The sequence below is a fragment of the Mustela lutreola genome, chromosome 1 (genome assembly GCF_030435805.1).
Source record: "Mustela lutreola isolate mMusLut2 chromosome 1, mMusLut2.pri, whole genome shotgun sequence".
NCBI lineage: Eukaryota > Metazoa > Chordata > Mammalia > Carnivora > Mustelidae > Mustela > Mustela lutreola.
In genome coordinates, this window is record NC_081290.1 from 135,095,030 (window position 1) to 135,151,635 (window position 56,606).

The 56,606-nt window shown below is 39.9% G+C and overlaps 1 protein-coding gene across 2 annotated transcripts; it reads left to right on the forward strand.

Moving 5' to 3' along the window:
- The first annotated feature begins 27,933 nt into the window (after nt 1-27,933).
- APELA (apelin receptor early endogenous ligand) lies at nt 27,934-52,842 on the forward strand. Of its 2 annotated transcripts, XR_009353910.1 has the most exons (4): nt 27,934-28,192; nt 29,573-29,662; nt 36,143-36,218; nt 51,409-52,842. XR_009353910.1 is itself a non-coding variant. In XM_059174608.1 (3 exons), the coding sequence occupies exons 1-2, from the start codon at nt 28,117-28,119 to the stop codon at nt 29,659-29,661; spliced, it is 165 nt and encodes a 54-aa protein (XP_059030591.1). In that variant the 5' UTR covers nt 27,936-28,116; the 3' UTR covers nt 29,662; nt 51,409-52,842. The 2 variants fall into 2 exon arrangements, 1 of the variants encoding a protein (XP_059030591.1); XM_059174608.1 differs by lacking the exon at nt 36,143-36,218 and having other exon boundaries at nt 27,936-28,192.
- Nucleotides 52,843-56,606: the final 3,764 nt, after the last annotated feature.

Below are 56,606 nucleotides of genomic sequence, written 5' to 3' on the forward strand. Positions count from 1 at the left end.
TCCTCCTTTGAATGCCCATTAGAAAATGGTTTGAGGGATACCTAGCTGGCTCAATTGGAAGAGCATGTGACTCTCAATCTCAGGGTCTTGAGTTCAAGCCCCATGTTGGGCATAGAGATTACTTACAAAAAAAAAAAAAAAAAAAAAAGATAATGAATTTGAGTTGCCTTCAAGGCACCATACGATAGAGCACCTGGGTGGCCCTCAGTCAGTTGAGCATCTGCCTTTGGATTAGGTCATGATCCAGAGATCTGGGGTAGAGTCCCTCACTGGGCTCCCTACTCAGCAGGGAGTCTGCTTCTCCTTCTGCCCCTCCCCCTACTCATGCTCGTTTTCCTTCTCTCACTCACGAAAATAAATAAAATCTTAAAAAAAAAAAAAAACCCATATGACAGTGTAATTGGAGAGTTGGAATTTGGGGTCTGTGGATTGAGAGAGATGGCCATAGCATTCATTAGTCATGGTTAAAACCTTGACAGATGATAAAGGGTCCAAGTGAGAAAATGTGGAGCAAGGAATGAAGAGGGTCATGTGTAGAGTTCTGAGGTAGCACAAGGTTTAGGAAAGAATTAATAAAGACACAGTATACTAGTTTCCTATTGCTGTTTTAACAAATAACCACAAATTTAATGGCTTAAAATAACACACATTTATTCCTTACAGTTCTGCAGGCCAGAAGTCCAAAATTCATTTTACAGGGCTAATGTCAAGATCATGGCAGGGCTAGTTTCTTCTGGAATTCTGAAGGGACAATCATTTGCTTGCTTTTCAGCATACAGTGACTGTTTAAGGCCCCCATCACCCCAATATCTGCTAGCTTCATCATCAGACCTTCTCCTGCTCTAACTCTGACTGCTGCTATATCCCTCATGTGAGGACCATTTTGATGCCATCTGGCCTATGGTTAATCTAGGATAATCTCCCCATCTCAAGACCCTTAACTTCTTTTTTGGAGGGGGTGGGGTGTAAGTAAGCTCTACATCCAACATGGGGCTTGAAGTCAGGATGCTGAAATCAAGAGTCACACGCTCTATCAATTGAGCCTCAAGACCCTTAACTGAATCATATCTGCAAACTCTCTTTTCTCACAAAAGGTAATATTCACAGATTCTAGGGATTGGGACAGGGATATATTTGGAAGCCATTACTCACCCACCACACATAGTAACAAAGGAAACTAAAACATGGCGCCTGGGGAGCTCAGTCCATTAAGTGTCTGCCTTCAGCTCAGGTCATGATCCCAGGGTCCTGTAATTGAGCCCCACATTGGGCTTCCTGCTCAGAGGGGAGTCTGCTTCTCCCTCTGCCCCTCCTTTGCTCATTCCCTCCTTCTCTCTCTCAAATAAATAAATAAATAAATAAAACCTTTAAAAAAAAAAAGGAAACTAAAATAGAAGAGTAATAAAGAGAACCCAAAAAGGGGGCGGGGGCATAAATCCAAGGAAACAGGATGCTCAAGGATGCCTGACTTAATTGTCAGTTAACTGCATCAAACAGAGGTACAAATGGAAAAGCACTGACTAAAGGACTTTAGATTTGTCCATAAAAAGCTTTGCCAGGTTGGTTTCAAGTAGAAACTATATATTGGCAAATTGAAGAACAAATGGGACTGGAGGACATAAAGCCAGTAAGGGTTGACTCGGTCATTTCAGGAAGAAAAGGCAAAAGGTTTATTTAAGAAGACAACAAAATCCAGAGAAGTGTTTTGTTGTTTTCAAAGGGAGAAAGAGACTTGAGCAAGTTCATACCCTGGCAAGGAAGCCAGTGGAGAAAAATGGAAGAGAGGCACAAAGAGCACATCGAGCAATCAGTGGGGGGCCCTGCTACAGCACAACTAGCTAGTGTGTGTCCGTTGGTATTCCTTCCTCAGCCAAGCAACGAATGGCTAACTGAAGGAAAAATGTAACATGAAGTAATCACTCATACCGCAATAAATAATAGTCTTTAGACTCCACACTCATAATTTTAGATACTTCCTTAAAAAAAAATAAAAATTCATGGGGTGCCTGGGTGGCTCAGTGGGTTAAACCTCTGCCTTCAGCTCAGGTCATGATCTCAGGGTCCTGGGATCAAGCCCTGAATCAGGGCTCCATTTCAGGGTCCTGGTTCCCCCTCTCTCTGCCTGCCTCTCTGCCTACTTGTGATCTCTCTCTCTCTCTGTGTCAAATAAATAAATAAAATCTTAAAAAAAAAAACTCATCACAAAGAGATATTTGCATTCCCATGTCCACTGCAGCACTATTCATAATAGCTGAGATGTAGAAACAACCTGAATGTCCACTGATAGTTGAATGAATAAAGAAAATGTGGTACATACATACAATGAAATAGTTTGAGCCTTAAAAAACAAGGAAATTCTGCTTATGTGACAACATGGATGAACCTTGAAGACATCATGCTAAGTGAAATAAGTCAGTCACAGCAGGAGAAATGTTACATGATTCCAATTATATGAGCTATCCAGAACAGTCAGTCTGCTCACGGAAGCAAAGAGAACTGTGGTTCCCAGAAGGGAAAATAGGTATAAAATTTCAGTCGTGCAAGGTAAATAATTTGTAGAGATCCGCCACCCAGCAGTGTGCCTTAAAACAACAGTATCCTGTTGTACACTGAAAACTCTTAATGCTGCATTAAAATCATTTTTATTGCATAGCTAAGAATCCTTTTGTGGAGAAAATGTTAAATTACATATATAAACAAGGAAAATAGGGGCGCCTGGGTGGCTCAGTCAGGTAAGCATCCAAATCCTGGCTTTGGCTTAGGTCACCATCTTGGGGCTGTGAGATTGAGCACCCCCTGGGCTCCACCCTCTGCAGGAGGTCTGCTTGAGAGTCTCTCCCTCTGCCCCTCACCTTAAAATGCACACTGCTCTCTCTCGCTCTCTCTCTCTCTCTCTCAATTAAGTTAAATAAACCTTTAAAAAAATAAAATGAAGATCAAAAGTTGTTAAAATTTGGGTACATATTTTTCTAAATATATACATATATATTCCTTGTATGTGCTATTTTTCTTCAACAACTTGTGATTATACTCTACACAATATAAAATATTGTGCCCATTTGCAATGTTTTATAAACATTTTTCTTTTAATAAATATAGACTTTTTAAAATATATAGACATGTTAATGGCTATCTAACATATTACCATATTGCTAAACCACACTTATTTAACCGGTCTTCTATTTATTGGGAATTTAGTTTTGATTTTTAAATATATAACCAGAGCTGGGTTAATACCTTCATATAAGCATCATTACATATTTGTCTGATTTCCTAAAAAAAATCCCTCGAATTAGAATCACTGGGTCAAAGGCCATACACATTTTTAAGGCATGTAATCACACACATTGCCAAATTGTCAGAAAGGTGTTTAAAGCAGCTTTTTTCAACACACCAGCTGTGAATGTCTCCCCTTAGTGAATGTCATACAGCACATTATGAAGAGTAAGTTCTAGAAAGGTAGGGTCTTAGTGTGAATCCTAATTCCAATACTTAATAATGTTTCGCTGCTATAATCTTAGGCAAGGAATTCAGCTCCTCTGGGTTCAGTTTCCACTTCTATGAAATGAAAATAATGAGTTTCCAGGGATGCCTGCATGGCACAGCAGGTTAAATGTCTGCCTTCGGCTCAGGTCATGATCCCTAGGATCAAGTTCCACATTGGGCTCCTATTTCAGCAGGGAGCCTGCAGGCTCCCTCTACCTCTGTTGCAACCCCTCCCCCTCCACCGGCTTGTGCTCTCTCTCTCTCTGACAAATAAATAAATAAAATCTCAAAAACAACCAAAAAAGCTTCCCTATTGTGGAACCACTGCCAGAGTTTAAGTGAAAAGAGTGCCTGGCTGGCTCAGTCAGTAGAACATGAGACTGTTGATCTCATGGTCTTGAGTACAAGCTCCACATTGGGAGTAGAGTTTAAAAGAGGAAAAGAGGGAGGGAGGAAGGAAGGAAGGAAAAAGAGATAGACTTGACTAGTGTCTGACTTAGCGTAAACTCTTCATAGTTATGGTAATTATTTTATCTGCTTTAAATTATAGTTTTATTGATAGTGAGATCAATATACAATTATATGAATATTCAGTTTTCTACTTTTTTATTGTCCATTTCTGTTTTTCCTTTTGTGACTTGACTGTTCATTTCCTTTGTCTATTTTTATTGGAGTGTTCACCTCTGTTCTCGATTCAAAAATTATTTATATTTAAGGATAACAACTTACAGGACATATATTTAGCAAATAATTTTTAAATCTGTCAGTTGAATCTTAGCATTTTGTGATTATCATGTGGAAGCTTTTTCAACATTCTATTATGAAAATTTGTACCCGAAAAAGTTGGAAGAACAGTACATGAAACACATTTACCAAACAATTAAATTCAACAATACTTTATTTATTTATTTTTAAAGATTTTATTTATTTATTTGACAAGGAGATAGAGAGCACAAGTAGGCAGAGCAGCAGGCAGAGGGAGAGGGAGAAGCAGGCCTTCCACTGAGCAGGGAGGCTGGATGTGGGACTCAGTCCCAGGACCCTGAGATCATGACCTGAGCTGAAGGCAGCCGCTTAACCAACTGAGCCACCCAGGCACTCCAGATTCAACAATACTTTAATGAATGTCCTCTATCTATCTCTCTATATTTTGCTGAGACATTTCAAAATATTTTTGCAGACATCATACCACTCCCATCCGCATGATTTAGCATACCTCTCGTAAAAATTGAGACATTCTCATTTTTATCCACAAACACCAATGCTTCAAATATCAGATACACCTAATTTAGAGAAGTTTTTAGTTGTCTCATTAAAATTCTAAAGATAAACAAGCCTATTAGTCTTCAAAATCAAACATCTTTCGGAGACTAAGCTCTCCATTCCTGTAAAACTTCTAGTAAGCCTGTAACATCTACAGAAAATACAAGTGAAAATCACCAGCTCTTTTTGCCCACAGCAACCTTCGCACCACAGCTGCTGCGAAGAACCGCAGAAGCCGAGAATTCTCCCGAAGCCATTCTCATCACCCTTCATCACCCCACTCCCTCTCTTTTCTAAATATTCCTCATAAAGTAATTTAAATGAGCTTAAGAGCTAAACAGAAGACACCTGGGAACAACTGCTTGAAAGGCAGTTGTGGAAGTTGTTAGCCTCATATAAACACGAGCAAACAGACCAAATAGCAGCTTGAAATATTTAGTTTAACCTTCCGTGCATCTACCGGACATGCAGCTCATTTGTCTGGTAATTACCTCCCATCTCCTAGGCATAAATTTATCTGCTTCAAACATTCCCCAGCAGAGCAGTTTTCCTCTATTCATCTTGGTGCAGAAAAAAAAGAAGGGATGATATTCCCGGAATTCTTGTGCAACAACATATGCAACAGAGAGAGATTTCTGTTTTCTCCTAGTCATTTCTCTTTACTCAATATTCCACCAGAAGGGAATATTGTTATCGAAATCTAAACCAAATGATGCAAAATAGAGGTAGTGAAATATGTGTTCGTCTTAACTCTCCCACTAATGTGACTATTGAAAGTTGGGAGGGATTCAAATATTTTACTTTTAAATATGACTTAGCAGAGGCTGGAAGTCATTAAAGACTGCACAGCTCAGCACCTGTTCAGTGACATTTAATGAAAAGCAGAAACATCTCCCTTTAGCCATGAATTCTAACAATTTTAAATTATTACCAGTAATGGGCCTGAAACCCATTATGAAAAGTGTGAGGTTTTTGTGCCCTGGAATTTATATCATCAGCAACTCCGTGGAAGGAGGAACTTGGGTTGCATCTGTGAGAGAGTGGGTAGAGTCCACAATACCTTGCAACCAACCAGGCATTCGTGAGAGCCCCTTCCAGCCCACCCAGCAAGCTAACTACAAAGGGTATTTCCTCCTCTGCTCAGCACCACTCCTTCCTTGCATTTAAGACTCAAATTCTATTCTCACACACAGTTGTTACTTCCACATTTTATCAATGCATTTTTAAAAAGGACACAATAATAAAAGTACTAGCTAATGCCTATGATTATTTAAACTTTAGAGGTCCCTTTGTATAAATTGTCTTTTTTTTTTTTTTAAAGATTTTATTTATTTATTTGACAGAGAGAGAGATCACAAGTAGGCAGAGAGGCAGGCAGAGAGAGAGAGGAGGAAGCAGGCTCCCGGCTGAGCAGAGAGCCCGATATGGGACTCGATCCCAGGACCCTGAGATCATGACCCGAGCCGAAGGCAGCGGCCCAACCCACTGAGCCACCCAGGCACCCTGTATAAATTGTCTTAATACAGAACATGTAAGGGCCCCCAGGTGGCTCAGATACTCGAGTGTCCACCTGCAGCTAGAGTCATGATCCCAGGGCGCCGGGACAGAGCCCTTCAGACTCCTTCCTCAGTGGGGAGTCAGCTTCTCTCTCTGCCCCTCCCCCACTGCTCATGTGTGCTATGCATTCTCTCAAATAAACTTTTAAAATACATACATATGACATGTAATAGAGATGCAACCGAGTTCTGTTAAATGAATTTTCTCATTTTTCAATATTTCACAATGATCCTTCAAGAGAATGTGGATAAATAATATAACCATTCAACAGGTAATAAAAGTGGGGCTCAAAGAGATTTCATGACTTCCTCAAGTCATACAGGTAAATGATACTGGGTCTGCTTCAGGAGGTGAGTGACAGAAATTTTCTGACTGTCAAGCCAGTACATGTGCCTCCATGACTCTATATGCAGTACTCAATTTCTTATGTACTCGATTCCTCTCCAAAGCGGCAAGGCTCTGGTTGTTTCTACCCTGGGCACCATTCACCACTAGGGAGAGCAATCTGGGAGGGGTTGCAGGAAATGTAAGCCCTGACGTGCTACTTGCTGTGGTCAGTCAAATCTCTGTGAAATGGAAAACACAGACATCAACATCCATCACTATGAGAAGGAGCAAAAGAACCTGGGTGTTTCACAGAGCAGGGGATTAAGCAAATGGAAACCACACTGCTGAGTTTCAAAGAGACATCACTAAGCTCCAATACAAAGTGCATTTCTGGTAAAGGATTAAAGCCAGAGCTCTGGAAAGATAATTATTAGACATTTGCAGTCAAAGAACCAAGATGGTTAAGGATCCCAGGAATCATGAAAAGCTTAATGTTATTCAACTCAGTATGTGATGCCATGTCTCCCTAGCTTCTGCCACTGGCTAAAAAAAGATTCTGTTCCTTCTTCTTATTGTCAAATCTTTGGGGTGCCTGGCCCGCTCAATCAGTAGAGCTTGTGACCCTTGATCTTAGGGTCATGAGTTCGAGCCCCAAGTTGGGTGTAGAGATTACGAAAAAATTAAAAGTTAGGGGCTCCTGGGTGGTTCAGTCGGTACTGTGTCTGCCTTCAGCTTAGGTCATGTTCTCAGTCAGTACTGGATCTACCTTCAATTTAGGATTAAGTCCCGAGTGGGGATCTCTTCTTGGCGGGGAGCCTGCTTCTCCTCTCCCTCAACCTACTACTCCCCCTGCTCATGCTATTTTGCTGTCAAATAAATAAATAAAATCTAAAAATAAAAAAATAAAGTTAAAAACAAAATCTTCTATTCCTCCTACCATGACAGGTGAATCAGGCAGCAGGACAAGGGATCAAGGGATCATTATCAAGAATGGAAGAAGTGGACATTTGACAAGATTGTGCTCACACTGAATGTCATTTGCCAGCTGTTGTTGTCTCAACCTGAATGTAATTTAAAGGGTAGTAGAACTGCCATTAACAGTGAAAGTCAGGACTCCTGGCTGGTTCAGTAGATAAAGCACACAACTCTTGGCGTCATGAGTTCAAGCTCCCTGTTGGGTGTAGAAATTGCTTAAAAAGAAAAAAAAGAAATCACAAAAGCTGGCATTGTGTTTGCTAAGCCCTCTACTGAGTGCTTGACTGCATTCTCATTTATTCTTCACCCCCCCCCACTTTTTTAAAAGATTTTACTCACCCATTTGACAAAGAGAGAGAGAGAGACACACACAGTGAGAGAGGGAACACAAGCAGGGGGAGTGACAGAGGGAGAAGCAGGCTTCCCACTGAGCAGGAATCCTGATGCAGGGCTCAACCCAGGACTCTGGGACCATGACTTGAGCTGAAGGCAGACGCTTAAGGACTGAGCCACCCAGGTGCCCCCATCTGTTTCCTTCTAGACTTTGTCTCTATTACCAGAGAAGAAATCTTAAACACAGTTAACATGAGCTAAAACTTGCACCCAGTTTTTCCGATGGAAGATTATGGGGCTCTTAACTATTATATTATAATGTCTTACTCGAAATAAAATGGGATATCTAAAAATTAAAGTAAATGGGGGCTCCCGGGTGGCCCAGATTGTTGGGCATCTGCCTTTGGCTCAGGTCATGATCTTCAGGTCCTGGGATGGAGCCCCATGTTGGGCTCCTGGCTGGCTCAGTGGGGAGCCTCCTTCTGCCTCTCTGTTTCTCTCAAATGAATAAATAAAAACCTAAAAAATAAAAAAAAAAATAAATGAAAAGAGAGGGATATAGGAAAATACATGAGATGTTACTCACATTCTTTTAAAAGGCACATTTCCTTTTCTTTCTTTTTTTAAAAACACTATTATTTATTTATTTGTCAGAGAGAGAGAGAACAACCCAAGGAGAGGTAGAGGGAGAAGCAGGCTCCCCGCTAAGCAAGGAGCCCAATGTAGGGCTCGATGCCAGGGCTCTGGGATCATAATTGGGCCAAAGGCAGGTGCTTAACCAACTGAGCCACCCAGGCGTCCCATCATCTTCATATGAAATATGAGGATGAGGGACGCCTGGGTGGCTCAGTTGGTTAAGCAGCTGCCTTCAGCTCAGGTCATGATCCCAGCGTCCTGGGATCGAGTCCCACATCGGGCTCCTTGCTCGGCAGGGAGCCTGTTTCTCCCTCTGCCTCTGCCTGCCACTCTGTCTGCCTGTGCTTGCTCTCCCCCCCCTCTACTCTCTCTCTGATAAATAAAATCTTTAAAAAAAAAAAAAAAGAAATATGCAGATGATGTTTCTTATCACATCACAAAATGTCATCATAAATGACGTCAATAAAACATTTTCTACAGCACATGCGTGCCTGGCCCAGCACTGGGGGACTGTGGTATCCATCTGGGACAGCTACTACAGAGGGTCTGGAAGACGTAAAGACTCTTTAGTGTCCTCTACTGACTTGATTTCAAATGGAAAGCAAATATCTGCTTTCTCATTGCAAATAGCAAGTCTTAATGCTTCTTGACATAGTAACCAGAGTCAAAATATGTCACACAGAGAAAGAATAAAAGACCCACAGACATCAACTCTTGGCGGGGGGCAGAATCATAATATATATTACTCTCCATATTCCAAAGCTGAAAAGTACTGCTTTTTAAGGAATATTTATGGGGCATCAAAGTCTTCTTAACAAGGATAAGTTGATTTGATGGCAAAGATAGTGAGAAGATCTTCTCTGCAAAAGCGAAGGCGGTTTCATTTTTAATTCTTTAGTTTGACCACTACGGTTGAGTAAGTAGGTACTTGTAGATTGATGGTTAAAGCTAATTGGATCAAATGAAAAAAATGAAAAAAAGTTTGGAAATAAAATCGCAGACAGCTAAATATGTGGAAATTATTCTAAAACATGAACTGCTGACATCTTCAAGAATTGAGCTTCTTAAAAGAAAAAGGAAAGGGGGTGGGGGAAGGTGAGCTTCCAGAAAGTACCTGAAGCCAAAATAGTACAGGTGATCTTATAAAGCATTTCAGGTAGTTAGGAGAGATACAAAGCTATTTGCTGAGCTGTGTTTTGTTTGTTTGTTTGTTTGTAAGATTTTATTTATCCATTTGACAGAGAGAGAGAGAGATCACAAGCAGGCAGAGAGGCAGGCAGAGAAAGAGGAGAAAGCAGGCTCCCTGCTGAGCAGAGAGCCCGAAGCGGGGCTCGATCCCAGGTCCCTGAGATCATGACCTGAGCAGAAGGCAGAGGCTTAACCCTCTGAGCCACCCAGGTGCCCCTGTTGAGCTGTTTTTTTAAAGTTAATGTTTGTTGACAATTTTTGTGACAATAGGCAAGCTTATTTAAAAATGCTTTACTCTATTACACTTACTAGAAGAGCCTTTTAAATGAGAAAATATAGGGCGCCTGGGTGGTTCAGTGGGTTGGGCCGCTGCCTTCAGCTCCGGTCGTGATCTCAGGGTCCTTGGATGGAGTCCCACATCGGGCTCCCTGCTCCGCGGGAAGCCTGCTTCCTTCTCTCTCTGCCTGCCTCTCTGCCTACTTGTGATCTCTCTCTGTCAAATAAATAAATAAATAAAATCTTTTAAAAAAATAGATAAATAAATAAATAAACGAGAAACATAGACCTACATGTTTAAGTACAACCCACGAAAATACTGAAAAGATAATAAGGACATCAGTATAAACATTTTTTTTTTTTAAAGATTTTATTTATTTATTTGACAGAGAGAAATCACAAGTAGATAGAGAGGCAGGCAGAGAGAGAGAGAGGGAAGCAGGCTCCCCGCTGAGAGCCTGATGCGGGACTCGATCCCAGGACCCTGAGACCATGACCCGAGCCGAAAGCAGCGGCTTAACCCACTGAGCCACCCAGGCGCCCAGTATAAACATTTTGGAAGCTACTTCCTTGCTTTACCTGTAACTATTACAACCCCCTCCCCGCCCCGCCCCCGGGGAGGTGGAGCAATCTGGAAGATTAACAATAACAACAAAAAAACCCTGCATAAAGGTTTTGAGACTACCTCCTCCCTGTCCCTTAAATAATGGAAGTAAGATCAACTCTTTTTTCTCTTGCATCTATACAAATCTTTATTAGTCCTAAAAATGATAAGCACCCTATCATTTTAAAATTCTCTAAGTTGGGGTGACTGGGTGGCTCAGTCATTGAAGTGTCTGCCTTGGGTGTGGCTTGTGATCTCAGGGATTTGGGATCGAGCCCCGAGAAAGGCTCTCCCTTCAGCAGTGCGTCTGCTTCTCCCTCTCCCTCAACCTCTGTGATCTCTCTCACTCTCTCAAATAAATAAATAAAATCTTTTTTTTTTTTTTATTCTCTAGTTTATAAGGTGCCTGGCTGGCTCAGTTGGTAGAGCTTGTGACTCTCTTGATCTTGATGTGAGTTCAAGTCCCACATTGGGTGTAGAGATACTTAAAAATAAAATCTTTAGGGGCACCTGGGTGATTTGGTCAGTTAAGCATCAAACTGTTGATTTTGGCTCAGGCATGATCCCAGGATCGTGAGATGGAGCCCTGCATTGGGCTCCGTGGGGCCCGCTTAGGATCTCTTTCTCCCTCTCTCTCTGCCCTCCCCCTTCCTTATTTCTCAATCCCTCTCTATAAAACTTAAAATAAAATATTTAAAAATATATATTTGCTTTGATTTTCTAAGTTTATATGAAAATTACTTTTCACATGTAAATTCCATAGAAAGAAATGGCTGGGAAAAGTAATGGTCAGGGAAGAAGACCAGCAATTCAGGTAAGTCTGAATTTGTCCCTCCCTTGTCCGCCCCCCCCCACCACCACACACACTAAGTACTCTTCTTGTGTCCATCTCAATATATAGTCAATATATTCTAATAAGATCTCTTTTAATGAGAATGAAACTAATATCAGCTACACAAAAATAACCGCATTTATCTTATCTTATCCTAGGACAAAGGAAAACAGAAACAGCTTTGCAACTGAGCAATGCTGTGGAGTTTAAATAAAGTCAGTCTAGGGGTGCCTGGGTGGCTCAGTGGGTTGAGCCACTGCCTTCACCTCAGGTCATGATCTCAGGGTCCTGGGATCGAGTCCCGCGTTGGGCTCTCTGCTCGGCGGGGAGCCTGCTTCCTCCTATCTCTCTCTCTGCCTGCCTCTATGCCTGCTTGTGATCTCTGTCAAATAAATAAATAAAATCTTTAAAATAAATAAATAAATAAAGTCAGTCTAGTAGGTTCTTGGTTCATGATTTAAGATTTAATTCAGAACTTCTTTTTTTTTTTTTTTTAAGATTGTATTTATTTAAGTTGAATGCTGGTCTTCTAGGAGTCTGAACACCAATTTTAATTAACTGGAAACCATTAACAGTCCTCTCTTTATTCCTTTACTATATTTTCTTTTTTTTTTTTTCAAGATTTCATTTATTTATTTGAAAGAGAGCACACGTGCACACAGGAGCAGGGGAAAGCATACTCCCCACCCAGCAGGGACCCTGAGATCATGACCTGAGCCAAAGGCAGAGGCTTCACTGACTGAGCCACCCAAGCACCCTTCTCTACTGTATTTTCTACTCAAAACCTGGTTTCTTTACAAAGGGAACTCCATTAACATCTAAAAACCAGGCATAAAATGCTATTCACTACAGGACAAAATTTAGCCAGAGAAGCACTCCCATGTATTACTCTAGAGTACAGAATGAGAACATCATCAAATGTGTAGAGTGACATTTTCATTAGAATACATTAGAATACAGAGGATTAGAAGAATAGGGAAAAAAAAAACTTTTTTAAAAAAAGGAAGGAATAAAAAAAAAAGGAATACTCCAAACTGCCGCTAAGTGGTAATACTATGAGTAATTTTTTTCTTGCTCCTCGCACTTTTTCTATGCTCTAAGCCTTATTAAATTTGACAAAGGTGCAGAAAGATCAATGACTCGAAATTGCAAAATCATAACAAAGGAGGTTTACATGTTATTGATCAGAAGTCACAGTTCCAAGCTAGTAAGTTCCTGTCATATGTCCTATATGCCGTCCTTCTGTCAGCCAGGCAGCTTCAATGGAGAATGAGAGCAGCAGTTTTGCCAACATGATAAAATAATAACGAAATTCAAATACTTCCTTGTATTTAAACCTTCAGATTCAGAGGAAATAAAAATAACCTTTCAGAGAAAAGGGCCTTTTCGATACCCCTTCTGTAGTTTATTATCAGAAAACCCAGACAAGGTTTTGAAACCAAAGTAACTGATTCCTTCAGACCTAAGTGTTTTAGTTTCTCAGGGTTTACAAAAATCCCTGGAATGGGTATTATTGATCTAATTTGTAAAGTATAGAGATTGAAGCTTTATACATTCGCATAAATTAAATGTACCAGTCATTGATCCAGAGCTGACCTTTGTCACTTGGTGGTGGTTTTGTGATTCTCTGGACACAAAGGGAGTGGACAGTAAATTAGAATGATTCCCTTCGTCTGGCATTTAGTGATCCGCAGGACAGGTCTTCAGCAACAATGAGTCAGCCCTGGGCTGTGTTCTCTCTTCTGTGTGGACAGGGACAGAGTACTCTCGTGGGATTTAACCCCTACCTTAGTCTGGAGGCCGTGCAAATTAGATGCTTTCACAAAGTTAGAAAAATAACTTCCCAGCTACATTACGATACAAACATGTTCCCCTGAACGTAATGCAGTTGAGTCATAAAAATGGTCTGTAGCATGGGTGGTCAGAATACAAAAGCATATACAAAGAAGACGGAATCTATTCTGGAAAATATCATATTCCGATCTGGTAAAGACCTTCCAAAGTCAGCTATTTTTCGAAGAAATGTTAAATTACCTTCTGTTCGTTCTTTATCTTTCAACCCTTCTTTGCCTTACGATTACTAAAAATAAATCAGTTCCCTCGTATATGGTGCAGATGCAGTGCATAAATAAAGTGCATGCATCATTTTTTTACATTTTGCTACTTGGAGCTAGGTTTTGGGACTTACAAAGGTTAATATTTATGAACACAGGTGAAGGCATTATCATGCAGTATTAAAGCAAAAGTCCAGGGGTTTCCTGCGGTGACAACAAAGTCTTCAAATCCCTCTTCTCCACAACAAAAGTGCACTTTGGAGTTCCTGTGGTAAAAGCTTGGGTGTTCAAGTCTGACTGACAGGGTAAACACAGAACAGCAGATGGCAGGACTCCTGTAGAGAATGTCTTTGCATTCCTTAGCCATCAAGTACGGACTGAGCGCCTACTGTGTACCACACATTCCTCTAGGGTCTAGGATAGAATGAGATCCCTACTTTCAAAGAATTTATATTCATGGGGAGAGACCACTGAAAAAATAGATAAATAAATATGAGATTGCATTAAATGTGCCAGAGATAAGAAAACAGGACAATATGAGAGAATATAAGTAGAGTGGCAGAGAACATGAGAGAAAGCCATTCTACAGAAGGAAAAAGTTTTCCTTGATCCTCTTAGTGTCACTTCTGAACATTGAAGTGAACAGAGTAACTGGAGAAAAGCATATAAATTATTTTAAAAGATTTTATTTATTCATTTGAGAGAGAGAGAGAGTGAGCACACGTGTGAGCACCCAAGCAAGGGGAGGGGCAGAGCGGGAAGCAGGCTTCCCCACCAAGCAGAGAGCCAAGGACCCTGGGACCGTGACCAGACACTTAACTACTGAGCCACCCAGGCGCCCATATAAATTTATTTAATATAAATTTTACATGACATGGAAGCCTTTTGAAGAAAATGAGGAACCAAAGAAACAGGTATTTTTATGCTTTGTTTGATGAAGAGTGGACAATCAGATAATCAGATAGATACATGACAGGGTAGAGTATGAGCTAAGTTTAAACCGGGGTAAATTTTAGGAAGGCATATTTGTTCAGATTTTTCTTGGGGCCCCTTTGACTTAGGAGCTAAGGATGCGCCTTTCCTCTAGGTATAGGGAGGGCACCTCTCACATATGTTCTTTATTACCTGCTTTATGAGGTATGGGAAGATAGAACAGGAGAGTGTCATTCCTGCTTCTGCTATTTTCTCAAACTCCTTCAGCTTAAAATATTGGATATGCCAGGTGACATATTTTGGGGTGTCGTGTCCTAAACCCCATCATTATCTTTGTGAAGTTTTGAAGAAATTTCTGAGAAGGGGAGACAGTAGGTGTAAAGATCCTAATGGAGGAAAACGTGGTTTTATAAGCAATGAAACATACAAAGGGAAGGGTGGAGGTAGAGGCTAAAGATAGATGATAGGCTGTACTTCAAAGGACCTGGAAGGAACTGGCGCCGTATTTTATTTTTTTCTGTGTGGGAAATCTATCCAAAATGCCTCTCACCATTTATGACTTTGCTCAAGAAAAGCATTTTTTTTTTTTAAGATTTTATTTGTCTTTTAAGTAATCTCCATACCCAACATGGGGCTCAAACTCACAGTCCTGAGATGAAGAGTCGAACACTCTACTGACTGAGCCTGCCAGGCACCGCATGAGCATTTGTTTTTACATCCCTAATGTTTATCCTTTGTATGTGTCCAGCATAGCTGAGCTGTGTTGTGTTGAGAGTAATTTCCACAACAGTAAACCAGCTACTTTGTTGGAAACTGTGGTTACGAGTGTGGGCTCTGGGTTCTAAAGTCGACCCAACCTCTTAGTCCTCAGGAGATAGGCATGTTATTAGCCATTCTGTGGCTCACTTTCAGGGCTAGTAAAATGGAGAATGAGGAGCGCATGGCCAGCTCAGACTGTAGAGATAGCACTTGACACTTGATCCAGGTCATGAGAGGGTTCAAGCCCTATGTTGCGGGTAGAGCTTACTTTAAAAAAAAAAAAAAAAAAGGAGAGAGAGAGAAAAAGAATAGTTTCTTTCTTTCCCACTTTATTTTATTTATTTATTTACTGAAAGAATAGTTTCTGGGGGCACCTGGGTGGCTCAGTGGGTTAAAGCCTCTGCCTTTGGCTCAGGTCATGGTCCCAGGGTCCTGGGATCGAGCCCCACATCAGGCTCTCTTAAAAAAAAAAAAAAAAAAAAAAGAATAGTTGCTGCTTCCTAGTGTTGTTATGGATAATGTAGAAAACAACGTATGAACTCATGGTGCTTGTCACATACCATGAATTTTGTAAAGGGTTGTCATTTTTATTATTGAAGCATTTGTTACTAGTGAACTGAGCTTTTCTGCCAAATGATAAAATATCAAGGATGTTGACTTAACTTCCCCCAAAGCTGTACGTGGCGCCTATGATAAGTCACTGTCTTAAAACTATATAACTCAGAAAGCTTATTTGGGGGTGCCTGGCTGGCTCAGTTGGTAGAGCATGGAACTCTCTCTCTCTCTCTCTTTTTTTTAAGATTTTACTTATTTGTCAGAGAGAGAGAGAGAAAGAACACAAGTAGGGGGAGAGGCAGGCAGAGGTAGAAGCAGAGGCAGGCTCCCTGCTGAGCAAGGAGCCTGGGATCATGACCTGAGCCAAAGGCAGATGCTTAACCCCCTGAGCCACTGAGGCATTCCAAAGCATGGAACTCTTGATTTCGGGGTTGTAAGTTTGAGCCTCACTTTGGGTGTAGAGATTACTTAAAAATAAAAATATTTAGGGGTGCCTGGGTGGCTCAGTGGGTTAAGCCACCGCCTTCAGCTCAGGTCATGATCCCAGGATCCTAGGATGTCCTGCATCGGGCTCTCTGCTTGGCAGGGAGCTGCTTCCTCCTCTCTCTCTTTCTCTCTGCCTACTTGTGATCTCTCTCTGTCAAATAAATAAATAAAATCTTTAAAAAAAATAAAATAAAACAAATAAAAATATTTAGAAAGCATATTTGCTATTAAGTCATTAGTTGAAGTTAGACCATGAAGTCATGTTAGCATTCTTATTTATGAATCAGTGTATCATATCTAATATGTACTTGAATAACACCATTTAGTAATGCCATTTATGTTGAACATATTAGGTCTCTATGCATATTCAAAAGGGGCTGGCTAGAATCTGATCAACACTCACTCCCAGGTGGAAGAAGGAAAAACCACTGGTGTAGGAATAAAAAACGTATTACCTCTCACCAATCAACCATAGTGGGACTATAAGAGCAGGACGGATTTTGCCAACATAGATCTTCATGACAATTTGAGAGATAGTTTATGCAAACTACACCTAGCATTATCCATACTTCATTTTTAATCTGTAGGTAGCATTAAAGAATCATTAAAAGTAAATGGTCTCCAAAAAGATGAAAGAGAAAGCCAACTCTTCAGTAATTCCGACTTGAAATTTCCCCCCCTTCTCCATTTTGTTGATTGAAATGAAATGATTAAAAAAAAGAGAGAGAGAGAGAGATTCAAAAGGTATCAGAGAGGGGAACCTGGGTGGTTAAGTCAGTTAAGTGGCTGCCTTTGGTTCAAGTCATGATCCCAGGGTGCTGGGATGGAGCCCCACATAGGGCTCCCTGCTTAGTGAGAGCCTGCTTCTCCTCCCACGACCTGCCGCTCTGCCTACTTGTGCTCTCTATGCCTCTGTCAAATAAATAAATAAAATCTTTTAAAAAAAAAAAAAAAAAAGGGAATCAGGCATCAGAGCAGGTATTCAGTAAAAAAAACAAAGTGAAGAAGTTGATCACCTTTGTCAATTTCATTTTTAAAATGAGGTTTTAAAGAAAATAACACTCCATTGTCCTCTGCTACAATCCGGAGGAAACATCGATATGTTAACTCTCCTCTTGGCCTGTCTTGCTGAGGTGTGATTAGATGACTAGCAAAGTATTTTCAAAACGTTTTCAAGTTGTTTCCATGATATTGTAATCCCAGCTCCACAACTTCCTCAGACTCATTTAACTTGCTATGGCTTTGTGTTACATTTTACTAAGAGCAATCATGTTGGGGACGCCTGGGTGGCTCAGTGGGTTAAGCAGCTGCCTTCGGCTCGGGTCATGATCCCAGGGTCCTGGGATCGAGTCCCACATCGGGCTCCTTGCTCCGCAGGGAGCCTGCTTCTCCCTCCGCTTCAGTCTGACAGTGCTCACTCTCTCTCTCTCTCTGACATATAAATAAATAAAATCTTTAAAAAAAAAAAAAGAGCAATCATGTTGTATGGTAACTACATTTGCAAAACAGATTTTCCTCGAGCTAAACGATTATAGACTCCATCGAAATTCCTGCTCAGTCAAGCTCTTCCCTTATCCTCCCCTTTGTCCTGTTGTCCCCACTCCTTTTCTCATCCCATCTTCCCATTCTTCCCTTTCACGTCACACTTTATTCCTTTTGAAATGACCAGATTGCCATAAACATTTTTCCTTCACACACACACACACTCACACACACACACACACACTCACACACACACACACTCACACACACACTCACACACACACACACACACACACCATCTGCTGCTGATTGGCTTCTTCCAAAAAGGACAAAGGGTCAAGTTAGGGGAGTCGTTCCTTGGTTTGTTTCTAGAGATTTGGCAGACTGGCTGAGATCAGTAGAAGTGACTGTCATTACAACTCTGCAGACAATTAGGTAATTGGATCCGTATGTTGCTGGCTTACAAGATTTAAAAAAAGCAGTTAGCTACAGCGGAGTTCTGATCTCAGTAAAAAAGGAGGCAGAAGTAAAAGGACACACCTGTAATTCTTCTTCTAGCTTACCTCTTACCAAGGGAGTATACCAGTCTTTTATAGAGAATTTGTATTCATGCTATAACAGCTTGGTGCTTGTGTTATAGAGGAATGGGATGTTTTAAAGTATTCACGAGAAAGTGGAAGCCTAACCTAAATAATTAAATTTATTTAAGTACATGCCTACATACCTATGTATGCTATAACTCTAACCATTGTATTTCTAAAAATAACATCTGATCAGGAGTTTAGCAGGGTCAGAAATCCAGTATGATTTGTTCACTGGAAGACAAGTGCAGTAATAAGACTTAAAATTCAAATAAGCTTTATTAAAAATACAAAATTATTTTCCACTGTAAATATTTAAGGAAACTTCGCCAAGTTTAACATACGATAAGGATTGTTTTACTCCTGCATCTGTGGAGAGGTAGCTAGAACTCAGAAATCTCCTGTGGTCTCCCTGCCTGGATTCAAACACTAGGTCTGTTTGTAGCTTGTATTATGTAACTACGTAACCTTAGAAAACCATTTCATTTCTCTATACCTACATTGCCCAATTTGTAAAACAAGCAGAAGGGGTTTGTTATGAAGATTAAATCAGTTAATTCAAGTAAAGTTCTTACAATGCTTGGCATATAGAAGGTGATAGAGAAAGGATCTTTCCCTTTAAAATTGCTTCTAAAAAGGACCATAACTGGGGCATGTTTGCTCTATCATTAACTTGCTTTTGGCTTTCAGCAAGCCATCGAATGCCAGTTTTCTCATTGAGAGAAAGAAAGCAGATTGGACTTTCTTTTCTTCTCTTTTCTTTTCTTTCTTTTTTTGGACTGCATTTCTAACATTCCTCCTAGATGTATTTCTAGGACTTTTATCAGACTTCAAAACCCATAAACTAGTTTAAATATTGGTATGTGTGTGTAATATGGACTCAACAAATCTAAAACAGTCACAGTAATTGAGTAATTGATCACAAATATTTCCAGTTCAGGTGCCAAGTTTGGGGAATGCAGAAGTCACAACATAATAAACAATCAAATACCCATTCCAGCCAGGTCAAGAGGCATGACAGGGAACTGTGTCCAATATTCTTATCAAATAGCCCCTGTGGGCACTCCTTGTAGAAAGGGAGTTGGAAATTGTTCTGGACTAGTTATCGGGAAGACAGTCAGGAAAAGTGTGGCAGTGCTAGACAACTAGGCTGAGCATTGTGGGATAACATTAATTGGACTGGATTCTCTGAGAAAGAGAAATGATATTTTGCAGCATACTACTAGGGAGTGAAATAAGGGTCAGGGTTGAAAGGATAAAACACTTGGAAATTGATCAACAAAATTCTCTGTACTTTGTCAACCACACATCAGTTAGTATGATACGACCCTACTGTTCTATTTGAGATTGGATGCTCTATGCTTACACTTTTTCTTTCTCATAAACTGCAACAAAATCTCTGCATATATGAAGTGTTCATGTCATGCTTATTAAATAAATTAGTGTACCCCCTTAAATTTTCAGCCAAAGGAAATTAAAGTAGAGCCAAAGCTGGGGTTTCAGAGAACTTAAGAATCTGTAAATTTAAAGCCTAAATACCTCACCTTTTATTTTTTTTTATTTTTTTTTTTAAGATTTTATTTATTTATTTGACAGAGAGAAATCACAAGTAGATGGAGAGGCAGGCAAAGAGAGAGAGAGGGAAGCAGGCTCTCCGCTGAGCAGGGAGCCCGATGTGGGACTCGATCCCAGGACTCTGAGATCATGACCTGAGCCGAAGGCAGCGGCTCAACCCACTGAGCCACCCAGGCGCCCAATACCTCACCTTTTAAATGAAGGATCTGACAAAATAACTTGGCCCAAACCATATGACTTGGTGACAGGAACCAGGACTAAAACTTCAAGCTGCCTGACTCCCAAGGTCATGCTATTTCCATGACACCATACTACCTTCATTTTTGGTGATGAACAAAATTATCAAAAGCCAAGTTTTAATCTGTTGGTTTAATGTTGCCCTCTAGACCACTCAACCTTTATGGTTCAAAGAACTTTCAAAATTCATAATCTCAAAGTCTTAAATACACCCTTAAAGAATTCTAACATAAGGTTTACTAGCAGTTTTATATCATACATAATAAAATATCATACATAAAAATATCATACACAATAAACAGTAATTATTGTTGAGGAGTTACTATGAAATTCCTGAGACATTTTTGATAAAAATAAGCATATAAGCAAGGTTAAAAGTTGGGGTAGAGAAGATAAACCCAAAATGTCTTACTTATTTTATTTTTTGTTTCCTTAATTCTTTTTTTAATATTGTATTTACTTATTAGAGAGGGGGGGAGCAGGATCAGAGGGAGAGGGAGAAGCAGACTTCCCGCTGAACTGGATGTAGGGCTCAATCCCAGAACCCCAACGTCATGACCTGAGCCAAACTCTGATGCTTAACCTGACCCAGGCAGGTGCCCCTCACTTTCTCTTCTTCTTCTTTTTTTTTTTTTTTAGGAGAGAAATACTACTAAGTGGGATCTCTTCTATGTCAATCGAATAATTTTTACCTAATTTGGCTTTCGATAGAAAAATATAGAAATGGGGCGCCTGGGTGGCTCAGTGGGTTAAGCCGGTGCCTTCAGCTCAGGTCATGATCTCGGGGCCCTGGGATCGAGTCCCGCATCGGGCTCTCTGCTCAGCAGGGAGCCTGCTTCCTCATTCTCTCTGCCTGCCTCTCTGCCTACTTGTGATCTCTCTCTGTCAAATAAATAAATAAAATCTTAAAAAAAAAAAGAAAAGAAAAATATAGAAAGATCACCAATAACCTTACATTGCTACCTCTATTACTTTTATACATGATACAATTGAAAGTCTTCTACATCCATCACCATATTAACTTTTTTCAGGCTTTCAAGCATATGAGGATTAGGAAGATATCTGTACTCTCAAAAGTGTGTGGTTTTTTGTTTCTGGTTTGTTTTGTTTTGTGTATGTCTGTGTGCGTGTGGTGGGGGGTTTTTGGGGTTTTTTTTTTTTTTTTTTGGACTTATGGTTTCTTGTGAAAATATATATTTTGGCTCAGATATTAGCTCAATGCAGCATTTATGATCAGTAATGTTTTTTCAGCCAGCACATATGCCCAAGGAGATCCTGGGAAAATGTTTGAATGGGCATTGTACTGAATACACGTTTTACCACACTCAATATTCTAATTTTATACATTTGATATGTTCAACATGTCTTATTCACCATTTCCTCTAAGTAGGGAGAATGCCAATTTTGGTCACACAAATTTTCAAAATGAAAAATACTTTTATTTACTATGATTTTGCTTTTCTATAATTTTGGTTGTTAACTCCTCTTCACTGTTAATTTGGGGCTCAAGAATGGCAGTAAACAATTAAGGGAGGCCCGGAAGAACAAATGTGGAAAATGAGAACAGAAAGGGTAGTGGGATTAATCTAGACCCAGAGGTGGTCAAAATGGAAACTAGGGTCAAAAGAAAAACGTATACCAAAACCAGATGTCAGTCAACGTATTGGTCCAAAATCCAGCAAGAATCAGAAAGCAGAGAAGTAGGAAAAAAGGAAAACCAGGATGAATTAAGGCTAAAGGCAGATAGCTGAAATCTAGACACGGTGTTAGGAAAAGCAGTCAATACCATCTGAGCAACCAGGAATTCAAGAGGAAATAATATTGGAAAGACCAACTCTCATTGAAGCCATAGTCTGTCTCTACCAGGATCTATTTCAGATGTTTCCATCTGTGGGTAGGAGCTAATTCCATCACAAAGAGAGGCAGGTGGTTAACCAAAAATCAAGAGCGGATCCTGATACATTAGGATCTGCTTTACTACACTAGCATACTTAGGAATTTTACTAATTCATTTATTTCACACTAAGTTATATGGGGCGCCTGGGTGGCTAAGTCCACAGAGCATGAAATGTTCCCCTGGTGGTGAGTTCGAGCCCCACCCAAGTTGGGTGTGGAGCCTACCTCAAAAAAAAAAAAAAAAAAAAAAAAAAAAAAAAGAAAAAGAAAACCAACCCAATAAGTTATATAACGAAGACACAGAAATGAAGAAAACAGATAAAATTTCCTACCTTCATGGAGTGAACACTCTACAGGTTATAGAGCTATAATTACAGAGCACAGCTTTTCAGACTTAAAAGACACCTTGTTCTATCTTTACCTAGATCAATCTCCATAAACTACCATACTATATTGCTATAATTAATTCCTGAACTTGTTTCTTTTCTTTTTCCTTTTCACCTTTTCCAGGTGGATATTTTTCACATTTTCATTTTCTTTATTCTTTTTTTTCCATTTTCTTTATTCTTTATTCTCATCCCTTTATTATTATTTTTTTTAATAACTCATGACTTCTATACTTAATATTCCTAGGTTCTGGAGAAGACATCAAATGGTAAAAAACACGTCTCTCCACTCAAGGAGTTTTTATTTCTGCAGACATTCATATGTCTTCAAGAAACTGTCAGACCAGGATGAATGTAATATGGCCCACAAGGGAGGCATTAAGTGCTACGGTGGTGAAAAGGCTGTGATAACTAAAGGAAATTCTCCAGATCCCCAGAAGAGAATTGAAATCATTTTCAATTGGCAGGAATTAGAAAATGCTTATAGAGGAGACCTAATGAATTTGTTTTTAAAAGTTAAATGCAATTAGATAAAGTTTAATAAGCATTAAATTCAAGAGTGGGGTCTATGTCTGATTCTTCATTTTATCCCTAGTATCTAGAACTGGAGCCCAGAACATAGTCTTAATTACTCAACAAATATTTGTTTGGTCTGACCTTGAATAATTGAATCAAACGAGTAGGACCTCAGTTAAATACCTTGGGACAAACAGAGCAGGTCTTTCCAAAGAGAAGAAACCTATAGTATGAGCAAAATAAGAAAATGCTAGCACAGAGTAATTCATCCTAACTTGGATGGATGAAGGTTTTCCCAGAAAAGGCCCTATTTGAAAGTTTAATGATTTTTATGTAAGACACACAAGTTTCAGTCACATGGTGATGAAAATTGGAGTCCAGTATCAGGAAGATGTACCCTGAAAAGGTGGTGAGGGAGCAGAACAGTCAGGGCACCATCTTTATTTCAGACTTCTGGCTGAATAGGGGCTGAATGAAATTGGGCAGAGAGAATTTTTAGGTTAGAGAGCGCACATTCATAGGGAGAGAGAGAGAAGCCAATAATAAGATGCAGATGGAAAAGAAGGCAAGACAGATGGGGCAGGACCTCTTAGGACACGTGAAGGCACGGGATCAAAACCAAAGGAGTAAGAGGTCTAGAACTATATAGACACAAGGCTCACCTTGGCTTTGCTATTAGCTATTTAATTTAATTTGGGGCAGATCAGTTAATTCTGAGTTTGTTTTCTCATCTATAAAATGGAGGCGAAAAGTAAATCATCAGAGGATGGTGTCTAAAAACAATAACTTCTGCTAAATACTTGGCAAAAATAGTATTCCACTATAAAAATAAGCATCTTGGGATGCCTGGTTGGCTCAGTGGGTTAAGCCACTGCCATCAGCTCAGGTCATGATTCTAGGGTCCTGGAATGGAGTCCCGCATGGGGCTCCTTGCTCAGCAGGAAACCTGCTTCTCTCTCTCCCTCTGCCTGTTGCCTGCTGCTCTGCATGCTTGTGTTCTCCCTCTCTATCTCTGACAAACAAATAAATAAAATCTTTGAATTTTAATTAAAATCAAATTTAAATTTAATTCAAATTTAAATTCAAATTTAATTAAATTCAAATTCAAATTTAATTCAATTAATTAAAATAAGTATCTTTTTGGTGGAATCATACAGACAATACACCTACTCATAGAATACTGAATATAGATAAGTGTATTAGCTTTCTAGGGCTTCTATAGTTCTTCTTCTTTTTATTTTTTTTTTTTTTAAGGTTTATTTATTTATTTTAGAGGGACAGAGAGAAAGAAATAGAGGGCGAAGCCAGGGAAGGGACAGAGGGAGAGAGAGAAACTCAAGCAGTCTCCCCGCTGAGCACAGAGCCTGACGCCGGGTTCCATCTCAGGAGCCTGAGATCCTGACCTGAGCCGAAATCAGGAGTTGGCTTTTTAACCGACTCAGCCACCCAGGCACCCCAGTTCCCTAGGGCAACTCTAACAAAGTACCACAAACTGGGTGGCTCAAAACAACAGAAATCTATTATCTCACCATTCAGGAGGCCGGAAGTCCAAAACCAAAGTTCCAGCAGGTTTGGTTCTTTCTTGGTGGATCAGAGGGAGAGTATGTTCTATGCCTCTCTCCTAACTTTTGGCAGTTGCTGGCAATCCTTGGTGTTCCTAGGCCTGTAGCAGCATAAATCCAATCTCTGCCTCTGGGGCAACATGGCCTTCTCCCTGTGTGTCCCTGTGTGTTCTTCTGTCTCTCCTCCTTTCTCTTGTAAGGACTCCCACCAGTCATGTTGGATTTAGAGCCCCCCTACTCCACTACGATCTCAATCTTAATGACTTACGTGTGCAAAGACCCTCTTTCCAAACAAGGTCATGTTCTGACGCTCCAGGTTGACATGAATGTTGGGGGGACAATATTCAATCCGGTACAAGAAGTGTGTTCCTAACTTATCCGGACTTTTGTAATGTCTTCAAGAGGCCTTTATTGTAAGAACTAGGATTTGGGCCTAAGAGGGAAGAAAGCAAAATGGCTGGGAGCTCTGTTCATGAACTTTTAACTCCATGGATTCCTCTTCTCAATTGTATAGCGTTGGAGGCCACACCCTCTTCAGCTGATCATTTTCTCATCTAATAAACAGGGAGTAGTACTTCACAGTGTTTGGGGGAAGATTAAGTGGAGTAATACAAGCAACACATTTAGTCTGGTACCTGGCCTAGAAGGACAGGGCTTCGTTCACTCAAAGGAGCCTGACCAGTGCTGTAGGCGGGGTGAAGTGGGGTTTTATGTTCACATAAACAAAGATGATTCATCCTTTTCATCTAGCTCCAGGCTACAAGCACTGTTTGCAGAGCCATTTGCATTGTTTTCACTAATCATTTTGCTAGTGAGATTTCTCCATGTCTGGTTGTTCAATACTAACATGAATGATTTACCACCATTGGTAACCCGCATTCCTTAGAAATGCTGGATCATGTGTCTTTGTCCTTCAATGTCTAGCACTTCAGTTTGCCCGTCGACTCAGTTTGCCCGTCGACTTCATAACACTTTATTGCTGAATCCCTTCCCCAAAACAACTGCTTAAATTTGGCAAGAATACTATTTAAATATATAAATAAATAATGCCTTAAGTTTTGTAAATGTAATACATTATCTTATAACTCTTACAGGTGGAAAACGTGGTATTTTATACCATTTTTTATAAGAAAATTGATGTTCAAAGTAGTTACATGACAGAGTTTTTGTTTTGTTTTGTTTTTGAAATAATCTCTACACCCAACCTGGACCTTGACCGTACAACCCTGAGATCAAGAGTCACATGCTCTACCGACTTGAGCCAGCCAGACAACCCAAAGTCTATATGACAAATGCAACACTTCATTGTATACTGATCAGTAGAGATGTTCTATATCTTCCACAGTGCTTGGCTTTTACTGTTCGTATTCTAGGTGTTCATTGTTTATCATCTGGTAATGAAAAATAAACAATCTTAATATAAGCAGTCTGTGGCCGTCACTATTTTATCCTAAAGAAAACTCAGTATTCTGTCCCTGAATATACTTAAAAGTTGGCCTGAAGTTATATTGTCAAAATCTGGTTAGCACTCAGTTTTGTTAGCTTGCTGTTTTCCAATATACTATAATGGGAAGTTTGAAGGGGAAGTGACAATTTGAACCAAACCTTTGTTACTCATGATGCACTTTTACTTTTTTTATTTTTTACTACTTTTTAAAAATATTTTATTTATTTATTTGACAGAGAGAGTGAGATCACAAGTAGGCAGAGAGGCAGGCAGAGAGAGAGTGAGGAGGGGAAGCAGGTTCCCCGCCGGGCAGAGAGACCAATGTGGGGCTTGATCCGAGGACCCTGGGATCATGACCTGAGCTGAAGGCAGAGGCTTAACCCACTGAGCTACCCAGGCACCCCTATTTTTTACTACTTTTTAAAAGTTTATTTATTTTCAAGTAATCTCCACACCCAGTATGGGGCTCGAACTCACAACCCAAAGATCAAGAGCCTCAGCTCATCTGACTGAGCCAGCCAGACTCCCCGATGCATTTTTTTTTTAAGATTTTATTTACTTGAGGGAGAGAGCACAAGCAGGGGGAGTAGCAGAGGGAGAGGGAGACGCAGGCTTCCGGCTGAGCAGGGAGCCCAAGGCAGGGCTGGATCCCAGGACCCTGGGATCATGACCTGAGCTGAACGCAGATGCTTAATGACTGAACCACCCTGGCGCCCCCTTCTGGTGCATTTTTATATCACGAGTCCAAATTCTTGTATTCCATTGATTTTGTGGAGCAATGTACTAATATAGCACAAGAATGTAGTACTCTTTGACATTATGTTTACAGTCATCAAATGGGCAAATAGTCATTGGATTTTAAGTGACTTGAAGAATTTCTGTATGCTATTGCCTGTTATAAAGTGCAGGCATAATTAGGCAAGCAGGGAATTTCACAGAGTGACTCATAACATTAGGACAAATTATGCGTTAATTTCAATTCTCTGGAAGCCCAAGGTTGTTCATCAACTCCCTGAACCTTGAGAAGATTTTATTTAAATCTTTTATTTATTTATTTTATTTAAAATGCCCTAGAATGGCCACTTGTAACAAGTGCTTTAGATTTGGTATTTAGGCTCTACCTGTATTCTAGAGTGTATCTATACCATCCTTTTGGTTCGCTTTATAGGTAAATACAGTGGTTTCTGTTTACAACAGCTACATATGACAAGGAAATGCTTCAGAAAAGATCCCAGCGCATGTGTGGGAGCGACAAAGCAGGCTGTTCCTGCGTCTTCTGAATTCAGTGGAAGATGAACTGAGAACTCGTTTGTCCACGTCTCATTTCTGTGCCTGTGATATGTTAAAATTTTTAACGGAACACAGATTTCATGAGTTTGTGGCTTTCCTGAACTTCCTTTTTAAAAAATCCTGGATGGTATTGCAGATGAAAGTGATCTCCATTACTTTTTAAACTGCACTTTGTGAAATAAAAATATAAACATTTCGGAAAATTTTACTTCAGAACATTCATTCTAAAACCTCAGGAATGTTGATACTGATAGAAAACCACAGAGATTAAGCAATTTAGAGATTTGGAGTAAAAAGGCACCACTTGGCCGTGGGTTTGGTAAAGAGAAAGTATTTCAGCACATGTTCTGCCACAAAGTATTTGGGAGTCTTAAGTCAGAGTGGCAGAATTCCTTCTGAAGAGGACAAAAGAGAGACTTCCTGTCATTTCTATTGGTTTCTGCATGTGGGACCAATATGGGCAATGCAAAGTTTAAACAGATGCAAATGATGAGGGGAGGGGGCAAAGCCCTGCCTCGTTTTACATATTTCTCCACCTCCAGATTGAGTTTAAGTCTCCCCTAGAAGCTTCCACAGCAGACTGCCACTAAGTTACAGCACGCTTGAATGGGTTACTTCACCAATATTTGCTTATGGAAATAAAGGGGAGTGTCGGGGGTGGGGGAGGGGGAGGAGGGGAGGAGGGGTTTGCGACAGAGGGAGGCTCGACCACAGCACCAGTAACCTTGTCTGATGTGATCATTAACCTTTCTGGAAAAAGCAGCTGGCCGTTGTCTGAGGCTCGTCAGTAGAATGTGAGGGGAGCCTCACAGATACCGCACAGACTATTCAAGACTGGTTTACGTTGGGAGCTGTTGCTCTACTTCAGGGGGGCAGGAAAATGAGTTTGCAACAATTCCTTTTTGCCTTTCTGCTTTTCGTGATGAGTCTTCTTCTTATCAACGGACAGAGACCAGGTAGGACTTTGATGTGTGTGGACCGAGTAACTTGTTTCTGCCTGTTTGGGCTCGTAGGTGGGAGGGAGCAGGATCATGTTCCTGATGAAAATCACTTAGTGGTGCTTGAGGTACGGGTAATGTGTAAGATTTCAGGAGAATGTTACCTATCCTAGTAGGTCCAGTATTTGAATGCTTTTTTTAAAAGTAGGTGGATTTAAAAATGGTAAATATTTTGCCACTATTTTTTTTAAGTTCAAAGAAAATTTATTCCTTAGCTATTTTAGATATGTTGTCCTTATAAGTAAAAAAGAAAAAAAAGAAAAAAAAAAAGAACTGTTTGGTCTATTCACGACAGAGGTCAACAAACTTGGACAGATTTTTAGGTGAAATACAAAATCCAAAGCAGGTGATTAGAAGAACATGTTGCTGGCTGGAGTGGGGGTAATGTTATTAATTTGAATTAACAACAAAAATCATGTACCAGGTTGCAGATGAAATCTTAAAATAGGTTATGATAGCTGTTATTTCTAATTATATAATTAGACGTCTCTCTTAAAAATGCAATTTTAGTAGTATTGTGCTAATGGAGCCAAAAATGTCAGAAATATTTATGGTCGAGATAGCCTTAATTGACGACACATTTTTCAAAGATGATGCATGCTGCGTCGTTCTTAACCAACAGGAATTAGTAAGCAGAGTTACTCTAATGCACTTTTACTTCAAAACCAAATATCCAAGATTTCAAAGCACTTTGGCAAGTAAAAAAAAAAAATCAGAAGGTTTTCTGACTCAGGAAAAATATTTAAATAGAGGGGCGTCATATTTATTCCAAATACATTAGGTTATTCAGTTGGTAATATACTTCTCCATTTAGAGCAGAAAAGAGTACATAGCTGGTTAAAAATTCAGTCTCTCCTTTTTAGTTGATCAGAAGTCTGATTGCTGAGGTTATTGCAGATGACATCCCCTAGGTTGCCCTTGTACATAAATAAGAGAAAATGCGGGTCAGCAGTTCAGAAAGCAACTTACCTCTTCTTACAGTTTATAGCAATTGCTAATCAAACTTTTCTGAACTACGGAACATCTTGGACATGTTCGTGTAAAATTACATCTTCGATTGATTCATTTCAGAGGACGAAAGGTCCAAGAGCACTGAGGAAGAAGTCCTGTGGAAGGAGGAGGTTACTACAACTAGATCCTGCTATGAACATGAGCTGTTAGGAATATATTCCGTGTTTTTGATTCACAGTAATTTTCAGGTCACAGTCACATCAGAACAAGTAGCAAATAACCACAGTATAGCTTGGATCTAAAATATTCATTTACATTCTCCAGATTAAACAATAATTCATTTTCTGAAAACTGCTCCTAATATTTCCCCTCTTTTTTTTTTCTCAGCTAATTTGGCTGTGAGAAGAAAATTGCACAGACACAACTGCCTTCAGAGGAGATGTGTGCCTCTCCATTCACGGGTGCCCTTCCCCTGAGGTATTTCTGACAGAAAATTATTTTACTACATTTAGGCAATGTTCCAGATGAGATATATCAAAGAAGGTCCATTTATATTTTGTAATATGCGATAATACCTTTAAGGTGATACCATTTCAAGGGACGCATACTGACAGACGAAACAGTGAATGACACGATATGTGAGAATTGTTTTAGTTGTTCAATGAGATAAAGTAAATGTGGGAAAATCTTGATAATTGTTGATTGTGAGTGATAGTATGGGGATTACTACTGTGGTTTTTGTTTAGCAATTTTTGTTTAGCAATTGAAAAATCAGGTACCAAGAAAATGTAATTATGAGAGTATCTTTAAACATATGCTTTTTTTTTTGATACTCAAATCACATTGTCCATAAACATTTATTTGAACATAGCCACATTCAATCATTTACAGACTATTGATGGCTATGCTGTCAATGGCAAGACTGAGCAGTTAAACATATGCTTTAAAAAACACTGAATAGCTCTGTATGCCATCCAGAACAGGCACATTTCTCCCTAAGACCATTGTGTCCTTGGAAAGCATTTGGAGATATTTGCCCAATGACACCATATAAACAATGTACCATCCTCGATATTTTAATGATTTATTAAACCAGTTTCTTTTTCTTGGCAATATTTCTTTTAATGTACAAAACCAATTTAATATTGATACCGACTCATAGAGTTGGTCTTGATGGTTTGCTGCGTCTTTAAGGATAAATTCTGAATAGAATTTTGCTCCTCTCTCCACCCCCCCTTTTTTTCCTTACAGTCACTGAAAGGCCAGTGATTTTATCCACCACCACTACCAGTAACATTGCTTGAATCAATTAACTTCAAACACTGCCCAAGTGTGTATTTCTTCATACTAAAAAATAAATGACTTGGCATTCCATTGTAATTATTTTAAGCTCTTTAATTCTCCTAAAATATATCATCCTTTAAAAAAATGCCATTGAAATAGCCCTCAGCTGGTTAGCATACAGAGGCAATTGCTAAATTAGCTATTCAGTTGGTCTGTAGACTGGTGTGTTTATGGCACTATTCATTCAAGGCACTGTTCATTCATGGTAGCGGTGCCTCTTGTTCAGTAATACACGCTTTCCAAACCTGCTGAAAGTCCCATAGTGGGACATTAAACGAAGGAGCAAATGAGTAATCATTTATCAAGAGGGCTAAGACAAAAAGCCAAGTTTTCTACACCTGTATCTGTAACAAATTACCCTTTGCAATCAAAATGAAAAACAGGTCTAGTGGAAAAATCCAGAAAGATACACTAAGAAATTCCTGAGAAGCCAATTAGTAGGGGCTAAAACATTTTCGATGCTAAAAAATCCTTTGGCATGTGTCGATAATGCATTTCAGTCCCACGTACAAATAGCGGTAAAATCTGTGCTTAGGAGGAGTGGAGAAGTTCAAGACTTTCCCAGCACTCCTCCACAAATAACAAAGGAGAGAGGAGGCGGTCCACAGTAGCAAGGGAATTCCTGCATATACTGAGGAAGATACCTTGCGGAACGCAAATAAAAGCCTTGCCGGCAGCCCCAGGTTGTATGAGCTTTTTGCACAAACCACCTGCCCTAAAAACAAGGGTCACAAGTAAACAAGATAGAGTGGTGAAATTTGAATTGTCAAAGTTAAGGAAAACTTTGTAAACCAAAGGGCAATCTAAAGAAAGGCCACATCAACCATTTAATAAGAGCAGTCCTTGACCAAATTTGGCTGATTTCTGTAAACAACCGCTCAGGTTACAGTATCGATTTTCTCATTTCTGTTTAGATTAGACCAGCCCTGCATTCCAATTAAAGTTCTTCGAAGAATATATAAAACTCCCATTTTGAAATCCAGTGATAGCGTAAGAGCCAACGTGGATTAAATATTAAGATACTTCTCCAGGATCTTGCTCAACAATGCTGTAGTAACAAGCACCACCTTCAGATGTGAAAGCGTAATCCTCATTTGTCCAAATACTTGAACACTTTTTTACATGTTCTGCAATACAACAACTCTAAATCACTAGAGACCTAGGTAGTGGAACTCTAAAGGCAGAACCTCCCTTTCACTTATCCCCCCTCTGTTTTTTCCATGTTTTGTTTGTTTATTATTTTTTATGTAAGCTTTACACCCATCATGGGGCTTGAACTCATGACCCAGAGATCAAGAGTTTCTGTGCTCTGCTGGCTGAGCCAGCCAAGCACTCCTGTTTTCTGCATGTTTTAGATAAAAATCACACATGGTTACAGCTAGGGTCATGTAAACCTGGAAAAGGATAGGTAAGGTAAACAGTTGACTTGGAAGTTGTCCAGACTAACCTTTGAAGTAGCTTAGACTTTTAGCTCCCTCAATAAGAATGTCCTATTATCATTGCCATGTAAATTTTACCAGCTCCTTGAGTCCTTCTCCATGATCCTCAGAGACATTTTTCAAACTGTACAACTGAGTTAATTCAATAGAGAAATCTATGCTGTGTGAAGTTCATTCTTTGAAGATTTTATTTATTTGACACAGAGAGCACAAGTAGGCAGAGCGGCAGGCAGAGAGGGAGAAGCAGGCTCCCTGAGCCCAATGTGGGGCTCAATCCCAGGACCCTGGGATAATGACTCGTGCTGAAGGCAGACACTTAACTGAATGAGCTACCCAGACACCCCTAAAATTCATTCTCTTGATAAACTTTTTTTCTTGCTGGAATAAGTTGGCATCAGGTTCACCCCTAAGTGAATTAGAATGGAGGAAAACAAGAGAAAGGGTGTCAGGAAATCCAAGTTTACAGGCTAATGAGAGAGTGTTAGAGTGGAAAATGAGGTAGGATCCTTCGATTCTAATGATTTTCCTCATTCACCCATAAAATCTCACTATTATCAATGCTTTTCTTTAAAAATACGTACTCTAGGGGGCGGCTGGGCAGCTCATTCAGTCAAACGTCTGCCTTTGGCTCAGGTCATGAGGGATGCAACCCCGAGTTGGGCTCCCTGTTCAGCAGGGAGTCTGCTTCTCCCTTTCCCTCTGCTCTTACCCCAGCTCGTGCTCTCTCTCTTTCTCTCTCTCTCAAATAAATAAAATTTTAAAAATAAATAGATACTCAGGGTGCCTGGGTGGCTCAGTGGGCTAAAGCTTCTGCCTTTGGCTCAGGTCATGATCCCAAGCCCTGCATCAGGTTCTCTGCTTAGCAGGGAGCCTGCTTCCTCCTCTCTCTCTCTTTCTCTCTCTGCCTGCCTCTCTGCCTACTTGTGATCTCTGTCTGTCAAATAAATAAATAAATCTATCTTTAAAATAAATAGATACTCTAGATAACTACATAACCTATTCATACATACTCTATCAAACTTTTAAATATAATCTCTACATCCAACATGGTGCTTGGATTTACAACCCTGAGATTTAGAGTCATATGCTCCAATGATTGAGCCAGCCAGGCACCCAGGTCTGGCTTTTAAATAATTGTGACATATGTTCCTGTTGTAAAATCTTTTCCTAACAGTATGAAAGAATGTAAAGTCACAAATAAAAAGTCTCCTAGTCTAACCTTTGGCCCTTCATTTCCCAGAGGCAATGGCTATGAAAGGGTTTTTGGTAAAGTAGATTTAATTTTTTTTTAATTTAAAAAAGATTTATTTATTTTAGAGAGAGAGCTCCTGAGCAGGGCTATGGGAGAGGTGGGGGTGCGGAGGAAAGAGAAGGAGAGGAAGAATTTCAAGCAGACTGGGGCTGAGCACCAAGGTGGAGCGGGGGGGGGGGGGGGGGTGGTGGATCTTATACAGGGAATCCGGACCTGAGCTGAAACCAAGAGCTGGATGCTTAACTGACTGAGCCACCCAGGCACCCTGGTAAAGGTACATTTTAATACATTATTTTAAGTTGAGACCAGCTAATACTCTCTTGTCACTCAGTCTGATTACCATTCAAAATGGTAAGTACTTGTATATTCTCTATTTCCTGCCTTATTCTTACCCCCGCACAGTTACAGGCTTCCCACTCCTTTGACCAGTCCTCTAGCCCTGCCTACCAATTCTTCCTGCATTTGCACTATTTATTGTCTTGGCCCTTCTCATTGCGTGCTGCCTCTTTGACTGAACTGTGAAAGCCAACTCTCTAAAGCACAGAATCTCTACTTTTGTGAAGCATTTTATCTTCCACGTTAGCAGGGCTTTCTGAGAAAAGCTTTTTTTTTTTTTTTTTTTTTTTTTTTTTTCATAAACTCTACACTCAATGTAGGGCTTGAACTCAAAACCCCAAGATCAAGAGTGGCATGTTTTTCTGAGTGTGCTGGCCAGGTGCCCCTGAGAAAAACTCCTACTTACTTTTAGGCACCTCTGATTCCCATTCGCCTACATTTAAACCTCCAATGACCTCTAGTTTCCTTAAACTTGTGAACCTTTTCCAATTCACAAGAGATAATTTCTATTACAGATAAAATGGAGATCATCGAGCTTTATAAAATTAGACTGCCCTCAGACTACATTTACATCTGCTACAACTTCTGTTTTCTTTTCCTCTTCCTGGGTATAGTTAATCTCTCTCTCTCTCTACACCTCAAGACCCTTGATCTAACAGTCACTCCCTTTCTTACTCAGATGGTTCAGTATGTCAAAACTTGTTTGTTTCCTCTTTTAAGAAGAGGAAAACACGTGCACCACTGACCCCATGGCGCTCTCTAGTGACTAGCCCAGGTTCTTCTCTGCGTAGCCAACTTTCTTGAAAAGGTGGCAGTTTCCTTTCTTACCATCTGCTCCCTGCTGCATTCTAGGAAAGATAAACAGTGACTTCTCAATCCAGTGAACACATTTTGATTCTGGTCTCAGTTATCTTGCTATAGGTCAGATAAGGAATAGATTGTCCTTGGTTTTGATGATACCACGCTCCATTTTTATTGTCTTTAAAACAAATCACTATTCTTTTTAGTACCTGCACATGGTGTCCAACTGCCTACTTGAAATCACTTAGCTGTTCTCAGTCACTTCAAGTTCATGCCTACAGTACATTTGCAAATCTCTGCCATGACCTCTGCATACCCATAGTTTATTCTTGTAACCCAGTTCTCTGTTCCAATATCGTAGATGTCATCAAGAAGGACTTCCCTGCATCTGTTCCCTGCAACACTGGGGCGCCTAGTTGGCACAGTCAAGCGTCTGACTCTTGATTTCTGCTCAGGTCATGATCTCAGGGTCCTGAGATTGAGCCCCACATTAGGCTCCGTGCTCTGTGTAAGTCTGCTTAAGTTTCTCTCTTCTCTGTCCCTTCACCCGGTGGCTTCTCTCTCTTTCTCTGTCTCTCAAATAAATAAATCTTTAAAATAAATACACAATGCAAAAATAAACTCATGTAAGAAAGCAGTACCTCAGGGGCGCCTGGGTGGCTCAGTGGGTGGCCTTTGCCTTCGGCTCTGGTCATGATCCCAGCATCCTAGGAGAGAGAGCCCACATCCGGCTCTCTGCTCAGCAGGGAGCCTGCTGCCCCTCACCTCTCTGCCCACCTCTCTGCCTACTTGTGATCTCTGTCTGACAAATAAATAAATATAATCTTTAAAAAAAAAAAAAAAAAGCAGTACCTCATTCCACCCAAGGTAACTCTGTTTTCTTTTCCTTGTTCATGGTTTGTTTTTCTCCATGACACCTGCCATCTGACTTTGTTACTGTTTAGTATCTGCCGCTCTTCATTAGAATGTGAGTTCCATAAGAACAGAGACTTTGATGACAGCTATACACCCGGTGACTGCCGTAAGCTCCACAGAAATACCTGGCGAATGAATGAATGCACACTAAAGTCTTCAATTCCTTCCACTCAGATATGTCTCGGAATCTGGAGAATAATTGTAGAGCTATCATATATTAGATGTTTACTATGTTTCAAGCTCTGTGCTATGAAATATACATTTTACCTTGACAGTGTAAATCTTTAAAAAAATTTTTTAAAGGTTGTATTTATTTGTGGGAGAGAGAGAGAGAGAGAGCAAGAGAGAGCACAAGCAGGGGGAGAGGGAGAAGCAGGCTCTTTACCAGGCAGGGAGCCTGATATGGGTCCAATCCCAGGACCCAGGGATCATGACCTGAGCCAAAGGCAGAGACTAAACCTACTGAGCCACTCGGCATCCCTCAGTTTTACTTTTTGAGCTGCCCGTACTGTAGTAATCAGTTCTGGTTGGTCTCCCAGGCCTATCATTTCTACCTTGAAATATTTTTAAAAATCTGCTCCCCCTTCATCTCTGTTACCACTATTTTAGTATCTGTTAGAGCTCTCCGGCATGACTTCAACTCCTTAACTCATCACTCCAGCCTCCAGTTCTGGAAAATCCTTTTTTTTTTTTTTTTCTTTTATCAACTGATTCTTCCTAAGCTATAAATCCAGCCATGTCACATCTTAATGAAGTGATTGTCCCTGTAGCCTTCAGGACAGTGAGAACTTCCACAGTTTAAGAAGCGAGACCTTAGGAAATAACACCTCTCCAGCATCCTGTCACCTCTTCTCCACCTTCCCTCTCTAGAATGGATAAGAAAGAATTAACACCAGCCTCTGTGGATTCGAACTCTGACCACAAGCTGACTCACTGATGGTCACTGGTAAGTCACTTTTCTGGCTTAAGATCCTCTTAGCTTCTAAACCTGTAAGTTGGAGCTAGTAATGGTGTTAACTTGGCCATACCCTACCTAGCACAGGGTAGCTGCTAAATTGGTAGGAGCCAGGGTTTATTATTAATATGACTTTCGAATTCATGTTCTTCACCTTTGGCTGTTCCTCAAAGTATACTTCTGCCTGCATTGTCCTTACTTGACGCTTTTCCTCGCTGTTCATTCATCCTTCAGGAAAGCTTCCCCCGAGGTTGATGTCCCTACGAATTTAGATGTCTACATTTTCCCTCACCCTATTTGCGTAATTCTGTCAAAGTACTTGGCCTCACTGCATTGTAACACCTTAATTGCCTGTACTCCTCCCTCTCTTCCTCCCTTAGGATGTAAATTCCCTGAAGGCAGAGGGTGGGTGTTCTGCTTTGTTACGTTAACATTTGTTAAGTGGAGCACCAGTACAGAACAATGAGCCTTAGTTCAAAAGCTGGCCCACAGGTGATTGGAAATAGGGAACTTCATGATTCATAGGTCCTGGAGAAAGTGCGCAACATGCCTGGAGGGGTCACCTGGGGGAGGTCAAGGGAGAACACTGACCTAAAGACCAGCCCCAGGGCACAGGCCAATATTCCAGACTGGGTGGAGTGCTTTGGGATTCCTGGGTTGGGGTCTTGATCGGGTCAATTCAGACCCAAGGTGGGGGGTTTATCCCCCCCAAGGGTTCATATCTAAGGGCTATTGAAAATACAGAGGCCCTGTGAGGCAAGGGAGATTTGATCACAAGGGCCTTTGGGGAAGTGGTACCTAAATTTCCATTTCTTTGCTACTTTGCTGGTGGTTCTGCAGCTGCGCTCCACAGGAGCTTGCCAGAGGGGCTGGTGTCAGCGCAGGACCCCTGCTGGCTGCTTGGTCACAACGAGAGCCTAACACACATTTTCAGCTTTATTTCCTAATACTAACTGACAAACTGAACTCTGAGTAGCGGTCGCTGGCATCTCATCAGGCCTTCCACCAGAGTACTGACCGTCCTTCTCCAGGCCCACTAGTCCTCCCGAGTCTTTCCATCCTCCAGCTAAGATTCTCTAATTCATTATTTCCATAATTGCTGCCAACATCCTAGGTCACCCTTTGTTGCTCTGTCTTCATCACACTGTTCTGGAAGAATGCTGACGTCTCCATCCAATCATGTTCCCGCTGCTGGAGGATACACAAGAAGCCAGACTGGAACCACTTTTATTTATTTTTTTTTTTTTTTTAAGATTTTTATTTAGGGGCACCTGGGTGGCTCCGTGGGTTTAGTCTCTACTTTCAGCTCAAGTCATGATCCCAGGGTCCTGAGATCAAGCCCTGCTTCAGGCTCTCTGCTCAGCAGGGAGCCTGCTTCCCTTCCTCTCTCTCTGTCTGCCCCTCCACCTACTTATGATCTCTCTCTGTCAATTAAATAAAATCTTAAAAAAAAAACACAAGATTTTTATTTATTTGACAGATCACAAGTAGGCAGAGGGGGATGGGGAAGCAGGCTCTCTGCTGAGCAGGGAGCCCAATGGAGGGCTTAATCCCAGGACCCTGAGATCATGACCTGATCATGGCTTAACCCACTGAGCCACCCAGGCGCCCCCTGGAACCACTTTTAAATTCATCCATCTCCCCCTTATCCTCTGGCAAGCTCCTGCTGCATTTCTGTGCTCAGCTTGCTGCCTCATGCTCCACAATCACTGGTCCTTAATTTTTCTTAAAACCTCTGGTTTTAGGCTCTTCTTTGCATTTTTAGCAGCTGACCTTGCCTCTTCACATTGCAAAAAAAAGTCTTCAGATGGTGTATCCCTCAATTTCCCTGCACCAAACTAGAATCCCATCTAATCCGATTTCCACCCTGCTCACCCCAATCCTCCTCTGCCCTCCCACCACCTGAGAAAGCAAGGCCATTCCTTCTCCGTTGTGGGTCCCCTCCCCATCCTTTCCCACTTTAGCAGGAATCTGAAACTGTCCTTCAAACGTTTTCTTCATTCTCCTCGATCTCTGGATTATGTAACAACATGGAGATTGAAACATGGTAAGAGGGCTATGTGGGTGGCTCCATCCGCTAAGGGTCTACTCTGCCTGTGGACCAGGTCATGATCCTGAGGTCCTGGGATCAAGTCCCACATCGAACTGATCAGGGAGCCTGCTTCTCCCCTCTGCCTGCACCACCCCTCCCCCACCCGCTTGTGCACGCACTGTCTCGCAAATAAATGAAATCCGTAAAATTTAAAAAAAAAAGATGCTGATAAGACTACATACTAAAATAGACAACACACAGCCCAGGCACTTCTCTGTGAATGCTCTCAAACCGGTCTTTTGTACTCCTCGTTTCTGATCCACTATTTTGTTTTCTTTTTCAATACTTGGTTATATTTAATTGTAAACCCTACACCTAACACGGTGTCCTAACTCAGTTTGTTACAGGATTTTCTTCCTCCATCAGTGCTCACAGTGCCCTGTTCTCGGTCATGCCACTTTGAAGAATGAAGAGTGGTGGGCAGCAAACCAAGGTTTATTGGGCGATAGCAAAGTCATAGTACTAAGCTCCCAAGAAGGGAGGGGACCCCAGAGGCTTGCCAGTGGCATTTCTAAGTCTTAGGGTTTAACCGGGCTCATGGGCGGGCTGTTTTAATCTGATTAACCCTCCCTGCACCTGTCATCCAACCAGCTTTTTGCCACGTGGGAGAGGGTGGAGGGCTCCTTCCAGGTTGGTAGAAAATCCCTTTAAGGGTGGTTTCCTCTTGGGGAGGGATGTGGGGAAACGGGAGCGTGGTTTCTGCCTGCCTTGTAGCTATCCCTCATCATGACCCTGGGATCGAGAGCTGCATCCCTTGTTGACTAACCCAGCCAGGCACCCTGTCTGATCCATTATTTTCCATTCACACCTCAAGCCACTCTAATCCTTTTACACCTTTTTTAATATAGCCATTGGGGCACCTGGGCAGCTCAGTTGGTGAAGTGGCTGACTCTTAATTTCTGTTTAGGTCATGATTTCGGGGTCCTGGGATTGAGCCCCACCCTCAGGCTCCGAGCTCAGCACAGTCTTGCTTGAGATTCGTGTTCTCTCTCTCTCTCTCTCTCTCTCTCAAATAAATAAATAAATAAATCTTTAAGCTAGAATAAGATAGCCTTCAGTCACCTTCAGCTTTCTAAATTAATGTTTTTTTATTCTTCCTTTATATTTTTCAGAATTTTAACAACTATGTCTGCAAAAATCCCTTACCTTAGATTTCTGACACTATACTGCTTTTCCATCAAGTTCTCAGCTAACCCTCTGTCTCCTAGGTAGGCTTAATCATACCTAAAAGGCTTGCAAGCTCTAGTTTTCCTCTACCCTCTTCTACTCCATTTCAGCCTTTCCTTCTTTCATTCACTCATTCATTCATTCATTTATTTAAAGTTTCAGTATTTTATTTATTCTACTTTTTTTAAGATTTTCTTTATTCAATAAAACCAAGAAAAAATATTTACCAAAAAAAAATTATTTATTTATCTGAGAGAGAAAGCACAAGCAGGGGAAGCAGCAGACGGAAAGGGAGAAGCAGGCTCCCCACTGAGCAGAGAGTAAGACATGGGGCTCTATTCCAGGGGCTGGATCACTAGGATCATGACCTGAGCCAAAGGCAGACGCTTAACCAACTGAGCCATCCGGGCGCTCCATTTTGGTTTTTCATTTTAATTGAAGTGTACTTAAAACACAGTGTGTTTCAACCATTCCTTTGGCCTAAATCTCTTCTTTACACTGACTGATAATACTGGAGAGGGGAGAAGACCATCCAAATGAAAACCAGTAAAGCCTATTTATTCAGAGCTTGGCTTGAGTGAGGGATTCAGCCGCTGTCATTTGTTTTTGGCTGAGGACAAGAGATAAGCAGGGGAGTTGGAAAGTTTTATAGTGAAAAAAGAGAAGGCTTTGAGGTGTGATCTGATTGGAAGTTGTTGGTATGGGGAAGTTGGAGTCAGGCTATCTAGAAATGAGGCTTCCTATGGGGTTGGTTTGGGTTGCATATATGGCTTTCTCTCCTTAGTCCTGAATTGGCATCAGAGTAAAGGGCAAAATTAGGGAACCTGGTAGTTATTGAGAGACTATTGACTATTTGAGGCCAGTTGCTACACAGGTCATGGTTGGGCTTCCTCAACTGGTTGCTACAGCATTTGCAGGTCAGAGTTCTGTTTTATGGTCTTTATGTAGTCTGGCCATGGCCATTGTCCATTTATATGTTCAGTCTCTCTGTTCCAAACTTATTTCCTCTCTAGTTCACACGAGCCAAACCTCACTGTTGTCTGCCTTGTACCAGCTGCCTCATACCTACTTTTGCGTCTCTTACCCATTCTTCATATTCATAGCTTCATCCCGTTCAAGACCCTTTAGTGATTTCTCATTACTATTAAGATTAAAATCAAATTTTTTAAAGATTATATTTTTTAATCTCTGTGCTCAGTACGGGGCTTGAATTTACAACCCCAAGACCAAGAGTTGTATGCTCCACTGACTGAGCCTGGTACCCCAAAATAAACTTCTTTTTCTTCCCAAAATAAAATTTTTTTTTCTTAGATTTTTTTTTTTTTAATTTGACAGAGTGAGAGAAGGAGAGATTGCACAAGCAGAGGGAGCAGCAGAGGGAGAAGGGGAAGCAGGCTCCCTGCTCAGCAGGGAGCCCGATGTGGGACTCCACCCCAGGACTCCGAGATCATGACCTGAGCTAAAGGCAGAGGCTTAACCCACTGAACCACCCAGGTGCCCCCCCCCCCAATAAAATTCTTAATGTAGCCCACAAAACCACATGATCAAGCACTGCTCTGTCTTCCACCCTATCTGACCTGACTCACTAACTGTATCTGTTCTTTTTTCACTTCAGAGCTTTCACACATTGTTTCTCTGGACCTAAGATTAGGATGTTCTAGCCCTTCCCTTCACCTAGTTTATTCCTACTCAGTCAAGAACTTTGATCAAATGTCACTTCACTTGTGTGTGTGTGTGTGTGTGTGTGTGTGTGTGTGTGTGTATGCGCGCGCGCGCTGCCTGGCTCAGTAAGTAGTGCATGTGACTGGATCTCGGGGTTGTGAGTTCAAGCCCCACATTGGGTGTGGAGATTACTTAAAAATAAAATCTAAAAAAAAAAAAAAATGGGTGCCTGGGTGGCTCAGTTGGTTAAGCATCTGTCTTAAGCTCAGGTCATGGTCCCAAGGGTCCTGTGATTGAGCCCTACATTGTGCTCCCTGCTCAACAGGGAGCCTACTTCTCCCTCTCCCCCACCCACCCCCACGGTCCCCTGCTCGTGCTCTCTCTCAGATAAATAAAATCATTAAAAAGAAGAAGAAAGAAATTGTGTTAGAGCTTTCAACTTTATGTGTACTCATTTTTTTCTCTACTAATATTTTTATACATACAAAAACTGTATATATACACACACATAATTTAAACACATGTGTAATGCATTTATTACCTTGCCTCTTTAGGTTGCTAAACTTAGTTGTATTTATTTGTAGATCTGGAGACAGTCTTTTTTTTTTTTTTTTTTTAAGATTCTATTTTTGTAAGTAAGCTCTACACCAAGCATGGGGCTCAGACTCATAACCCCAAGATGAAGAGTTGCAAGCTCTACCAGCTGAGCCAGCCAGGCACCCTGGGAAACAGTCCTCTTGAACCACTCTTCAGTTTCTTTGTATGGACAGCCTTAATTTATTTAACCTGGCTATTGATGGATATTAATGTATTTATGTTATTTTGAACAGCGCTGTGAACATGTATGCACTCATCTTAGAACACTTGTGCATTTACTTACAAAACATTTCTAAAAGCATCACTAGGACATGCATATTTTTTAATTTTTTGGAATATTTATATAGTGTATAATTTACCTATTTTAAGTTGTACTGTACGCTTGGGTGGCCCAGTTGGTTAAGCCGCTGCCTTCGGCTCAAGTCATGATCCCAGGGTCCGGGGATCGAGTCCCTCATCGGGCTCCTTGCTCAACAGGGTGACTGCTTCTCTTGCTGCCTCTGCCTGCCTCTCTGCCTGCTTGAGTGTTCTCTCTCAATCTCTCTCTCTCTCTCGCAAATAAATATAATCTTTAAAAAAAAAAAAGAAAAATTGATTAAGTTGTACTGTTTAATGGGTTTTACTATATTTAAGTAGTTATGTGACATCATGATAATTCATTTTAGAGCATTTTCATGCCACCCCATAATGAAGTATTCATACCCATTAGCAGGCACTTCCCATTTCTCCCCAGCTCTCTGATCCTAGACAACTACTAAACTAGAGATGAAATAAAATTGCATAGAAACATTTTGTTTATCCAGTCATTATTATTTTCACTATTTGGTTATTAGGGATAATTCTCCTCTGAACATTCATTTATAATTTTTTTAAGTTTATTTATAATCTCTACACCCAACATGGAGCTTGAACTCATGACCCTGACATGAAGACTTAAAATGCTCTAGTGACTGAGCCAGCCAGGCGCCCCTAGTTTATAAAATTTTTGTTTGAACAGATGTTTTCAATTCTCTTGGGTATACACCTAAGAGTGAAATTGCTGGTTATTCTCTATTTAACTTTCTGAGGAACTGCCAAGCTATTTTCCATAGTGGCTGTAGTATTTTACATTCCTACCAGCAGTATATATATTCTCCACATCCTCACCAACATTTTTTACTTTAACAATCCTGGGGGTTAGTACAGTAGTCCTCCCCAACCCTTATCCATGATTTTGTTGTCCATGGTTTCTGTTAACCTGCTGTGAACTGTGGTTCTGAAGCAGATGATCCTCCTGATCTGTCTTCAGAAGGTCAGTGGTTGCCCAACATTGTATGGCGGTGCCTCCCCTGCGTCATTCCCCTCACTTTATCTCATCATGTAGGCATTGTGTCATCTCACATTACCACAAGAAAGGGTGAGTATAGTAAGATAAGGTATTTTGAAAGAGAGAGATCATATTCACATAACTGTTAATTGGTTTATTGGTATAATTATTCTGTTTTAGTCGTCGTTATTGATCTCTTACTGTGCCTTATTTGCAAGTTAAATTTTATCATAGATGCGTAACAATAGGAAAAAACATAATCTGCATAGGGCTTGGCACTATCCATGGTTTCAGGTATTCACAAGGAGGCTTGGAATACATCCCTCAGGCTAAGAGGGGACTACTATAGCTCATTGTGATTTTGATTTGCATTTCCCTAATGACTAATGATGTTGAGCATCTTTTCATGTACTTCTGGCCATTTGTCTGTCTTTGGAGAAATGTCTTTTCAAAGTCTTTGCCCATTTTTCTATTGGCTTACTTATCTTTATTGTTGAGTTATAAGCATTCTTTATACTCGGAATACAAGTACTTCATTTGCAATTATTTTCTCCCATTCTGTGGGTTGTCTTTTAACTTTCTGAATGTTATTCTTGAACACAAAAATTGTTAGTTTTGTTAAAGTCTGATTTGCCTGTTTTTTCTTCGGTTGCTTGTGCTTTAGGCATCATGTTTTAAAACCACTGACAAGGAGCACCTGAGTGGCTTAGTTGGTTAAGCATCTGCCTTCAGCTGAGGTCATGATCCCAGGGTCCCGGAACTGAGTCCCACATTGGGTTCCTTGCTCAGCGAGGAGCCTGCTTCTCCCTCTTCCTCTGCCGTTCCCCCTGCTTATAGTCTTTCTTTCTATCTCTGACAAATAAAATTAATAAATAAAAATAAAAAATAAAACCACTGACTAATCCGAGGTTACAAATATAATTTACACCTATGTTTTCTTCTAAGAGAGTCTGTAGTTTTATCACTTACGTTTATGGCTGTGATCCTTTTTTTTTTTTTTTTTTAATTCTTTTTCTTTATTTTTTTAAATAAAGTCTGCCCGAACATGGGGCTCGAACTCACTACTTTAAGATTATGAGTCACATATTCTACTAACTGAGCCAGCCTAGAGCCCCTGATTAAGATCCATTTTGAGTTCAGTTTTATATGTGGTGTGTGTGTGAGGGTCCAACCTCCTATTTCTGTGGTCATCCAGTTCTAGCACCATTTGTTTGAAAACACTATTCTTTTTCCCCCATTTATTTATGCAGGCACTATTGTCGAAAATCAATTGACCATAAATGCAAGGTTTATTTCTGGGCTCTCAATTCTATTTCATTGATCTATATGTCATTCCTTGTGCTAATACTGTTCTTTCATGATTATTATAGTATTATAGCAAGTTTTGTTGTTGTTGTTTTTTAAGATTTTATCTATTTATTTGACAGAGAGCACTAGAGGGAGAGCAAGCACAAGTGGGGGGCAGAGGGAGAGGGAGAAGCAAGCTGAGCAAGGAGTCTGCATGGTCCTGGATCCCAGGACTCTGGGATCACAGCCTGAGCTAAAGGCAAACACTTTAATTGATTAAGTTACCTAAGTGCCCTATAGCAAGCGTGTGTGTGTGTGTGTGTGTGTGTGTATACACATATATACTTTTTTTTTTTTTTTTAATTCATTTGAGGGAAACAGAGAGCACCAGCAGAGGGAGAGGAGAAGCAGACTCTCCACTGAACTGGGAGCCTGCCGTGGGGCTCGATTCTAGTACCTGGAGGTCACAATCTGAGCCAAAGGCAGATGCCCAATCATCTGAGCCACTCAGGCACCCCCTATAGCAAGCTTTTAAATAAGGATGCGTGAATCCTCCAACTTTATAGTTATTCAGGGTTTTTTGTTTGTTTGGTAGGTTTTGTGGGTTTTTGGGGGGGGTTGGGGGGGATTATTGTGGTTGTCTTGAATTTCTATATGAAGTTTAATATCTGCTTATGGGTTTCTGCGAATAGCCAGTTGAGGTACGGAAAGGATTATTGAATCTATAGATCAATATGGGAAGTATTGCCATCTTGACAATTAAGTTTTCCAACTCAAGACCATGGAATGTATGTCCATCTAGTCAGATTTAATTTAATTTTTTTAAACAATGTTTTGTAGGTTTTAGAATATGAGTTTTACACTTACTTTGTTTCTTAAAGTTTATTTCTTTTCTTTGAGTAGTCTCCACAGTGTGGGGCTTCAACTCATAACCCCAAGATTAAGAGTCTCACACTCTACTGACTGAGCCAGACAGGCACCCCTTCACTTATTTTGTCTAATTTATTCTTAAGTATTTTATTCTTTTGCTGCCATTGTAAATGGAATCTTAATTTCATTTTTGAATTATTCATTGCTAATATATAAAAATATAATTTGATTTTTGTTTATTGATCCTATATCTTGTAAACTTGGTGAAATTTTTTATTCATTCTCATAATTTTTAGTAGGTTCTTTAGGCTCTGTTATGTATAAACTCCTGTTATCAGCAAATAGATACTTACACTTCTTTCTTTTTTCTTTTTTCTTTTTTAGATTTCTTTTTTTTTTTTAATGTTTTATTTTTTTATAAACATGTATTTTTATCCCCAGGGGTACAGGTCTGTGAATTGCCAGGTTTACACACTTCACAGCACTCACCAAAGCACATACCCTCCCCAATGTCCATAACCGCCCCCCTTCTCCCAACCCCCCTCCCCCCAGCAACCCTCAGTTTGTTTTGTAAGATTAAGAGTCACTTATGGTTTATCTCCCTCCCAATCCCATCTTGTTTCATTGATTCTTCTCCCACCCACTAGATTTCATTTTTAAATCATCTCTTTACCCAGCTTGGGGCTTGAACTCAAAACCCCAGGACCAAGAGGAACATGCTCTACTAACTGAGCCAGCCAGGCGCCCCTACTTCTTTCTTTCTAGTCTGGATGTCTTTTATCTTCTTTCCTTGCCTAATTGCCCTAATTAGAATCTCTAGTACAATGTTGTATAGAATTGGTGAAAACAGTCATCTTTGTTGTTACTTTAGATGGAAAGCATTCAGTCTCTCATCATTAAGTATGTTAACTGTGGGTCTTTGTATTTGTCCTTTATCAGTTTGAAGAAGTTCCCTTTAATTCTTCGTTTGTTGAAAATTTTTATCGTGAAAGAGGAGTGTTGAGTTTTAACTTTTTTTTTTCCCTCTGTATCTGTTGAGAATATCATGCATTTTTTTGTTTTTTGTTCTATTGAAATTATGTGTGACATTGGAATATTAAGTGGTTGGAGAAAAAATTAAAAATTTGGTAAAATTCACCAGTGGAGCCATCTGGCCTAGGGCTTTTCTTTCTTTCTTTCTTAAGTTTTTTATTTAAGTTTAATTTAACATAACTGTATTATTAGTTTCAAGGTAGAGTTCAGTGATTCATCAGTTGCATATAACACCCAGTACTCATTATTTCAAGTGCCCTCCTTAGGTACTGCAAGTGCTTTTCCCATCACCCAATTGCGCCATTCCCCTACCAACCTCCCCTCCAGCAACCCTGTTTGTTTCCCATAGTTAAGAGTCTCTTACGGTTTTTTTTTTTTTCTTTCTGTTTTTGTCTTTTTTTTTTCTCCTTCCCTTCCCCTATATTCATCTATTTTGTTTCTTAAATTCCCATATATGAGTGAAATCATACGTAGGACTTTTCTTTGTGGAAAGTTTTTTAAATTGCTAATGCAGTCATTTTTATTTGTCATGGGCCCAGTTAGATTTTTTATTTCTGGGGCGCCTGGCTGGTTCAGTCAGTAGAGCATGTAACTCTTGATCTTGGGGTCATGAGTTCAAGCTCCATGTTGGGTGTAGAGCATACCTCAAAAAAAAAAAAAAAAAAAAAAGTTTAAATTCCTTCTTACGCAATTTTGGTAGCTTGTATCTTTTTTTTTTTTTTTTTTTAAGATTTTGTTTATTTAAAGAGAGAGAGATCACAAGTAGGCAGAGAGGCAGGCAGAGAGAGGAGGGAAGCAGGCTCCCTGCCGAGGAGAGAGCCCAATGAGGGGCTCGATCCCAGGACCCCAGGACCACGACCTGAGCCGAAGGCAGAGGCTTTAACCCACTGAGCCCCCCAGGTGTCCCAGTAGCTTGTATCTTTTTAGGAACTTGTTCTTTCATCTAAGTTATCCAATTTTTTTGTACATAGTTCTTCAGAATATTTCCTTATAATCTTATAAAAATGTTACTGTGAGGTCAGTAGTGATGTTTTTGCTTTCATTTCTGAGTTTAGTTATTTGAATTTTTCTTTATTCTTGGTCAGTCTATGTAAGGTTCATTAGTTTTATTGATCTCTTCAAGGACCAGCTTTTGGGTTTGTTCTTTTTCGTTATAGTTTATTCATTTTCTATGTCATTTATTTTTATTTTAATCCTTACTTTTTTCTGCTTGCTTTAGGTTTCATTTATTCTTTTTTTAGTGTGTTAAGGTGAACTGTTACCTTGCTGATACAGATCGGTCTTCTTTTGATACAGATGTTTAGAGTTACAGATTTCCTTCTAAGCATTGTTAAGCTACATCCCATAAGTTTTCATATTCATCTCAAAGTATCTTCTTTTAAGATTGTATTTATTTATTTATTTATTTGACAGAGAGAGAGAGAGAGGGAACACAAGCGGGGGTGGGGGGGGGGAAGTGTTCGAGGAGAGGAAGAGGGAGAAGCAGGCTTCCTGCCCAGCAGGGATCCCAGGATCCTGGGGTCATGACCTGAGCTGAAGGCAGACACCCAATGAATGACTGGGCCACCCAGGAGCCCCCAACTCAAAGTATTTGCTTACTTCCTTTATGATTTCTTCTTTGATCCATTGGTTGTTCAGCAGTGTGTTGTCTATTCCCACGTATTTGTGAATTTTTCAGATTTATTTCTTCCTGATTTCTAACTTCATCCTGTTGTTGAATCATCTATTTGTCCTTTTAATTTGGTCAGTTTTTGCTTCCATGTAGTTTGGGGGCTCTGTTGTTAGGTGCATGTATCTTCATAATTCCTGTATCTTCCTCAGTTGACTCCTTTTATCATTATAAAATGTCTTTGTCTCTAATAACTTTCGGTCTTAAGAGTTTATCTGACATTAGTATATCTGCTTCAACTGTCTTATGGTTGCAGTTTGCATATCTTTTTCTATCCTTTTAAGCGATTTGTGACCTTTGAATATATGTGTGTTTTTATACAGTTAGATTAAAAGTTTGTTTTGTTTCTCATTTTACCCAGTCTGACAAGATCAGCCTTTTGAATGGATTGTTCGTTGATTGCACCTTTTTTTTTTTTTTTTTTTAAGTAGGCTCCACACCCACCATGGGGCTTGAACTCATGGCCCTAAGATCAAAAAATCGCATACTCTCCTGACTGAGCCAGCCAAGCTACCCAAATTCACATTTAATGTTATTATTGATATAGTTGGATATACAGTTGACACTTGAACAACCTGGAATTTCATATTGTATCCTTACAGTAAAGTAAGCTAGATAAAAACAAATGTTATTAAGAAAATCATAAGGGGCACCTGAGTGGCTCAGGTTGTTGAGCATCTGGCTCTTCATGTTTGTTGGTTTAGGTGATGACCTCATGGATTATGAGATTGAGACCCACTTCTGGATCCACACTCAGCACAGAGTCTGCTTATCCCTCTGCCTCTGCTCTTCCCCACCACTCCCTGCTCTTGCTCTCAAAAAATAAATAAAAATCTTTTTAAAAAATCACAAGGAATAGAAAATAGATTTATAGAATCATATCAAAAAAGAATCCATGTATAAGTGGACCTGTGTAGTTCAAACTCATGTTGTTCAAGGATCAACTGTATATCTGATATTTTACTTTTTAGCAGTTGCCCTAGGACTTAAACAGTATACTCATTTATCAGCATCTTCCTCAGATTATGCTATTTTTTAAGTCCATGAGATACAGAAATACCTGTATAGCCATATTCTCCTTCTTTTTAATTTCAGTACAGTTATATACATCTATATATGTTACACATACAAATTTTTTAAAATCATTACTTTCTACAATTTTAGGTCCTTTAAGGCTGAGAGAAGGAAGAAGAAATAAATGTTTATAATAGAGTTAATATATTAGCCTTCTTATTTACCATTTCCAGTTCTTGTCATTAGTGGATTTTTCTGATGTCTTAGTCTATTCAGGGTGCTATAGCAAAGTACCGTAGGCTAGATGGTATTTCTCCCAATTCTGGAGGCTGGTTCATAGATCTCATCTTCTCACATGGTGGAAAGCACTAAGGAGCTCTCTGGTTTCTACTTGGTAAGGGCACTAATCCCAGCCATGAAGGCTCTACCTCATAGTTTACTCACTTCCCAAAGGCCCTACTTCCAAATACCATGACATTGCAAATTAGATTTAAATACCTGAATTTGAGGGGCACACAAATATTTAATTTATACCACTTGAATCAATGTTTCCATTTGCTCTATTCCCTCAATTTCCAGAGACTTCAAAGACCTCTTTTTTAAGCAGGCTCCATACTCAATGTGGAACCCTACATGGTGCTTGAACTCAAAACCCTAGATCAGGACCTGAGCTGTCAAGAGTCCAATGCTTAACCAACTGAGCCAACTAATTATTTAAAGGAGTGGCACTCCTTTAAATAATTTTTTTTAAAGAAAATGGCTCAATCAGAAGAGTAAATGACTCTTGATCTTGGGTTTGTGAGTTTGAGCCCTATATTGGGTGTAGAGATTATAAACAAACAAACCAACTTAGAAACATTTTTTTTTTCACCAGCTAAGATTGTTTCATCAGGAGGAAGGGTCACAGAGCTCCTTGTACCCTCATTTAAGAACCCTGTAGGCTTTGCATTTTTTTTTTGTCTTTTAAGTAAGCTCTACACCTACTGTGGGGTTTGAACTCATGATCCCCAAGAAATCAGGAGTTGTTCACTCTATCAACTAAGCCAGCCAGGTGCCTCTAGGCTGAGTGTGTTTTAAACATGGATACCTAGTAGTAAATTGCTCTGTAGAAAAGCTACGCCACCTTACATTTCCAATAGCAAGTTGTAAGAAGGCTTATTCTACACAGTTTTGCCAACACTGGGTGCTATCAATGTTTTTAATCTTTTCTAAGCTGATAAGCAAGAAACCCATCTCATTTTATGTTCCAAATTTAGGCAGTCTGAGGTGATTTCTAGAAGAGGCATACCTGCATTTTTTACTGCTATTCATTAAAGTTGACACCTCACCATGACTGTCAGGAAAGTGAAATGTTAAGGATGTGGAAGCTTCCAAAAATGAACCAAGAGAGTGCCTCATGTCTTCACAAGGGGGCCAAAACGAATTGCATAGGGAAACCTTGATACCAATGATTGTCTTCCTGTAAAAGATCCATTTTTCTTTTTTAAAAATTAGTTACATGTTGCCCTACCATATATTTAAAAGTATTAATTTAAGTAGTTTCATAACATTAAAAGATCTCTAGGGACCATTTTATCTATTAAAATACCCCAAATTAAGATACTGGTTCTGGAGGTGCCTAACAGATTCAGTCAGTAGAGCATTTGACTCTTTTTTTTTTTATTTGACAGTGAAAAAAAGAGATCAGGAGCAGAGGCAGTGGCAGGTGGAGGGAGAGGAAGCAGACTCCTCACTGAGAAAAAAGCTTGATCCTGGGCTCTATCTCAAAACCCTGTATTATGACGTGAGCTGAAGGCAGACACTTAACTTGCTGAGCCATCCAGGCACCCCAGACGTGTGACTCTTGACTTACGGTTTGTGAGTTCAAGCTCCAGGTTGGGCATGGAGCCTACTTGAAAAAAGATACTGTTTCTGATACGTTTTTGTGGCCCTGCTCCACATAAATTGTCTTAGCTAGTATAAATACCAAGAATCAAAATCCAAAATACTAAGAAAAATAGCTGGGACCGCTCATGTGGGTCACTGAGCAAACAGAGATTAGGTGAAAAATAATTCAATGAAAAAATATCTTTAATAACATAAATCCAGGGGCGCCTGGGTGGCTCAGTGGGTTAAGCCGCTGCCTTCAGCTCAGGTCGTCCTGGGATCGAGCCCCGCATTGGGCTCTCTGCTCAGCTGGGAGCCTGCTTCCTCCTCTCTATCTCTCTCTGCCTGCCTCTCTGCCTGCTTGTGATCTCTCTCTGTCAAATAAGTAAATAAAATCTTAAAAAAAAAAAATAACATAAATTCAGACTTGAAGAAATAAAGGTACTTTTTCTATATTAAAAGGTAAGAAAATACAAAGTATACTGAGAGTTAACGCTCAGTACTGAAAAACATTGGTAAATTTTCATAACTCATTATCTGTTTAAAAAAATTAAGCATGGGTAAATTGGTCTGCTGGATAGCATTTCTTACTGTGTTTCTTTCTCCTTTGCCTTCCCAGTGTGGACCTTCTCTAGATTATCGTACCTGGTCTACCAGAAGAGGAATGAAGGAAAGATACCCACCCACACCATAGTGTGATTGCTTAGAAGTTCCTCTACAAAAAGGAATCCTTTGAAAGCATCTGGGATGGTTTATTAATCTTACAGGATTCTCTTCCCGGTTTCTCTTTAGAGGGGAAAATAACAAATTCAAAAGCAATTCCAGTCTGAAGCACAATTATTTGCTTGTATATTAAAAATCTCTCTTTTTCTGCACATTACTATTCCTAGAGGAGTTAAAATAAAAACACTTTTTAATGTCTTAGTACAAGAATTAAAATTTTTCTTTCATAATTCTGTAATTCTCCACAAGTATTAAAATGTTTGTATACGTTTGTATATGTTTGAGTGATTTTTTTTCAAAAATGCTAAATCTCTAATCAAATGCTTTGACCGTTTGGCTTTACAGAATAAGGATACATTAATTGGTTCATTGATTATTTATATAGTGAAACTAAGAAAGAAGCTATTAATTGCTATCAATTTTATATTATAGGTTTTAATGTTTATGAAAGTATTTTTTTATTTTGAACAATACCCATAAAGTCATAAAAGAAAGTTTGAAATACTAAGATGTTAATTTCTGAATCTGTCTCTCATTATGTAATTACAAGAAGCCAGTGCTTTATTTCCTTCCCAGTGTGAGGTCTTCCCAAGTTGTTAAATACACTCTTAATTTGTATTTATTAAAAGACTAAAGTTAGCTCAATGCCATAAAGTTTTTATTTTACTGTAAGTAAATTCCAGGTATGAAATTTATGAAATCTTGATTAGAAATTTTGCTTATAAACATTGTAGAGTGGAAGAAACAATAAACCATTAACCCTTATTTTGATAAAATGGAACCTTGGGGGCACCTGGGTGGCTCAGTCTGTTAAGCCTCTGCCTTTGGCTTAGGTCATGATCTCAGGGTCCTGGGATCGCGGTCCATCCCCATTGTGCACCCACCCCACCCCCCACCCCCAGGTGCTCCGCACAGCGGGAGCCTGCTTCCCTTCCTCTCTCTCTGCCTACTTGTGATCTCTGTCTGTCACGAATAAATAAATAAAAATCTTTAACAAAAAAAATAAAAGTTTGGGATTGGTATACTATAAAGAATTGGAGATAGAAATTCTGAAATCACAGTTTGTCTCCCTTTCATAGTTAATTAATGGTATCTTTTGGAATGGAAAGTACTGTAAAACACTGTAATTAACTTGAAACACAAAAGATGTTTTATGAAATGTATTACCTCATTTAAAATTGGGTACTTTGGGGGAAATTCTAAATAATTTTCTGGATAAATTGTAATTCCTTTACACAAGTGCATTTCAGTAGAAACAGAAGCTGTTATCAGTTATATTTATGTTTAAAACATGTACTTGTTTTAAATAAATAAACAAATAAATAAAACATATACTTGTTTATATATTTTGTATCAACAAAAGAAAAACAATTCAGTTCAGGGGTGCCTGGGTGGCTCAGTGGGTTAAAGCCTCTGCCTTTGGCTCAGGTCCTGGTCCTGGGATTGAGCCCCGTATTAGGCTCTCTGCTCAGCAGGGAGCCTGCTTTCTCCTCTCTCTCTCTGCCTGCTTCTCTGCCTATTTGTGATCTCTGTCAAATAAATAAATAAAATCTTAATAAATAATAAAAAATAAATAAAAATAAATAAATAAATAAATACTACATGGGGCGCCTGGGTGGCCCAGTGGGTTAAGCCGCTGCTTTCGGCTCAGGTCATGATCTCGGGGTCATAGGATTGAGTCCTGCGTCGGGCTCTCTGCTCAGCGGGGAGCCTGCTTCCTCCTCTCTCTCTGCCTGCCTCTCTGCCTACTTGTGATCTCTCTCTGTCAAATAAATAAATAAAATCTTTAAAAAAAAAATACTACAGTTCAGATACTGTCTTATTGAATACAAGCCAACACTTTTTCAAGTACAGATTCAAATTCACAAAGCTAAAAACTAGCCATATCATTGTAATTAAATGGTTGCAGATTTCTGCCCAAACAACTGTAAGTTTTCAATAAACATTCAAGTGTCTAGTTGTCTTAATTTTGTATAAGAAATGTTCAGAGTGTTGAGCACAGCATGGCAGAAATGCTTCTGATATTTATCTTTATTTTCATTTTTTATTGCTTTCAGTTGTGGCATTTAAGGTTACACATCCTCGATACATACCCTGCCACTGCAAGCTTTTTAAATTACTTAATTCAGGATTACCAGGGTAAGGGCAAAGATTCTTTCAAAATCTATAAAAACTCAACAACCAGTCATATGTACGCTGGAAGTTGCATACCAGAACAAATCCATGATAATGGAGCCAAATTTAGTCACTGATGAGATGAAGGGGAAGACCAGAGGATGTCAAATATGTATACTTTAAACCTAACTTCCCCTATGATTTGATGTTTGTTTCATTATTTTTTATAAAAGTTCTTTGTAATTGCTAACATTTTCAGAACACAAAGGAAAATAGATTTTACATAGTTTAATCAAGATGCTTAAGGGGATCAGAAGTAATGGTGCCACCCCTATTTGAGGCCATGAGGTGAATCAGGGAAGTGGAGCAGATGGCAACGCGTGGACCAAATAAGAGTCGATCCTTCCCTCTTGGCTTAGTTCCTTCCAAACTGAAATCAGTGCGGTCTTTGGTTCTATTTTTGCACTATTTTTATTCCTTCCCAGAGCCAGGACTAGAATATGTGGACACAAAATTTAAGGGCGTGCTCAAAACCTCACTAAACAAGTAATGGTTTAACACCATTTTTAAGAAAAAAACACCAAAAGAAATGCCTGATGAACAAAATATCAATTTTTAAAATAAAGACAGGATCAACCAAGCCATGTTAAGAGCCTGAAGCAAAGGGAAAAAATGAGTAATTCTAATTCAGTAAGAAGAACCTTATTTTAGCATATTAAAGTTGCATTCCAGGCTTTGTTTTTTCTCTTTGTTCTCACTTCCCAAAATGACCTCACTCTGTAAACCCTAGGTCTGTATCCCATTTTCCATTCTTGGCTTCCACCCGGCCAGAATGTTCATGGAAAGAACATTGGATACTAGCTGTGGCATCTTTTTACATCTAAGCTCTCATCCTACTATAAAATCATAATTGGATTCCAAGGAGTCTCAGTAAGTGGTGGTGAGGTTGGCTTGTCCCTGTCAACTGCTCTGCAGAAGAGTCTTCAGCCTCATCTGGAAGTTTGTTATTTGATTGTACGCTGAGAATCCACAAGAACTACCTATGCCGCCATCTCACTACATACTTAGGAATATTACAAAACTCAGTTTTTACAAGTTCTCATAGTACCATATATCAACCGCTTTGTGTCACTTGCTATGTAGTAAGTGGCTATAGAATATTCTCAAAAGTTTTTACTTTGGTAATGGGTAAAAGTAAAGAATATTTTGGTATGTATCCATTTTTCTATTTTTAATGTAACATGTCCTGGGAGCATGTGTTACTGTATTAGTTTCCATACTATTTTTTCTTCCATTGAGGTGTTAATAAAATTTTTGTGTTTCATAACTCAAATAGTTATGCTTAACTAAGTACAACTTGTATAAACTGAGCCATAAGTATCATGGAAAGTTCAAATAAAAATACATCAAGTAAACCAAAACAAAAATATTTCTAATTCTTTAGTATTTGGTAAGATATTTTAATAATATTAGCTTTGAAAAATAAAAAACTTCCAAATTTGTAATGTGATAAAAAACAAAAACAACAGGGGTGCTGGGGTGGCTCAGTGGGTTAAAGCCTCTGTCCTCCGCTCAGGTCAGGATCTCAGGGTCTTGGGATAGAGACCCGCATCGGGCTCTCTGCTCAGCGGGGAACCTGCTTCCCCCCTCTCTCTGCCTGCCTCTCTGCCTACTTGTGATCTCTCTTTCTGTCAAATAAATAAATAAATAAAATATTTAGAAAAAAACAACACCAAACAGGGTGCCTTTTATTAAAATAGCCCTCCCTGTAATGAGATTGTAGATGATTGTTGTCCATGTTGTTTTCAGAGTGTCTGAGCCTCTTTTTAAAAAGTATTAATTTAGGAGGGGCACTAGGGTGGCTCAGACTTGATTTCAGCTCAGGTCATGATCTCAGGGTTGTGAGATCAAGCTCTGCACTGGGCCTGAAGCCTACTTAAGCCCTCTCTCCTAACTCCATAGTTGCCTTCCTACTCTCTAAAGAAAAAAAATATATACATATTACTTAGGTTTACCATTTAATTTTAAAAGTGCACTTTTAAACCTTAGTGGCTCAGTCAGTTAAGCATCCAACTCTTGATTTCAGCTCAGGTCATGATCTCAGGATTATGAATAGACCCTGCATCAGGCTCCCCTCTGGTGGGTAATCTGCTTGAGATTCTTGAGATTCTCTCTCCTTACCTCTTCCTCTGCCCCATCCCTCTGATGCAGGCGCTTTCTCTCTCTCTCTCTAAAAATAAACACGTCTTTAAAAACTTAAAAAAGTGTGAGCCACAGGGTGGCTTAATCGGTTAAGCATTTGCTTTCAGCTTAGGTCATGATCACAGCATCCTAGGATCGAGTCCCACATTGGGCTGATTTATCAGCAGGGAGCCTGCTTCTCCCTCTGCCTCCTCTGGCTGCCATTCCCCCTGCCCTGCTTGTGCGCTTGCTCACTCTCTGACAAGCAAATAAGTAAATGAATTCTTTTAAGAATAAACAAATATGGGGCGCCTGGGTGTCTCAGTGGGTTAAACCTCTGCCTTCAGCTCAGGTCGTGATCTCGGGGTCCTGGGATGGAGTTCCGAGTCGAACTCTCTGCTCAGCAAGGGGCCTGCTTCCTTCTCTCTCTCTCTCTTTGCCTGCCTCTCTGCCTGCTTATGATCTCTCTCTCTCTCTCTCTGTCAAATAAATAAATAAATAAATAATCTTAAAAAAAAAAAAAGTGCACTTGCTAAAAAGGGAAAGTGGTCTCCCTATAACTCTATTGGATTAAGCATTATTTTGCCATTATTTAAAAGATTTTATTTATTTGACAGAGAAGGAGCACCAGCAGGGGAAGACCTGAGCCAAAGACAGACACCTAATCAACTGAACCACCAAGGCACCCACCCATTTTTAGATGAAGAAACTGAAGCTTAAAAAATGGAAGTAAACTAAAATCACACAGCTAGCAAACTGATAACAGCTGGAATGCAAATCCAAGTGACTTCCAAAATG

Bases quoted from the DNA above. Each gene is read 5' to 3' on its own strand.
- APELA (XM_059174608.1), top strand. From the start codon at position 28,117: ATGAGTTTGCAACAATTCCTTTTTGCCTTTCTGCTTTTCGTGATGAGT. The intron at 28,193-29,572 runs GTAGGACTTTGA...TTTTTTTCTCAG, and splicing joins TATCAACGGACAGAGACCAG to CTAATTTGGCTGTGAGAAGA.